Source organism: Pan paniscus, chromosome 19 (assembly GCF_029289425.2).
Source record: "Pan paniscus chromosome 19, NHGRI_mPanPan1-v2.0_pri, whole genome shotgun sequence".
Lineage (NCBI taxonomy): Eukaryota > Metazoa > Chordata > Mammalia > Primates > Hominidae > Pan > Pan paniscus.
The window spans coordinates 96393059-96454006 of record NC_073268.2 but is presented as its reverse complement, the minus strand read 5'-3'; the positions used below and the strand labels follow the sequence as shown (position 1 = coordinate 96454006).

The window sequence follows — 60948 nt, the reverse complement described above, 5'->3', positions numbered from 1 at the left end:
GTCCTGCCACATTCCTACCTCACCATCTCCCCCACAGCAACCTCCTGAGCTCACAGCGCTCCTGGCCAGCTGGGACTGCGTTGTGTCCCTCCCTCTCTCTTGCCCCAGAGGTCCACACATTGAGTAAGCCAACAACTATTTATTGAACACCTACTGAGCATTAGGGAAACAGTGGGGGCGAAACAGACAGGACCCTAGCAGCCACATTTAATGGGGTGAGTAGTCTCCCTCCCCAACGTGGAAACCATGCGGGAAGTGAGATGCCGGTGACAGCGAGGATGCTGAGACCAGGCATAGGGGTCTGTCTACCTCAGTGACCGGGAGCCTCTTTTCCTAGACGCCATGGGGGCCAGGGACAAAGGGCAGGCACTATAGCTACTGTTTAGGGAACTCAGAGCCTGGCCTGCTTGTGCCTTTCCCTGTAGGGCACTTGAACTTATCACACTGGGCCTTAGTGTCTCCATCAGTAAAAGAAAAAAGATACCTATCTGCATTCTCTACTTATGGAGATAATGGAGGTTTCCCATAGGAACGGAAACATTTATCCAGAACTTTAAGCAGGGGACTTGTGGATAGAAAGCTAAGCGAGGCTGTCAGCTCTCATTTTTTAAGTAGATGTTATGCATAGCACAACAGAGCTACTCAGAGCCGACACTTTAACAAATCTGGTGCATGACTCACAAGGCATGTTCTCAAGACACGGCTGACGCGATCCTAACTGCCTACCAGTAAGAAACAGAACAAGGGGTTTGGGATCCTATTGACGCTAGGGCATCTGCTGAGCACTACATAGGCCATGGAAAAGCACGCACCATATTTCACAGCAAAAACCTCTTCTCCTGAGAGGAGCTCTTGCTGCTCTCCTACATGACAAAAACATGAGTCTCCTCCCATCTATTCACCACCTTCCCGCACTGCGTTTTCTAAAGCCTTTTTGGCAACAGGGACGGGTTTTGTGGAAGACAAATGTATTATTCCATTTTCATACTGCTATAAAGAACTGTCCGAGACTGGGTTATTTATAAAGGAAAGAGGTTTAATTGACAGTTCAGCATGGCTGGGGAGGCCTCAGGAAACTTACAATCATGGCAGGAGGTGAAGGGGAAGCAAGGCACCTTCTTCACAAGATGGCAGAAAGGGAAAAGTGCCGAGCAAAGGGGGAAGAGCCCCTTATAAAACCATCAGATCTCGAGACAACTATGGAGACAACAGCATGGGGGACTCATCCCCGTGATTCAATTACTCCACCTGGCTTCTCCCTCGACACGTGGGGATTATAGGGATTATGGGATTACAATTCCAGATGAGATGTGGGTGAAGACACAAAGTCTAGCCACGTCAACAACTTTTCCACAGGTGGTGGAATAAAATTCTTCCAGAGATGGACGGGGTAGTGGTTTCGGGATGAAACTATTCCACCTCCCATCATCAGGCATTAGATTCTCATGAGGAGTGCACAACCTAGATCCCTCGCATGTGCAGTTCACAACAGGGTTCACACTCCTCTGAGTCCAGTGCTGCTGCTGACAGCAGGCAGAGCTCAGTTGAGCTCCCTTGCTTGCCTCCTGCTGCACCGCCTGGTTCCTAACAGGCCACACACAGGTGCTGATACTGGTCCGTGGCCTGGGGTTTGGAGATTCCTACTCTAAAAGGTGGATTTACCCTCATCATCCCAGGGCCCCTCAGCCTCTAGGAAAAGAGGCCTCTTGGTCAGAAAGGTGGACAGACCCATTAAGCTCTGGGTGAGCAGCCCCGTCTCCAGCACCTCATGTCCCACAGTGTTTGTGTGTTGGGGAGGGTTCCATCTCACGCGATTAATCTCAAGGCAGGAGAGCCCATGTCTCTTTTATGCCCCATTGTTTCCCTAGAAAGCATCGTTCACCCAGAGACTGCAGCAAACCTCAGCAGCTCTCATCATTGTCACATTGTCATAGACTCTGGGCTAAAAAGCTACTGCTCCCCAGAAAAGTTAGAGCCCTTTAAGATGTGTGTTCAGACACCTGGCATAAACAACATTTCCAGGAAAATGGTGTAAAATGTTAGATCATCTAGTCATAAAAATATGAAGGAAAACAAATCTAAGCAGTTTGTGGATTAGATTTTAAAACTTTGAACAAGGTGAGGCCTGGTAGCTCACACCTGTGATTCCAGCACTTTGAGAGGCCGAGGTAGGAGGATCGCTTGAGCTCCTGGGCTGGGGCCAGGGTGTAGTGTCCTCATTAAGGCTTCTGAATAAAACTAACTTTAATTCTTTAAAAGCTTAACTGTTTTTCTTTAGTCAACAAGGTATTTTACATTCTTCTCCTACATTAAGTCACTGAAATCTGTGTGTATTTTACGACAAAGCGCTACAGCACGGCCTGGCAGTGTGAGGCACTAAATGATCCTTTGTAGAGTGAGGAAGGTATCAGAACTTACATTTTATTCAGCTTTATAAATATTTAATATTTTGGGTAACACCAGCATCCTTACAAGGAATGTTTATCAGAAGGTCAATTATCTGTCATGGATAAATTCTGGGGCCAGAATGAGATTCACTCTTGGAGAAGGCTGCATTTACTTGTTCACCCTTGAAATACTGCAATCCACCGACTTCTTGATAAAAGGATGCTCTGGTTTTCTGTTTATTTTTGAGATGGAGTCTCCGTCGCCCAGGCTGGAGTGCAGTGGCACAATCTCAGCTCACTGCAACCTCCACCTCTGGGGTTCAGGAGATTCTCCTGCCTCAGCCTCCAGAGTAGCTGGGACTACAGACACCCGTCACCACGGCCAGCTAATTTTTGTATTTTTTTTTTTTTTTACTAGAGATGGGGTTTCACCATTGTGGCCCGGCTGTTCTCGAACTCCTACACTCATGATCCGTCTGCCTCGGCCTCCCAAAGTGCTGGGATTACAGGCGTGAGCCACCAGGCCTGGCCAGGATGCTCTGGTTTTAACTAAAATTAACCTTCATAAAAGGAGAGCTTTTCAAGCACTCCTAGAAAGAAGCTGTGGATTAAAGATGTGCCGAGCGATGCAAGCCAGATTTGTGACCATAAGAAAGGACAGGACCGGGCTCATGCCTGTAATCCCAGCATTTGAGGAGGCTGAGGCGGGCAGATCATGAGGTCAGGACTTCAAGACCAGCCTGACCAACACGGGGAAACCCCATCTCTACTAAAAATACAAAAATTAGCTGGGCGTGGTGGTGCATGCCTGTAATCCTAGCTACTCAGGAGGGTGAGGAAGGGGAGTCGCTTGAACCGGGAGGCAGAGGTTGCAGTGAGCCAAGATTGCGCCACTGCACTCCAGCCTGGGGAACAGAGTGAGACTCTGTCACACACACACACACACACACACACACACACACACACACACACACAATAGCGCGGCGCGGTGGCTCATGCCTGTAATCCTAGCACTTTGGGAAGCCGAGGCGGGCGGATCATGAGGTCAAGAGATCAAGACCATCCTGGCCAACATGGTGAAACCCGGTCTATACTAAAAATACAGAAAATTAGCTGGGCGTGGTGGCGCGTGTCTGTAGTCCCAGCTATTTGGGAGGCTGAGGCAGGAGAATGGCGTGAACCTGGGCGACAGAACTTGCAGTGAGCTGAGATCACGACACTGCACTCCAGCCTGGGCGAACCGAGCAAGACTCCGTCAAAAAAAAAAAAAAAAAAAAAAGGACAGAGCTGGCGCTCGTGGAAATACAATTTTCCCAAAGTTAAAAACATGATTCTCAACAGCATGAACTGCCCTTCAAAGATGATGGAGCTGCTTCAAAAGGCGTTAGAGGAGCTGGGTACGAAGAAGCACTTAAAGTGTCAGATAAGAAAGCGGTTAGTGGCTGTGCGTAGTAGCGACACCTGTGGTCCCAGGTGCTCTGGAGGCTGAGGCGGGAGGATCGCCTGTGCTCGGGAGGTGGAGGCTGCAGCGAACCGAGATCGCGCCATGGCACTCCAGCCTGGGCGACAGGGCCAGACTGTCTCAAAACAAACAAACGAACAAACCAAAAGCAGGTTAAGATGCGCAACTGGTTAAAGTTCTGCTGGGCAATTAAAAAATGATCCCGTCTGGGTTATCTTTGCTGCAGGACACGCATTAGCAGCACCGTCTACTGACAAGTGGCCTTCACTAAGAGCAAATGGCAGGCTCAGCGTGTATTTTACTTTAGAACAGCTGCTTGCCGGGCACAGTGGCTCATGCCTGTAATCCCAGCACTCTGGGAGGCCAAGGCAGGCGGATCACCTGAGGCCCCGCAGTTCAGGACCAGCCAGGACAACCCTAACCCCCCCCTCCCCCAACCCCGTCTCTACAAAAAAATTTTAAAAATTAGCCGGGCGTGGTGGCGCGCGCCTGAGGTCCCAGCTACTCCAGAGGCTGAGGCGGAGGCTACAGTGAACCCTGATCCTACCACTGCACTCCAGCCTGGGCGACGGAGCCAGACCCTGTCTCCAACTCACCAGGCAAACGGTGAAGACACACCCAGGCGCGTCCCCTAAGAGGGACGCCGGCGTCAGGGGCCCTGGCCCTCCCCAGCGCAGACCCGCCGGAGCCCAGCGCCGCGCCGGGGCCCACCACCGGCGGCCGTGAGGGTTTCCACCCGAATCTCCCCGGCGAGCTGGGCGCCTCCACTACGGGTCCGCGACGCAGTCCACCCACTGCGGGCCCGAGAGAGGACCCGTGCTCGTCATTTTTATTCGAGGCGGGGCTATCTGGGGACCCCGCCCGGAGCGGAGGCCCCTCGCGGCCCCAGCCTGTTTCCAGGGAATTCAGGGCCACACGCCGCTCAAAGAACCTCAGCGCCCCAGTCCGCGAAATCCCGCAGCCGCTACGAAACACCGCCAACTTCAGAGGTCCCACACCCTCCATCCCTTTTGTAAGGAACTGGGTGCCCCGCCCTCAACGAGATCCCGCGGGAACTGCATATGGCGCGAGAGCAGAAACACCTTACTTTTCCCTGCGGCAAACGCCCAGTTCCCTTTCACGTGACGAAGAGTGCCCCGTCCCCCAGAGGCGTGGCCGCGTCGCACGTAAGCACGTACGCACGCACGTCTCTCGCTTTGGCATACTTAAGGCCTCAGTTCTCAGCCCCGCTTGGCAGTTCTCTTAAGAGCGGCAGCGAGGTCGGCAGCGGCAGCGAGGTCGGCAGCGGCAGCGAGGTCGGCAGCGGCAGCGAGATCCGCTGTGCTCTTCCGCGGACTCTGAATCATGGCGACCACGGCCACGATGGCGACCTCGGGCTCGGCGCGAAAGCGGCTGCTCAAAGAGGAAGACATGACTAAAGTGGAATTCGAGACCAGCGAGGAGGTGGATGTGACCCCCACGTTCGACACCATGGGCCTGCGGGAGGACCTGCTGCGGGGCATCTACGCTTACGGTGAGCGGGCGCGGGCCGCGGGGGCCAGCCGGGGGCGAGTCGGGGGCGAGCCGGGGGCTGAGGGCCCGACTGGTGACTCCCGGGCCGGCCCTGCGCTCCGGAGGTCGTGGTCAGGGTCGAGGCTCGGGGGCCAGTGACGTCCGACCCCCACCCCCACCCCCGTCCTCGCCCTCACGCCTGGCTGTGTCGGCGCTTTCGGTGTGTGTCCCCCGTGCAGAGCTCGGCGCTGGGTCTGTCGGGGGCTGCAGCCGCTTCGAGGCGCCTGAGCGTCGTTCATTCAGCAGATAACTGTTTTCTCCCTATTAGCTTTTCTGGGTACTGGGGTTTTGGCGGTAAAGCGGATGGGTTTGCGCCTTTACGGGTTTTGAAGTTCGTTTGGGGGGAAAGCATACTGTCAGGCTGCCCGGGCAGTGGTGGTTGCTGTGAAGAACCTGCAGCGGGGTAATTGAATAGAGTGGGACTGGGAAGGAGGAGAGAATTAGTAAAGCAGAGAGGTAAGGGGCTTCGCAGGAGGGGGTGCCATTTGAGCAGAGTTCTGGATGAAGGAGACTGTTAATGAGAAGAGGGAAGAGCAGTTGGGGCAGAAGGAACAGCTGGTGCCAGGGCCTTGCAGCCCTTAGCCAGCTGCATTCCAGGAACTGAAAGAAGTCCCCTGTGGTGGGATTTTGGAGAGCTAGTCGGGGCAGATCTAGCAAAGACGTGTAGGGTGACGAATAATTTGAATTTCATTTAGAAATCTAGTGGGAAGCCACTGGAAGGTTTTAAGTAGCTATGTGACACGATCACATTTACAGTTTTAAAGATTCTTCTGGGTGTCTGTAGATTTGAGGTGAGGCGAGGCAAGGCAGGAGAGGAAACAAGAGAGTTGGGAGCTTTTGCTCCAGTTCAGGGAAGAGAGGATTGTGCTGCCTTGGAGATGGAGTACCAGGGAGCTGACAGCATTGGCTGATGGATTGAACGTGAGCGACAGAAGAAGGAGAGTTGGAGTGTTTTGAGTAAGCGGTGGTTGATGCTGCAAACATTTGGCTAGGTAGGCAGCACTCCAGAGAGTCAGAATCAGGAGCTGTCTCTTGGTATGTTTGAAAGATGTGAGGAAGTTGAGGGAGAGCCTGGAGAAGAGGTTGGGTTGGGCACATAGATGGGAATGACCAGCATCTGGGATAAATGGCCTGTGTTTAATGCTTGGGACAGGGACATTTTTTATCGTGTAGTTCTCTTCCTTTTCTTTCTTCCTTTTCCTTCTGACGGTCCTGCTCTGTCACCAAGGCTGGAGTGTAGTGGCATGATCTCAGCTTATTGCAAGTTCCACTTCTGGGGCTCAAGCGATTCCTTTGCCTCAGCCTCCCGAGTAGCTGGGATTATAGGTGTGGGCCACCACGTCCTACTAATTTTTGTATTTTTAGTAGGGAGGGGATTTTGCCATGTTGCCCAGGCTGGTCTTGAACTCCTGACCTCAGTGATCCACCAGCCTCAGCCTCCCAAAGTGATGGCATTACAGGTGTGGGCCACCCCACCTGGCCGTATCCTGTAGTTCTTGATGCCACAACTGTTTGGACAAAGTGAAGCGAAGTTGCTGGGGATGGGTGGTGAAAAAGCATCTCAGGCAGCCTCGCAGTGAGGCTGACAGCCCCACCTGGTTTCCTGGCACTCAGGCGGTCCCTGCCCTAAGACACTGTTGTTCGTTTCCCATCTATGTGCTTGCTCTTCATGAAGAGTTTAAATCATCTGCTATATTTGCGTTTGTGTTAAGATGGGAAATTGTGCTACATTTTCTTTTGTTTCTTATTTTTCGCTATGCCCCAGAACTGAGCAGAGCTACATTTAAGAGACTACCAAAAAATAATTGAAATAGAGTTTTTGTACATAAAATTTTATTTACTTGAAAAACACGTGGTTCTTCTTGAAAATAGCCTCACCCTTTGGTGTAGTAGTTGCTTTGCAAGAGAGATGGTGTTGTAGTTAGTGAGCTGCATCCAGACAGAACAACACAGGACACCCTGCAGCGTGACCCACGCAGGTTAAACGGAGTTGTAGACCTGTCAGCAACACACAGACTTAATGCTAGCTAGTAGGAGAGAACAATGGCTAGAGTGACTTTCCTGTTTTTTTTTTTTTTTTAATTTAAAAAGTAGTATAGGTTGTTTGTAATCCAGTCAAACCTAAGGGAGTAATTAGAGTAAAAAGTAAGTTTCTTTCCACCCCTCTACTGCAGTAACTGCCAGGAACATTTTGGCACTTATACTTCCAGATGCTGCACGCCCAGATTTTTTTTTTTTTTAAACAAAAGTGGTGTCTATATTCTACAATTTGGTGGTTTTTTTTAAAGTAGAGATTGGTCTTTACAAATAATATCCCACGTTAGTGTAGAAATCCACTCAGCGCAATTCATTGAGCCCCTGGGTTTTGAGAGCTTGCTATGTTGAACACTGGGTTAGGCTGGAGGACAGGTTCAAAAAACAAACCATGTCTGCCCCTGAGGAGCTTACAGTACAGGGTTTCTATGCCGTCATTGTGGTGAGAGCTAATTTTTTGTTTTTATTTGCAGGTTTTGAAAAACCATCAGCAATCCAGCAACGAGCAATCAAGCAGATCATCAAAGGGAGAGATGTCATCGCACAGTAAGTTGTCCTGGGGTGCGGCGCAGGGCTGGATGTGAATTTGGGCAGCGCAGTGCAGTTAGATGCTCCGGGATGACTGTTTCCCTCAGCTTGTACACGCTCAGTTCCAACACTTTCCCTGACTTTAGCCACAGGGTTTAATAATTTTTTTAATTTGTGTTCTCTACTGTAGAAAGCTTTCATTTTCTTTTTGAGATGGAGTCTCGCTCTGTTGCCCAGGCTGGAGTGCAGTGGTGCCATCTCGGCTCACTGCAACCTTTGCCTCTCAGTTTCAAGCTATTCTCCTGCCTCACCCTCCCAAGTAGCTGGGATTACAGGCATGCACCACCATGCCCGACTAATTTTCATATTTTTAGTAGAGACGGGGTTTCACCATGTTGGTCAGGCTGGTCTCAAACTCCTGACCTCAGGTGATCCACCCTCCTTGGCCTCCTAAAGCGCTGGGATTTCAGGCATGAGTTACCGCACCCGGCCAAGGCTTTCGTTTTCTTAGCCAGCTTTGCTTAGTGGTTTGCTGGCATGTGGAATTGTATATAACACAATTTCGGAAAAACAGACTGTGCTTTTCCTCTGCTCTCACACCACCACGACAATCATCAGCACAGAAGAAGACTTCTGTGAGCAGAGGTGTGGGGGTTTTCCAGCTGGGTGTCCTCCAGTTCAACTCTCACACCACCTGCCTGGAGATAGGCCATATCCTGCAGGTTGAGGGCTCAGTCCCCATGACTACCCTCTTTTCAGACACCAGTTCTAAGTTCGGATCTCTAGAACTTCTGACCAAGCAGCTTCAAGTTGGGTTCCCAGGATCTCCTCTTTAGGTTGGATTAATTTGCTGGAACAGCAGCTCAAAGAACTCAGGGAAACACATTTAGTGGTTTATGATAAAGGGTACTGCAGAGGATACAGATATGGGGGGAGGGGTGCAGCCTCCAAGGGGCGGGTGGTCACCTCCCGGAACCTCCTTGTGTTCCACTGTCTGTGTTCAGCCATCTAGAAGCTCTTGGAACCCAGTCCTCTTGGGTTTTTATGGAAAATTCCATGAGGTCAGCATTCTTTCCCCATAAGGGAATAAATAGGGCAGGAGCTTTTCTGGGATAATACCATAATGCTTTTTTTAAAAAAAATTTGAAATTTAAATTGTTTACATTTTTCGAGACAGGGTCTTACTCTGTCTCCCAGACTGGAGTGCAGTCATGTGATTACAGCTCATAGCAGCCTCAAGCGATCCTCCCACCTCACCCTCCCAAGTAGCTGGGACTACAGGCACACATCACCATGCCCAATTACTTGTTATATTTTCTGTAGAGACAGGGTTTTGTTGTGTTGCCCAGGCTGCTCTCAAACTCCTGGCAATCTGTCTGCCTTGGCTTCCCAAAGCCTTGGGATTACAGGCGTGAGCCACTGTGCCCGGCCTCAACATTTTTTTTGTTAAGATATGGGGCCTCACTTCGTCACCCAGGCGGGAATGCAGTGGTGCAGTCATAGCTCACTGCAACCTCTAACTTCAAGGATTAAGGAATCGTCCCACCTCAACCTCCCAAGTAGCTGGGACTGCCAGAATGTGCCGCCGTTCCTGGTTAGTTTTTTGTTTTGTTTAGAAATGGGGTCTCTTGCTGTATTGCCCAGGCTGGTCTCGAATTCCTGGCTTCATCCAATCCTGCCTCTGCGTCCCAGAGTGTTGGGAATACAGGCCTGAGCCACCACGCCGTGACATGAGGGTCTTTATGACTCACAATCTGAAAGGCAGGGAAGATTAGAGCCCTGCTGTGGAGCAGGTGAAAGGAGAGCAGAAGGTCAGAGAGATTGTTTCCTGAGGCCTAACAAACCCATCAATTTAATAAGACTGTAATAAGGGCTATGGGAGCTGTGAGCCAGGAACTCTGGATGAAAACTTGTATATAGCCGTATCTCCTGGCACCACAAACCCTCTTTTAATAGCTTTATCCCTCGTTTGCCTAATTTCAAAAAAGACTCATTTACACAAAAATTTCTTTGGAGGAGAGAGTTAGTCCAAAATCCTAGAAGGAAAAGAGTTGTATTTCAATAAAGGGGAGTCCTCCTTTTTCTGACACCTATGAAACGCCTCTTGAAGTTAGAGAGTCTGTGACTCCATTGCCCCCGTGCAGAAGCCATGTCTACTCTCTTCATGGACACTTAACAAGCTGTGACACTGGGCCCGAGTCCTGCCTCCTCGCAGTTAAGATGGTATTAGGTACGGGGGCTTGCTCTAAGAAGGTACCTAAGTGCCTCTGGAGCCCAGGCCTTGGAGTGCAGCTGTGGCGTGGCCTGTCCTCCCTCTAATCCCACTGCTTTTGTTTCCTTGAATAGGTCTCAGTCCGGCACAGGAAAAACAGCCACCTTCAGTATCTCAGTCCTCCAGTGTTTGGATATTCAGGTAATTTGCCATTCTTAAAACAAACTGTTAGGTAATTCTAGGAAATACTTGCTTTTTCTTCTGTAACTACAGTGTTCAAAAAGTACAATTTAAAATTTTCCAGTATGTATTGACTCAGCAAATTTTTACACAGAGTCTTAGTTGTACACTAATATTTGCACTAATATTGTGTCATGATTTGCTATTTAACTAGAGGAAGCTCTTGTCTGCAGACGAGGATCCTGACACATTAAGTTATTGTTGGATTTGCAATTTAAATGACATTAATATTTGCTAACCTGTAAGAGATGAGAAGTATGATTAATATGAGATACTATTTCTCATATTGATCTGAGTGTGAATGACTACAATCCACTTTGATAATACTGCGGATTCTCTAATTTCTGATAAATTCTTTCACCAGGTTCGTGAAACTCAAGCTTTGACCTTGGAATCCACTTTGATAATACTGCGGATTCTCTAATTTCTGATAAATTATTTCACCAGCTTTGTGAAACTCAAGCTTTGATCTTGGCTCCCACAAGAGAGTTGGCTGTGCAGATCCAGAAGGTGAGATGGCTAAAGAGAGCGGTGTCCGATTAACAAGTACTGCTTTTGTGATTTAGTTGTGAAACACCGACTTATTTATTTAATCCAATCCTGTTTTCTGATACCTCAAAATTTTCTTCCTGATTAACATTTTGCCATGAATCATTATATAAATTGCTGGTTTGTATTAAGTCATTTTTGGTGTGGCTTGTGTGCTCTCGGTAGTTTTTTACAGCCTTAGAAATGTAGATTTTTTGCGAAAAGTCAATTTTAATAAAAATAAATTAGGCCGAGGTGGGTGGATCACCTGAGGTCAGGAGTTTGAGACCAGCCTGGTCAACATAGTGAAACCCTGTCTCTACTAAAAATACAAAGAAATTAGCTGGGCGTGGTGGCAGGCGCCTGTAATCCCAGCTACTTGGGTGGCTGAGCAGGAGAATCACTTGAACCCGGGAGGCAGAGGTTGCAGTGAGCTGAGATTGTGCCATTGTCCTCTAGTCTGGGCAAGAAGAGTGAAACTCTGTCTCAAAAAAAAATAAATTGTACCCATTTTATACTTAACGTAGTATAAAGACGTATGTTTAAAAAGATGTATATTAAGATGTTAATGTTGGTTTCTTCAGTGGATGGGATTATGAATTTTACATATTCTTTTCTGTTAATGATATAGCTTTTGTAATAAGAAACCAGCAGGCCGGGTGTGGTGGCTCACGCCTGTAATCCCAGCACTTTGAGAGGCCGAGGCAGGCCAATTAGGAGGTCAGGAGATAACGACTCCCTGAATACACATATAGGATGCACACAGCACAGTGTGCTAACACGGTGAAACCCCATCTCTACTAAAAATACAAAAACAAAATTAGCCTGGTGTGGTGGCGGGTGCCTGTAGTCCCAGCTACTCAGGAAGCTGAGGCGGGAGAATGGCATGAACCCGGGAGGCGGAGCTTGCAGTGAGCTAAGATTGCGCTGCTGCCCCCCAGCATGGGCCACAGAGTGAGACTCCGTCTCAAAAAAAAAAAAAAAAAAGCAAAATTAACTTGTTTTTGTCAGAGAAAAGAGCAGGAGAATTTTGTGGTTTGGAGATAAGAATGGCATAAATAATAATCGGTGATCATCTCGGAGGAGAAACAGTCTTTCTTTTTGGAAAATGTGGATGTTTCTCTCTCCCACCCTGGACGTGAACCTGTGCTTTGTTTCAGGGGCTGCTTGCTCTCGGTGACTACATGAATGTCCAGTGCCATGCCTGCATTGGAGGCACCAATGTTGGCGAGGACATCAGGAAGCTGGATTATGGACAGCATGTTGTCGCGGGCACTCCAGGGCGCGTTTTTGGTAAGCACTTTTGTCGCTAAAAATGGTGCTGCCGGTAGTATTTGTAAGAAGTGCTTAAATGGTACAGGACAGCTTTCGATTTGGTAGGCCGCACGGTAGACTTTTGCACCTGGGTCACTTGCAGGAGGTGGAGGGAAGGTCTCTGGAACCCTGAGACCAGTGGAATGATGAGCTCTTTCTTGGGAGCCTCAGGTGTGATTATTTCAAAATCTCATAGATGTGATTTGTCATAAGTATTTCAAAATCTCATGTTATAGATATGATTCGTCGCAGAAGGCTAAGGACACGTGCTATCAAAATGTTGGTTTTGGATGAAGCTGATGAAATGTTGAATAAAGGTATGAGTAACAAAAGAATTACTTTTCTACTGACATAATTCTTAGTTCTTAAATTTTCACAGTGTAAAATTGAAACAGCCAGTGACTGTTCTGAATGTGAATAGCGTTTTCATCGTGGAAAAACAATTGTGCCTTGGCGGCAATTATGAACAAAAAATTCCTACCTTGATTTTATTTGTTTATTCATCGTGGGTGACTCAGGCCAGCCTCTATGGCTTTTTATTTGGTATCTAGGACTCTCGGGGTGGGTTTCTTGATCCCTAGATCACTTCAGATTGAAGAAGCACCAAAGGGAAACCAGATTCCCTCAACCAGATAACACTCCGGGGGGCGGGGAGTAGGGACGGAGAGAACGCGTGGATGTGGCCTGGTGCTGTAAAAATGAGATTTCCTGTCAAACGTACCTTATCACCACTCTGCCTCTAACCCAGTGGGAACACTGGGCACGCACCTTCCATTTCTGGGTGTGCCGCCCTAAACATCCCTCACCTGTCTTGCTCCCTGTCCCAGGTTTCAAAGAGCAGATTTACGATGTATACAGGTACCTGCCTCCAGCCACACAGGTGGTTCTCATCAGTGCCACGCTGCCACACGAGATTCTGGAGATGACCAACAAGTTCATGACCGACCCAATCCGCATCTTGGTGAAACGGTAGGAGCCCCTCTTGTCAAGCTTACTAAAACACTGGGCCGCATTTATAAAGGATTTTATGTCGTAATTTCAAAAACTTTTTATAGCCAGAGTCTGGCTGTGTTGCTGAAGCTGGTGTCAAAACCCGGACCTCAGGCTATCCTCTTGCCTGAGTGTAAAGGAATTGAAAGCATGCAAATTCTTTTAAAATTCCTGTTTTAAAAAACCAAATAGGCTGGGCAACATATAGAGACCCTATCTCTACCAATAATAAAAAATTAGCCAGGTAGGGCGGCACATGCCTCTAGTCCCAGCTACTCAGGAGGCTGTGGTGGGAGGATCGCTTGAGGTCAGGAGGCTGAGGCTGCAGTGAGCTTTGATTGTGCCACTGCACTTCAGCCAGGGCAACAGAGCAAGACCCTGTCTCAAACAAAACAAAACAAAACAAAACAAAACAACCCATCTTTTACAATCCTCATTGTGGTTTGAACCAATAATTCTAAATTTAAAAATTAGGTGACTGTATTTCTTTATCAGTGTTTCATTTAGAATCGTATTCCATGTGCTGCACATTGTGAAATGTTAAGTAGGATACAGAATGGAGGCCTGTGTGACGGAAGTGGTGATAGGATGGAGGACAGGGCTGGGGCTGCTGGGTCTGCACCAGATATCACGGTGTGACCTTCTCCACCAGGGTCTCCCTGGATCCTGGCTTGGCCCACCCTCAAGTCCTAGAAGGAAGGATGAGTATGTAACAGGATTTGTCTTTGTCCTTCAGTGATGAATTGACTCTGGAAGGCATCAAGCAATTTTTCGTGGCAGTGGAGAGGGAAGAGTGGAAATTTGACACTCTGTGTGACCTCTACGACACACTGACCATCACTCAGGCGGTCATCTTCTGCAACACCAAAAGAAAGGTGAGAGGCACTGCACAGCCTCCCTGTGCTGAAGGGAAACTGCAGATTGAGTCTCTGAATGACGTCAATCAAGATTTTTCAGTAAAGGGCCAGTTTGTCCGTATTTTAAGCTTTCAGGGTATGTGTTCTCTTGTAAAAGCAGCTGTAGACAATATGCAAACGGTCACGTGGCTGTGACCATTAAAACTTCATTTACAGAACAGCGATATCAGCCACCCCTAAAGATTCAGATTTTGTTGGTTGAAGGTGGACCCCAGGCCTGAGTAGTTTTAGATCCCCAGGTGATGGTAATGTGGAGGCAGACCTGAGAACTGTCGGCCACTTTCCTGAGAAAGGAGAGGAGTTGGGCTACATTCTAACAAGATTGGATTTCAAATGAGAATGAGCACACCTGGCCCCCTCCCCCCATAGAGTCATTATATGGAGAAAATGAAGTAAGAGGGTTTTGTGAGTGCACCCCAACATTTTCTGGGAAAAAGTTTGTACATCCAGTTAGGATGATTCTGAGTTTTAAGAGCAGTTACCTTATGAATATTGATACTGGTTCTGCAAATGATGCGGTAAAGTCCCGAATGCACGTCTCTGCTTTGGTATACTAGCTTGCAGTAGCATCTGTTGATTGGATTTGTAGGTGGACTGGCTGACGGAGAAAATGAGGGAAGCCAACTTCACCGTATCCTCAATGCATGGAGACATGCCCCAGAAAGAGCGGGAGTCCATCATGAAGGAGTTCCGGTCGGGCGCCAGGTGGGTCCGCTATGCTGTGGCTCTGCAGGTCAGGGTTTGCTAGACTGTGCTAAGCACTTCATATGCACTGCCTAAGTGCAGGCCCCACACCCGGGGGGATGACAAGCTTCTGCTCTGAAAGCTGAGGCCCTGGGTGAGCAGAAAACCTTCCAGTTAATGAGGGGTCCGCTGTGCTCCTGTAATACTTAGGTTGAGGTGATAACTAGCCTTAACTAGCCAGGTTGGTCACCTTGGTTACAAGTGTGTGTCTTCTTTTCCAGTAAGTAGGGGGGTTTTCTGTTCATCGTTTCGATTAGTTTAATTCCACAGTGGTCAGAAAGCGTGGATTGGGTGGTTTCATTCATTTGAACTTGATTCAGACTTCCTTCTTTGCCCACCTTGTGGTCAGCTTAACAAATGTGCTGTGTGTGTCTTTTGTTTGTTTGTTTGTTTTTGAGACAGTCTCACTTCGTTACCCAGGCCGGAGTGCAGTGGTACAATCTTGGCTCACTGCAACCTCTGCCTCCTGATTTCAAGTGACTCCTGTGTCTCAGCCTCCCGAGTAGCTGGAATGGCTAATTTTTTTTTTTTTCATTTTTAGTAGAGATGGGGTTTCACCATGTTGGCCAGGCTGGTCTCGAACTCCTGACCTCAGGTGATCCATCTGCCTCAGCCTCTGGCAGTGCTGGGATTACAGGCATAAGCCGCCGCCATGGCCGGCTGAAGTTACCGTTTTTAATTTTTTGCTAGGCAAAAGTGAAGTATTTTTCCCAATTATTGGTTTAGGACCGATTAAACAAGTTAAAGATAGTCTAGTAAAAGATGTCTATTTTTTTAATCTGATGGAGCACATGACCGAAGTAACTAAATCCACCAACAGCCCCTCTGCACAGGGGTTTCTGGTGCTGTCCCTGAGGCTTCACGTTTGCAGACAGACTGTTGAGAGAGGAGAATCTCGTATATTTTGGACCTGCAGCCAGGATTCCTTAAAATTAGCAATGGAAGCAAGTCCAGTCTTATACTTGTATGAGTAATTTAATCACCTCAAACACTCTTTCTTTTTGCAGCCGAGTGCTTATTTCTACAGATGTCTGGGCCAGGGGGTTGGATGTCCCTCAGGTGTCCCTCATCATTAACTACGATCTCCCCAATAACAGAGAATTGTCCATACACAGGTAGGGGTGCAAGCTCTCATTGGCTTCACTTCTGTGACACATTTACTAAATCTTGATTGTTATATATACTAACTGTAATATTGTTTTATTCCTGAAGAATTGGGAGATCAGGTCGATACGGCCGGAAGGGTGTGGCCATTAACTTTGTAAAGAATGACGACATCCGCATCCTCAGAGATATCGAGCAGTACTATTCCACTCAGATTGATGAGATGCCGATGAACGGTAGGAAATCATCCAGCTCTACTGTAATTGTAGAGGGAACTTCCCTATTCTTAGTTTGGGGCACTTGAGTTTGTTTTTTTGTTGTTGCGGTTTGTTTTGTTTTTGAGATGAAGTTTCGCTCTGTCACCCAGGCTGGAGTGCAGTGGCGCGATTTCGGCTCACTGCAACCTCTGCCTCCTGGGTTCAAGCAATTCTCCTGCCTCAGCCTCCTGAGTAGCTGGAATTACAGACGCGTGCACCATAGCCAGCTAAGTTTTGTATTTTTAGTAGAGACGGGGTTTCACCATGTTGGCCAGGCTGGTCTCGAGCTCCTGGCCTCAAATGATCCGCCCACCTCAGCCTCCCAACGTGCTGGGATTACAGGCGTGAGCCACTATGTCTGGCCTGTTTTTTGTTTTGAGAAGTCTGTTGTGAGGTTTTAGTTAAATTTACGTTAACAAATTTTCATTTTGTTTGTGTTGTTCCTTAATCTGTTTCTTTCTTCACTTTCAGTTGCTGATCTTATCTGAAGCAGCAGATCAGTTGGATGAGGGAGACTGTTCACCTGCTGTGTACTCCTGTTTGGAAGTATTTGGATCCAGATTCTACTTGATGGGGTTTATATGGACTTTCTTCTCATAAATGGCCTCCCGTCTCCCTTCCTTTGAAGAGGATATGGGGATTCTGCTCCCTTTTCTTATTTACATGTAAATAATACATTGTTCTAAGTCTTTTTCATTAAAAATTTAAAACTTTTCCCATAAACTCTATACTTCTAAGGTGCCAGCAGCTTCTCTAGTAACTTACTGTGTAGTCTTGGGTCATTTCACTCACTTTTCCTTGTTTTTTTTTTTTTTTTGAGACAGAGTCTCCCTCTGTTGCCCAGGCTGGAGCGCAGTGGCGCGATCTCCTCTCACCGCAAGCTCCACTTCCTGGGTTCATGCCATTCTCCTACCTCAGCCTCCCACGTAGCTGGGAGTACAGGTGGCCGCCACCATGCCAGCCTAATTTTTTTGTATTTTCAGTAGAGACGGGGTATCACCGTGTTAGCCAAGATGGTCTCGATCTCCTGACCTCGTGATCCACCCACCTCGGCCTCCCAAAGTGCTGGGATTACAGGCGTGAGCCACTGCACCTGGCCCATTTCACTCACTTCTCTAATCTTTTTTTTTGGAAAGAGTTTCATCGTTGATGAGTTTTGCTCTGCTGCCCAGGCTGAAGAGCAGTGGCACCATCACAACTCATTGCAGCCACAACCTCTTGGGCTCAAGCGATCCTCTCACCTCAGCCTCCTGAGTAGCTGGGACTACAGGTGCATGCCAGCACATCTGGCTAATATTTAAATTTTTTGTAGAGACAGGGTCTCACTTTGTGGCCTAGGCTGGTCTGTCACTCATGGGTTTAAGTGATTCTCCCATCTTGGCCTTACAAAGTGCTGGGATAACAGGTGTGAGCCACCATGCCTGGCCTCATTTTTCTAATTTTTTTGTTTGTTTGCTTTTTGAGAGCCTAGGATCTCCCTGTCGCCCAGGCAGGGGTATAGTGGCAGGATCATGACTTACCACAATGTTGACAAACTAAAACAGATAATTATCTGTTTAGATATTTAAATTATTAAAGTATTTAAGTTATGTGTTGAAATAGTTAAAGTAATTACCTGTAGCTTTATAGGCACACAGCACCACAGCTGCCCAATTTTTAATTTTTTCAAGACAGGGTCTCCCTCTGTTGACCAGGCTGGTCTTAAACTCCTGACTTCAAGCAGTCCTCCCGCCTCAGCCTCTCAAAGTGCTGGGATTACACACAAAGTGCTGGGATTACACACCGGGCTCTAATATTTGAAATGGAAATGTTAAAACTGGCCCCTCCCTTCCTGAAATTAGTTGGGATGATAATCTTTATTTCAGGGTTAGGGTGAGCTTGGAAATATTTTTAAATTTCATCAGGTGATTCTACTTGAAGGCATCTGAAATTCTATAGTTTATGAATGGAACTTCCTTTCACTGAAACTGTGACTGGACCCTTGCTAGCCAGCTGGTGGCTGGTAGACCAGCTGCATCATCAGGAGTTGGTTAGAAATGCAAGTGCTCCGGCCCTGTCCTGGCTTGCTGAGTGAGAACCTGCAGGTAACAAGACTCCCAGGTGGCACTGCTGGCCGAGCGGGAGGAGCACGAGACTACAGGCCCAGGCAGCTTAATGAGTTCCTGGCAAGGAGGAACCAGATACAGGTGTGTTCAGGGCATTTGCTCAGCAGCAGTGGGGAGTGACGCCCACCACAGCTCTGGCTAGTGCCAGCCTCAATGTCCATCTCTGCAGGCGCCTGAGCTCACTGAGGCTCACCTGGTCTCATCAGGAGCTGCTGCCAGGCTTGTGTTAGAGGTGAGGAGTGGCTCAGGTTTCCACACAGTCACTCCGGAGGACAGAAGGCCTCCATTACCAGTAAGAATGATTCTAGATGAATAAGCACGTGGTGTTACAGTGGAGGAGGCAGCATTGGTGCCTTGGGGAGGAGATGGCAGGAGAAGGGGTGGGGCTTAAGCTACCCCACACACTGTCTAGGAAAGGTCATCCTAAAAGGAAAAATACAGAACAAGTGTTCATAAAAATGTCAAACTGTACTGACGAATCAGAAATGGTATGTGATTCTCCAAGATTTAAAAACCACCAGTCCTAAAGGTTGACAAGGAAAGTCTCCAGACTTTCTGGAGAGCAGCCTGGCCCTTGGGCAGTCAGTGATGAAAATGCTATTTCCCTTTGGTGGTGTGTGGTTCTGCTGTAGACAGCTGTCTGAAATGTGGACTTCTCCAGGAAGTTGAGCGTTGCTCCTGCCTATACAAGGGAAGGATGCTAAGTGCTCATGGATGGGGGCATGGTGCGGGACAGGGTGGAACATTTGCAGTGATGCTGGGAAGAGAAGTATACACGAGGTAGAGAACTCATGGAGGTTCTTGGGAGGGTGGTTTGGGGCCAGGATCCTCCCAGAGTCCAGATGGAGTCAAGTTCAGGCAGGGGGTCTGCTGAGCCTTGCTAGGTAGGTATCACTGGGCCTCTGGTCAGGTGGAAAAACTGGCTCTAGATCCTGAGGGGCTTCCCAAGGTCCCCAGCAACCAAATCCAGATGAAAAACCCCTGGGTTATGTACTTCATTACAAAAGTATAACCTCACTTAAAAAAAAAACATAGAAATGCATAATTTGAAAAAGTCATCCTTAATCCTCCTACCCAGATATAACTCACAATTTGATGACTGTCCATCCAGTATTTTAATTTATCTTGTACATCTACCTGTACATAAAGACCTTTTTAAGCCAAAATTGTAACCCACTTTGCCATTATTAACTCAGGATTTTGCTTAGTAATGTATCATACATATTTCACTATGTTAAAAAAAAAAAAAAAAGCTACTTTTCCGGCCTCTATACCATGCCTCCTTTGGAAGCAGTTGAAGATTCATTAGAATAATCTTTTATTTGTTTATTTTTTTGAGATGGAGTTTCGCTCTTGTTGCCCAGGCTGGAGTACAATGGTGTGATCTCGGCTCACTGCAACCTCCACCTCCTGGGTTCAAGCGATTCTCCTGCCTCAGCCTCCTGAGTAGCTGGGATTACAGGCGCCCACCACCACACCTGGCTAATTTTTCATATTTCTAATAGAGTTGGGGTTTCACCATGTTGGCCAGGCTGGTCTCAAATTCCTGACCTCACGTGATCCTCCTGCCTTGGTCTCCCAAAGTGCTGGGATTAGGCATGAGCCACTGTGCCCACCCAGAATAATCTTTAGAAGTGATTTTCTTGATCAAGGTACATGTTTCAAATTAACGTTGCAGAAAGATTTTCCACCAATTTATACTCCTAATGGTATATTTTCTGGTTTTTTTTTTTTTTTTTTTGGGTGGTTGAAATTTATTCAACAAATACATATAGGATGCCTTGTCTTAAAGCCAGGCAATTTTCCTAAAAGAAAAACCACATAAAAAGGGTTCTAACCAAGAGCTAGAGTGTCCTGACCCTTTGAGGTATGTCTAAAGTATAGAAATAGAATGGTAATGTTGATGCTGTTGGCATGTTTCTTTGTAGTAAGATTGTTTAAAATAATACGTAGACATAAAATGTATGACGAAAATAGCACAGCACCGAAGAAAGGAGTAATGGAAGTCTACTGTCAAGATTCTTACACTATTACTTGAAGGCAGATTGTGATGAATTAAAGATGCGAAACATATATAAAAGTGTTAAGCAATTTTTAGGTATGAACCTTTAAAGCAATACAAAAATGTGAAACAGAAATAAACAGCCAACGTAGGAGACAAAATAAGAGTTCTAAGGAATACTTAATCTAAGAATCCTGAAAAGGAAGGAAAAGGGAACAGAGAACTTATGAGATGGACAAATACAAAACGGTAGTAGGTTGAAAATAACCATGTCAATAATTACATTTATTGCAGATTGTCTGTCTCACCTCAAACTAAAAGAAAAGCAAGCTAAACCCAAAGGAAGCAGAAGAAAGGAAATAATAAAGATGAGAGTAGAAATAAATGAATAGAAAAATAATAGAGAAAATCAATAAAACCAACGGTTCATTCTTTGAAAAGATCAACAAAATTGACACATCTTTAGCAAGTCTAAGGAATAATATGTTCAAATAACTAAAATCAAGAATGAAAGAGGTGATGGCACAGCTGACTGTACAGAATACAAAGTATCAGTGCCATGGATTGTTTGCCAACAGATGAACCTTGATAAAATGGAGAAATTCCTAGGACAAACAGATTAAATCAGTAATCAAACTTTCAACAAAGGAAAGCCAAGGCTTGGGAATCCTGCTAAACTTTTACAGAATTATCACCATCACAATTTTTTTTTTTTTTTTTTTTTGACGCAGAGTCTCACACTGTTGCCTGGGCTGGTGTGCAGTGGCACAATCTCGGCTTGCTGCAACCTCTGCCTCCTGGGTTCAAGTGATTCCCTTGCCTCAGCCTCCCAGTAGCTAGGATTACAGGTGCCTGCCACCACATCCGGTTAATTTTTTGTATTTTTAGTCGAGACGGCGTTTTACTGGGTTGGCCGGGCTGATCTCAAACTCCTGATCTTGTGATCTGCCCCCGTCAGATTCCCAAAGTGCTGGATCACGAAATCTTTCAAAAAATACAAGGCAGAACATTTCCCAACTCACCCTGAGGCCAGCATTACCTGACACCAAAACAAAGCTACCACAAGAAAAAACTAGATCAATATCATATGAATGTAGATGTAAAAATCCTCAAAAAACTGGCAAAACAAATCCAGCAACATATAAAAAGGATTGTACACTGACAAAGTGGGATTTATCACAGGAATGGAAAGTTGGTTTAATATCCAAAAATCTGTCAATGTAATACACCCTATCAATAGAATAAAGGACAAAGTCCACATGATGATTTACAGATGCAGAAAAAGCACTGGACAAAATCCAGCACCTTTTCAAGATAGAAAATAAGAATGGAAGGGGGCTGCTTCAACCTGATAAACAGCATCGATGAAAAACCACAGCATTACCCGCTAAGGTTGGGAACAAAACAAGAATGCTCTTGCCACGTCTATTCCAACATTGTACTGGAAGTTACGAGCCAGGACAATTAAGCAAGAAAAGAAAGAAGGCATCCAGATCGGAAAGGAAGCATCAAAACTCTCTAGTCACAGATGACATGATTTATACCTAGAAAATCTTAAGGAATTGACACATTTAAAAAATCACCTATCAGAACTTATAAATGAGGTCAGCAAGGTTGCAGAATATATGTTCAACATAGGAAAGCCAGTGTTTCTGTACACTAGCAGTCTGAACAACCTGAAAATGAAATTAAGAAAATAATTCCATTTACAATTGCATCAAAAAGAGTGAAATATGTAGGAATAAATTTAACAAAAGAAGGGCTATACTTGTTCACCGAAAACTACAAATAGCTTGTTGAAAGGCATTGCAAACCTAAATATATAAATGTCCCAGGTTCATGGATTGGAAGATAACTTTCCCAAACTGACTGATAGAGTTAGTTAGGCTTTGTGTCTCCACCCAGATCTCATCTTGAATTGTAATCCCCCTAATCCCCACATGTCAAGGGACAGACAAGGTGGAGGTAATTGAATCATGGGAGCAGTTCCCCCCATGCTATTCTTGTGATAGTGAGTTCTCACAAGATCTGATGGTTTTATAAGGGGCTCTTCCCACTTCACTTGGCACTTCTTGCCACCTTGGGAAAAAGGTTCCTGCTTCATCTTCGCCTTCCACCATGATTGTAAGTTTCCTGAGGTCTCCCCAGCCACACTGAACTGTGAGTCAATTAAACTTCTTTCCTTTTGAAAGCACCCGGGCTCAGGCAGTTCTTTATAGCAATATGAAAATGGACTAATATACTGCTCTGCAGTGTTTAGGAGAATGTGGAGAAACTGGAAGCCCCATACATTGCTAGTGGGATTGTAAACAGGCACAGCCTTTATGGAAAACAGCCTGGCAGTTCCTCAAAATGTTGAACATAGGAGTTGACCTAGCAATTCTCCTCCTAGGTCTATACTCAAGAGAATTAAAACAAAAAATCTGCACACATAAAGCTAATGTGTTCATAGCATTGTTCATAAGACCCAAAAAGTGGACACAAGCCAGATGTTCATCAGCTGTAAGCAAAACTGGTGAATCCACACAATATTACTTGGCAATACAAAGGCATGAAGTGCTGACACACTACAACCTGGATGAACCTCGGCAATATGCTAGGTGGAAGAAGGCAGACACAAAAGGCCACACGTGGTGTGATTCCATTTACATGAAACATCCTGAACAGGTAGATCCATAGAGAGATTAGCAGGAAACCATTCACAGTGGTTTCAGGAGCTTGAGGGGGGAGGAGGGGGATGGGTGAAACGAGGAGTGGCTGAAAATGAGTATAGGGTTTCTTTTGAAGGTGATAATAATGTTCTGGAATTGGATAATCGTGATGGTTGTACAAGTGTACTAAAACCTGAATTGCATACTTTAAAATGGTAAATGTTATGGTGTGTGAATTACATCTCAGCACAAATATCATGAGGAATCTCATGCATCCCCCTCTAAAATTACACTTACAAACCAAAAGCACGAGCAAGGGAAAACAAGCAAATTGCCTACTGCAAAATTAAAAGACAGATATTGTTAGGCTGGACTATAAAGCCATACACAACTATATACTGTTGCTTATGAGAAATATAAAGACAAAAGTGAAAAGATGGAGAAAAATACACCATGGTAATGCACACATCAAAATAAACCTGAAGCAGCTCTATTAATATTAGACAAAGGAGATCTCAGAGCAAAGAATATTGCAAGGGACAAAGAGAGTCATTTGATAATGATAAAGGGGTAATTCATTAAAAGGATATAACAATACTAAATACCTATGCACCTAATAACAGAGCTTCAAAATACAGGAAATATAGGAAGGAAAAATGGATAAAACTGCAAGGGGAAATAGACAAATCCACAGTGGCAATTGGGGCTTTCAGTAACCCTCTCAGGAACAAGGCACAGGTGTCCTCTCCCTTCTGTTCAATATATTACACTGTGGATTCTGGCCAGTGCAACAAGGCAAGAGAAAGAAAAGGCCTCCAGGGTGGAAAAGAAGAAGGCTTTCTTCACAGATTATATGTTTCCCTATGTAGAAAATCCTAAGGAGTCTACCACAAAGCTACTGGAACTAATAATTGAGTTTTGGGAAGGTAGCATTCTACAAAGTCAATATAGAAGAGTCAGTTGTATTCCTATATGCCAAGAATGAACACTTGGAATGGGAAATTTGGAAAACACCACCATATACAGTACCATCAAATACATGAAATACTTGGGGGTATATTTGACAAAAGATGAGCAAGCTCTGTAATTGAAAGCTACAAAACGTTGCTGTGAGAATTAAAGATGTAAATAAATGAGAGATACACTGAGCAGATTGGAAGAGTCGATATTGTTAAGACATCAGTTCTCCCCAGGTTGATGTACAGACTCAACACAGTTCCAACCAAAATATCAGGGAGCCTTTTTTGGGAGAGTGGGGATAGGGATAAACATTGACAAGCTAGTTCTAGAAGTTATATGAAAATACAAAGGATCTAGCATAGCCAAAACAACTTTGGAAAAGTGCACCAAGCTACTCCTGATACCAAGAAATATTATAAAGCTACAGTAGCAAAGGCAGTGTTGTATAGTCATAAATATAGACCTGTTGTAGATCCAGGGAAAACAGTAGAAAGTTCAGAAAGACTACACATTTATGGTCAATGGATTTCCAACAAAGGCACTTAAGCAGTTTTATGGGGAAAGCATAATGATTTTTGGTTGTGTGTGTGTGTGTGTGTGTGTGTTTTGAGATAGTCCAGCTCTGTCACCCACACTGGAGTGCAGTGGCCACAATTATAGCTTACAGCAGCCTCGACCTCCTGAGATCCAGGAATCCTCCCACCTGAGCCTCCTTAGTAACTGGAACCACAGGCATGTGCTGCTGCATGCATCCAATTTTTTATTTTTTTATTTTTAGTTTTAAAATTTATTTATTTTGAGACAGAGTCTCGCTCTGTCGCCCAGGCTGGAGTGCAGTGGCGTGATCTCCGCTCACTGCAAGCTCCACCTCCCGGGTTCACACCATCCTCCTGCCCCAGCCTCCCGAGTAGCTGGGACTACAGGCAGCCGCCACCACGTCCGGCTAATTTGTATTTTTAGTAGAGACGGGGTTTCACCGTGTTAGCCAGGATGGTCTCGATCTCCTGACCTCGTGATCCACCTGCCTCGGCCTCCCAAAGTGCTGGGATTACAGGCATGAGTCACTGTGCCCGGCCTAATTTTTTGCTTTTTGTAGAGATGGGGTCTTGCTGTGTTGCCCAGGCTGGTCTCTGACTCCTGCTCAAGAACTCCTCCTGTCCCGGTCTCCCAGTGTTGGGATTACAGGCAGGAGCCACCACACTGGCCCAATAAAGAAGCTTTGTGTGGTAGGTAGAATAATTGTCCTCAAAGATTGCCAGGTCCAAATCTCTGGACCTTGTGAATATGTCACATTACATGACAATAGGGACTTCGCAGAAGTAAGTGCAGGATCTTGGATGGGGGATCCTGGATTATCTAGGTGGACACAATCTAATCTCATGAGCCCTTAAAAGTCAAGACTATTCTTTGGCTATGGTTGGTCAGAGAATGATGTGATGGAAGGAAGGACAGGCATGAGAGGGACTCCAGTCCCTCATTTCTGGGGTTGAAAAAGGCATGAGCCAAGATATGGGGGAAGCCTCTGTAGGCTGAGAAGGACCTCTGACTGACAGAAGGGAAACAGAGACCTCAGTGCTACAACTGCATGAAACAATTCTGCCAGTAGCCCATGTGGGCAAGGAGACGGATTCTCCCCTGGAGCTTCTGGAAAGGAAGGCAGCCCTGCTGACACCCTGATTTCAGTCAGGAGAGCCCTTGTATCAAATTTCTGACCTATGGAACTGTGATGAAATACATCTGTGTTATTTTAATTCCCTCAAACTGTGGTCATGTGTTACGGCAGCACTAGAAAATTGACGTATGTTATAACTCTATAATAAGGAACGACCCAGTTTAACCATGGGCAAAAGAGGCGAACAGACACTTTACCAAAGAAGATTGATGGATGACAGATAAGTGGGGGAAAAGATGTTCAACATCAATAGTCATTAGGGGAGTGTAAGAGCCACAGTGAGATACACAGTCACTAGAATGGCTAAAAGGAAACAGACCACGCCAATGCTGGCCCGGATACGCAGCCCCTGCCAACTCCCCTGCACAGTCGGGAGGAATGCAGAATGGTGCAGCGATTTGGAAACAGTTTGGCAGCCTCTTAAACAATGAATAGTTTACCCCCCATATGATCTGACCACATCATCCTTGCTATTTGCCAAAGAGAAACAAAATAATGTCAAAGACTTGTCCATGACTGCTCATAGCAGCTTTATTCATAATAGCCAAAAATTGCAGAGAGGGGCTGAGGGTGATGGCCCACGTTTGTAATCCCAGCACTTTCAGAGGCCAAGGCAGGAGGATGACTTGAGGCCAGGAGTTCCAGACCAGCCTGGGAAACACAGTGAGACACCATCTCTACAAAATATTTAAAAAATTAGCCCCATGTGTTGGTGCATGCCTGTAGTCCCAGCTGCTCAGGAGGGTGAGGTGGGAGGATCACTTCAACCCATGAGGTTGAGGCTATGGTGAGCTATGATGGTGCCACTGCACTCCTGCTTGGGTGACAGAGCAAGACCCTGTTTTTGTTTTGTTTTGTTTTTTGAGATGGAGTCTCGCTCTGTTGCCCACGCTGGAGTGCAATGGCACGATCTCGGCTCACAGCAAACTCCGCCTCCTGGATTCAAGCAATTCTCCTGCCTCAGCCTCCCAAGTAGCTGGGATTACAGGCGCCCACCACCACGCCTGGCTAATTTTTGTATTTTTAGTAGAGATGGGGTTTCCCCATGTTGGCCAGGCTAGCCGTGAACTCCTGACCTCAGGTGATCTGCCTGCCTCAGCCTCCCAAAGTGCTGGGATTACAGGCATGAGCCACCACGCGCAGCCAAGACCCTGTCTTTAAACAAACAAACAAAAAAATCAAAAATAATTCTGATATCCATAAAGGACAGATAAAGAAATGGTGGCATTTGCATACAACGGAAAACCATTTAGCCACTAAAAAGGATGAGTTATTGATGGATAAATCTCAAAGAAATTATGTTGAGTAGTGTGTGACCAAAAAATTCCCCTTTATACAAAATTCTATAAAATACAAAGAAATATATTTTGACAAAAAACATACCAGTGGTTTCCATTCAGTGGGTGGCTGGAGACTGGAGTGAGGGGATTCCAAACAGGAGAAGGAAACTTTGAGGGTGATGGAGATGGTCACCATCTTAACTGTAGAGCTGGTTCACAGACATTCACATGTCAAAACGGATCAATTTGCACGTTTTAAATATGTGCGGTGCATTGTCCATTGATTATATTCTCTCACGTGGGCATCACGGACAGGAGTTCTGTCTATTTCAGTCACCGTTTCACCCAACTCCTGGAACAGAGCCTGACGCAGGGCGGGTGCCCAGCACACGTGGGGAAGAACAATGAGTGTCCGGCTGCACGCAGGGTTCTGACTGTGCTTCCAGCCCGGATGCTCTGCTCTTCCCACACACCCTCTTCCTTGTGAGGCAGCTGGAATCACTCTGTTGCCTGCATTCCCGGTTCCCGACGTCACACCTGGGTTGTTTGGGAGGCCAAGGGAACAGCTGTAGGTGCCACTGCAGAAGTCCGTCTTCTCTGCTAATGCTGAGCTTTTTTCTCTCTTGTCCCTGGCATGCAAATAACCAGCCTGTTCACATTCCACCCTCTCACCTGGGCCTTCCCTCTGGCCCTCACCCACCATAATCCTGGTCATGTGGCCTTCTGCAGGCAAGTATGTGGGGGTGGGGTGGTATAGGGGCACCATCCCTTGTCCTAGCTCCTCTCGGAGCCTCCACCAGATCAGGAAGAGCAGGCAGAAGGCCCACAGGGCCCCACAGTGGCCGCCAGAGGGCTTCTCTGCAGGCCATGTAACGGATTATTGATGTCATCGATTTGCAAAAAGGAAAGCTGGGCCTTTGTGGAGACACACCTGGAGGCTGCTGCCAGGCAGCACTGATTCTTCCTTGGAGTGGGCTGGGAAGGCAATCGTCTTCCGAACGCTAAGGACCTGTGGGCTCCACGCCGGGCCTTTGACTAATGTCTTACACTTGGAGATTCTCTGCTGGTTTCTATCATCAGCCCTGGCTTTCTGATCCATTCCCCACCAGGCAAGGAAAGAAAGGAAGCGTTTATATTAATCTATACCAATGTAAACGGGAAAGAACGCACCACCCCTTGCAGGACCAGCCACAGAATTTGCCAAGGGCCCGTCACAAAATGAACAAGGCTGTGGGGCCCCTTGTTCAAAAGTTATTCACAATTTCAAGATGGTGACCGTGGAGCATTAAACCCAGCTGCAGCCTGCTGAGCTCGGGGCCTGTGGGCCTGCATGGGTCACACCTGTGAAGCTGGCCCAGCCACACGCAGTGACTCATTGCCCAGAACATCAGCCAAGAGCGTTTTGTCACCAACAGCAGGCCTTGTTTTAGAGGATGAGCTGGGACAGATATGAGGAGGCTGAGCCACGAGACTCCCCGGATGCCTTCTCCCAGGGCGGAGGGTGCCAGCTTGAACGCTCCCCGGCACTAAGACGTCTCCACTACAAGGCTGCCTGGGGTCCACATCCACATTGCTTTATTTTTATTTGAGATGGACTTTCGCTCTTGTTGCCTAGGCTGGAGTGCAGTGGCGTGATCTCGGCTCACCACAACCTCCGCCTCCCGGGTTCAAATGATTCTCCTGTCTCAGCCTCCTGAGTAGCTGGGATTACAGGCATGCACCACCACACCTGGCTCATTTTGTATTTTTAGTAGAGACAGGGTTTCTCCATGTTGGTCAGGCTGGTCTCCAACTCCCAACCTCAGGTGATCCGCCCACCTAGGCCTCCCAAAGTACTGGGATTACAGGCGTGAGCCACCACACCTGGCCTATTGCTTTAAAATTCACCTAAGTTCAATAGGGTCCCACTGAGGCAGGGCCTGTATCAGGCACTGGTGAGAAACAGATGAAGCTGCCTTGAGGTGCCCACAGGCCAGCGTCCCATATAATGGGCTGTACCGTGTGGACCACCCTGATGAGACCCCTGGCCTCTCAGAGGATGGAAACAACTCCTCTCCCCCCCTCCAACCCTGTCCCTTCCCACACAGGGAGCACTGTCCCACCCCATGCCGACCTCCTCACTCAGGACTCCTGATAGCCCTGTCCTATGGTCTGAAGGTTTGCCCCTCCCCCAAATTCCTATGTTGAAACCTAATCCCCAATGACATGGTTTTAAGAGGTGGGGCTGGCCGGACATAGTGCCTCATGCTTGTAATCCCAGCACTTTGAGAGGCTGAGGCAGGCAGATAACCTGAGGTCAGGAGTTCAAGACCAGCCTGGCCAACATGGTGAAATCCCATCTCAATTAAAAATACAAAGAAACTAAAATACAAATACAACTAAAAATCCAATTAGCCAGGCATGGTGGCGGATGCCTGTAATCCTAGCTACTCGGGAGGCTGAGGCAGGAGAATCACTTGAACCTGGGAGGCAGAGGTTGCAATAAGCCAAGATTGCACCATTGCACTACAGCCTGGGTGACAAGAGTGAAACTCGGTCTCAAAAAAAAAAAAAAAAAAAGTGGTGGGGCTGTTGGGAGGTGATGACTCCTGAGGGCCCTCCATCATCATCAGTGGCATTTAGCACTCAAGGGAGCTTGTGTTCGCCTTCTACCACGATGATGGAGAGTGCGCCATTTATGATACAGACAGCAGCCCTCACCAGACACAGAACCTGCCTCGATCTTGGACTTCTCAGCCTCCAGCCCTGTGAGAAATCCATTTCTGTTGTTTATAAGTTACCAAGTCTTGGGCATTTTGTTACAGCAGCCAAGGAAGGGTCAGATCCTACAAGGAGCTAAGGCTACATTGGCCCTGCCAGGCTGGGCGGTGGCACAGAAGGTGAGGACGCTGATGGTCGGTCCAGGCTGGCCGAGGCTACCACGCTCCATCAACCCTCCCTGACCATCTTGGGTGTCAACTGCAGACCTGGTGAGCCTGGCAGAGCGTTAGGGCAGGTCACCCTCGGCACCGAGACCAGGCACGCTGCTGGCCTCAAGACAAACGTTCCTGCTTCTTAACCCCACATGGGACTAGGATGAGGGGAGGAAGTAACATATGTTATTGTCACTACTACATCCACCTTACAGAGGAACTTTAGGGCGCGAGATGACTTAGTGATGTCAATCTGGATGGTAAAAGTCGCACACGGGGGTCAGGCCCTGGCCTGTGACGTGGCAGAAGAGCAGTGTCCGCTTCTATAAAAGCTGACCCAGAAGACAATAGTGCTGGTCACCCAGGTAGACACACTGCCCCCCAGGGATGTCATGCTGCTCCATGGGGAAGTCACTGTACTTTCTGCTCCTGGTTTTCAGGAAGGTGGCAAAAGTAATCCATCGCTCTGCAGAGGACTTTGGGGTTGGCCACTTCTTTTGTTTTTTTCTTGAGATGGAGTCTCACTCTGTCGCCCAGGCTGTACTGCAGTGGCATGATCTCAGCTCACTGCAGCCTCCGCCTCCCAGATTCAAGCAATTCTCCTTCCTCAGCCTCCTGAGTAGCTAAGATTACAGGCGCGTGCCACCACGCCCAGCTAATTTTTGTATTTTTAGTAGAGATGGGGTTTTGCCACGTTGGTCAGGCTGGTCTTGGACTCCTGGCCTCGTGAGCCGCCTGCCTTGGCCTATCAAAGTGCTGGAATTGCAGGCATGAGCCACCGCGCCTGGCCTTTTTTTTTTTTTTTTTGAGATGGAGTCTCACTCTGTCGCCCAGGCTGGAGTGCAGGGCCCAGAGCCCATCTCTCTCAGCCAGAATGACCAGCGTGCATCAATCTCTCCTGTGTTTGGGGTTCGTACGCCAACATGCATGAACATTATCATGTTGACAGCTACCACGTACTGCCTGTTTTCTATGGCCCCAGCTTTGCAGTGACTGTTTTATAAACAGTAACTCATTTGCTTCTCCTATCAACCGTATACAGTAAAGCCATTACCATCCCCATTTTTTAATGAATAAACACTAGTCGGAACATCAGAACGGACTCCAGAGACAGCTGTAGTGGTGTGAATGGTGGTTCCCCTTCAAAGACACATCCACCTGGAACCCATCCAGATGACCTTTTTTGGGAAAAGGGCCTTTGCAGATATAAGTTAATGATTTCAAGATCAGATCATCCTGGTCATCCAGGTGGGCCCTAAATGCAACAGCAAGTGTTTTTATAAGAGACAGAACGAGAAGAGACCCCCCGAAGACAGAGGCAGACAGTGGAGCCATGTGGGCCGCGGGAAGCTGGAAGAGGTGGGGAAGAGGGAGCTGCGCTCACCGGCCCGCATGGCGCTGTTGGTGAGCCGGGGGCTGTGCAGCACCTCCTCCTCGTCCAGCTGGCACAGCACCTTGGCCTGGCGCAGGTAGGGGGTGAGGCGGCTGGGGCAGATGCAGCGTACGATCCTGTGGCGGTGGCTCTCCATCATCTCCCACAGTGTCTCCTCGTCCAGTGCCGTGAGTGCGGAGTCCCTGCGGCACAGTTCCCCCATGGCTGGGCGCTGGGAGGACCCTAGGAGGGGTGGCCATGGGGGTGGAGTTGTCAGGGAAGCAGGACCCCAGGATAGCCAGGGTAACACCGTTTTAAAATCAACTCCATCGTAAAATTAGCAAGGCGCACTCTTTGCCAGTCAGAACCCACAGTCCTGAGATGTTTACGGCAGAGGAAGCATTCCAGTGGCCATTTGCCATTCTGGTTTCTCCCTCTGTGTAAGATTGAGTGCCACGGCCCCACTTGCTCTACCACAATCCTAAGCAATAAAGTCACTAAATCACACTTTGTTGTGTCAGTTACAGCTTTTTCTAAAAAATCAAAGTAAATAAATACTTTTTTTTTTTTTTTAGAAATTCATCTAAAATAATGGTAGTAGGCTAGGCGTATTGGCTCACGCCTATAATCCCAGCACTTTGAGAGGCGAAGGGGGAAGGGTTGCTCAAGCCTAGGAGTTCGAGACCAGCCTGGCAAATATGGTGAAACCCTGTATCTACTAAAAATACAAAAATTAGTCAGGCATGGTGGTATGCACCTGCAATCCCAGCTACTTAGGAGACTGAGGCAGGAGGATCACTTGAGCCTGGGATACAGAGGTTGTGGTGAGCTGAGATTGTGCCACTGCACTCCAGCCTGGGTGACAGAGGGAGACCCTGTCCTGGTAAACAAACACACAAACAAACAAACAACAGTAAGGGTACTGCACTTTGGAAATGCTGCTTTATATGTTCTTTATGAAAGGTAATTTTCACTAGAAGCAAGACTGTTGGCTTCTCTAGAGCCGAGATCGTGCCACTGCACTCCAGCCTGGGCGACAGAGCAAGACTCTGTCTAAAAAACCAAAAAAAAGTTCCCATTGTTTTCAACTACGCAGCAGGTGGTCCCTTGTTTGTAGCAGCCCAGGACAGTGACACAGAGGACTGCGCAGAGGACTCCACTTGAGGGAAATGTGCTGGGGAGTGACACTGGGCACAAGTGCCTCGCAGAAGACACTTCAGGGTAGTAACGGCCAGCACGGCTCAGCTACGGGGGGTGAGGGCTTCCAAAGATGGCGAGGCAGACAGAGAGTGGACAGGTCCCTGAAAGGGCTGAGCTGCAGCTGATCTGGGGCCACCACCAGGGCTGATGTCCCAAGCCCAGGTCTGTCTGGACAGAATACATGAAGCAGGTCGCCGTTACAGCCCGGAACACCTGCTCTTCAGGGGACATGCTGTCTAGTGCAGACTCTAAGAGCTGTTGGAGGTCATCAGCCATCACCTGCCCAGCCTCCCATCCCAGCGAAAGATGAGCTGTGTCCCCCACTGTGCCCCTGCCTGAGCCCCTCTCTGGCATCAACATAAGGCCATTAGCCCATTAATCCATCTAAATAATTTTAAAATGTTTTAAAACTGTGCACTGTTTTCAGCATATTAAAAAATCCTGCAAATAACAAATACCCTGCAAATAACAAATATCCACATACGTACCGTGCGGATTCAACCATCTTGACATTCTGCACTTCAGGTTTCTTTTTAAGGAAACGCGAGGCAGATGGCGCCTTTTTGTTCTCTTCAGTCCCTCTTCCCTCCCTCTCTGGCCAGACATTCTAAAATCATTTAAAAATGATTTTTTTTTTTTGAGGTAGGGTCTCACTCTGTTGCCCAGGCTGGAACGCAGTAGCGTGATCGTGGCTCACTGCAGCCTTGAACTCCCAGACCCAAGCAATCCTCCCACCTCAGCCTCTCAAGTAGCCGAGACCGCAGGCATGCGCCACCATGACTGGCTTATTTTTTAATTTTTGTAGAGATGGAATCTCCATATGTTGCTCAGGCTGGTCTCGAACTTCTGGGCTCAGGTGATCTGTCTACCTCAGCCTCTGAAAGTGCTGGGATTACACTCCAGCCTAAAAATGATATTTTAAAAATCATTTCCTACAAGTGGAAGTGTGTATAAACAGTACATAGCATCTTTGCATGATACTTCATGCAGACAGCAGCTTTACATCAACAGTGCCTTCAGTGTTAGCTGGAACTTCACAGAAACTATCGTTCTGTGCAAGGCTGTACGGCTTCTGAGGTTTCTCATACTGATACATGCAGCTTGATACATGCACGGTCCTTTAAACTGTGCACTGGATTCAATGATATGAATAACCACAGTGGACTTATGCTCCTGTGGGAGGATATCAGGTTGTGCCTAATTTTTCTCCACTGCTCACAGAGCTGCAGCCACCGCCTTTGTTAATCTCCTGGGCACAGGTGGGAGCGATTCCTCACAGACCCATGAATTCCTGTGACTTGATTCTTTTCATTTGGAATGAGAGACTGGACCACTGGAGACAGATGCCTCTTGCAGGGATCTGTATGCTAAAAATACTTGAAAATCGGAGCAAATCAACACCTGTCATCTGAAAAATGGAAAATGGGCTGGGCGCAGTGGCTCATGCCTGTAATCCCAGCACTTTGGGAGGCCAAGGCGGGCAGATCACCTGAGGTCGGGAGTTTGAGACTAGCCTGACCAACATGGAGGAACCCTGTCTCTAAAAATACAAAAATTAGCCAGGCATGGTGACAGGTGCCTGTAGTCCCAGCTACTTGAGAAGCTGAGGTAGGAGAATCGCTTGAACCTGGGAGGCGGAGGTTGCAGTAAGCTGAGATTGCATCATTGCACTCCAGCCTGGGTGACAGAGTGAGACTCCATCTCAAAAACTAAAAGATAAAAATAAAACATGGAAAATGATCGTTGGAGAGTCGTGTGTGCAGGAGCAGCGCCACGAGCCGTCCCAGGAGCCGGGTCTCCGGAAGTACTCACCAAGGTCCTCAGGTTTGCTTTTGCAAGAGCTCCGTGCAGCAGGGTGGGGTCCACAGTCCCCGCAGTGTCTCCAAAGCCCAGTGTGGTGCCAGCTGCCTCCTTTCTCTGCGGGCTGCTGGGTGGGACGGAGCTGGGCAGAAGGAAGAGCCTGAAGCCAAAGCAGCACCAGGTGAATGGACCGTGATTTCAAAGCCATGTGACCTGTTCCAAAACTCAAAGTTCGGTCACAACCACCGCAAGCGGCGGGGAAAAGACGTCAGACTCGGATCCGGGAAATAACTCGACGGACCTTTGACCCCTGTGGTTTTCCCAGTAACTATTGAAGCTTCCTTAGCACTTGGAAGCAGACTTCTAGAATGGACCTGGGCTTTGAACCCTAGACTACCAAGGAGAGTTGACAGGCGCAGTAGTTATCCAAAGCACCCACAGGCCTGTCTGCGGCTCCCCACAGGGCCAGGCCACTCGTACCCTTCTGCTGAGTCTCCTTGCCCCGAAGGAAGAACAGCTGGAGAGGACAGTGACGGGCACAGAGGCCGGGGTGGGCAGGTGAGGAGGAGAGGAGAACCAGCCGAGGGCAGCTCTGCCTCATTCCTTCTGATCTCAGTCCTGTTTCTCACTGGAACAGGTGATTGAGGCTTGCGAGTCAGGGTGTCACTGATTGTGGCCCCCCGCTGAAGAATGCTGAAGCCTTGACCCCCAGTACCTGTAAGTAGGACCTCATTTGGGAATAAGTCTCTGCCAGCGTAATCAAGTTGAGGTCATTAGGGTGGGCCCTAGTCCAGGGATGGGTGCCCTTATAAAAGAGGAGAAGGGCTGGGTGCAGTGGCTCAGGCCTGTAATCCCACACTTTGAAAGGCCAAGGAGGGCAGATTGCTTGAGCTCAGGAGTTTGAGACCAGCCTGGGCAACACAGTGAGACCTTGTCTCTGCTAAAATCTGCTAAAAAAAAATTTTTTTTTTGAGACAGAGTCTTGCTCTTGTCTCCCAGGCTGCAGCGCAATGGCACAATCTTGGCTCACTGCAACCTTTGTCTCCTGGGTTCAAGCAATTCTCCTGCCTCAGCCTTCTGAGTATCTGGGATCACAGGTGCATGCCACCATGCCCAGCTAATTCTTTATTTTTAGTAGAGACAAGGTTTCACCATGTTGGCCAGGCTGGTCTCGATCTCCTGACCTCAAGTGATCTGCCTGCCTCGGCCTCCCAAGGTGCTGGGATTACACGCATGAACCACTGCACCTGGCCTAAAAAAAATTTTTTTTTAATTAGCCGGATGTTGTGGTGCACACCTGTAGTCGCAGCTACTCAGGAGGCTGAGGTGGGAGGATCGCTTGAGCCTGGGAGGTGTAGGTTGCAGAGCTGAGATAGTGCCACTCCACTCCAGCCTGGACGACAGAGCAAAACCTTGTCTTAAAAATAAAAGAAAGAAGAAGAAGAAGAAGAGGAGAAGGGCCCTAGACCTAGACACCCCATGATCACCCCATGTTGGCAGAGGCCGAGACTGGAGTGACACGCCAAGGGTCGGTGGCAACACTAGAAACTCAAGAGAAGGCATGAAGCAGACCCTCCCTGGAGCCTTCATGGGGGTGCGGCCCTGTTCACCCCTGGAGTGTGGACTTCTGGCCTCCAGAACCACGAGCAAATACATTTCTGTTGTTTTAAGCCACCCAGTTTGTGGTCATTTATGACGGCAGCCAGAGGGAGCGTGCACAGGGGCAAAGGCGATGTGGAAATTGTCCGTCCATCTCCAGGGATGCGCTGCCAATGGGCACACTCCTACAGAAGGCTCCTGAGCTCCTGGGCCTCCACCCAGTAGAAGCCTGCGTCGCTAGCGTCTGACTCCAAGTCAGAATGATGCTCTGCCCCACTTCAGGACCAGCTATATTGTCTGTGGAGCTCAGGGCAAAATGAAAGGATGGTGCGTTTGTTTTAAAAACGTATTCAGAATTTCAAGGCAGCAATAGCAGAGCAATAAAGTCAGCCCAGGGCCCCCACTCCAGCCCTGCCCTGCATCACTGAGGGGTCTTCAGGCCCCCTGTCTATCAGGGTGGTAGCTAAAGGTAGGGGATGTTTCCTTTACAGATGATGGAATGTCCTAAAGTTAACTGTGGTGGCGATTGCACACATCTGTGAATACACTAGAAGCATCTTAAACGGGTGAATTGTGTGCCGTATGGGTTATAGCTCTTCCTTTTTTTTTTTTTTTTGAGACAAGGTCTTGCTCTGTTGCTCAGGCTGGAGTGCAATGGCGCAATCTCAGCTCATGGCAGCATCCGCCTTCTGGGCTTAAGTGATCCTCTACCTTAGCCTCCGGAGTATCTGGGACTACAGATATGTGCCACCATGCCAGGCTCATTTTTTTTGTTGTTGTTGTTTTTTGTAGAGGTGGGGGGTCTCACTATGTTGCCTGGGCTGGTCTCAAACTCCTAGGCTCAAGTGATCCTCCCACCTCAGCCTCCGAAAGTGCTAGGATTATAGGTGTGAGCCACTGTGTCTGGCCATGAGTTATATCTCAACAAAGTTGTTTAAGAAAAAAAAAAAGATCCAGGCTTGGTGCAGTGGCTCATGCCTGTAATTTGGAAGGCAGAGGCAGGAGGATCGCTTGAGCCCAGGAGTTCAAGACTAGCCTAGCAACATAGCACGATCCCGTCTCTAAAAAAAAAAAAAAAAAACGATCCGAGAGCAGCTGGCAATCCCACCCTGCCTCCTGCTTCCCTCTCTCATCCCTGCCAGGAAGCAGGAGGAGGGTGGGCTGAGGAGGTCCCTGCAGTGCCTGGTTCTGCCCCTGCCACCCCAGGGCCAGGGCTGGGGGTCCACAGTGCGTGGGACACCGGCACCCTCTTTCTCTTCGTTTTCAGCCTAGGCTGGGCCCCCATCCCAGCCAGGCCCTGCCTTTCAGTGCCCCCACCACAAGCGGGCTTCCTCTCTTGCCAGCTCCTGTTCTCTGCCAGGAGGTGTCGGGCAGGAGCACGTGCTCTGGGTGTTTCCCTGCCAGCCTCCTCCCTTCCATCCCCTTGGCTGCCTCATTCCAGAATCCCTGTTCACCTCAGCTGACCCTGTGACCCCCTAGGAATGTCTCTGGCTCCTGCAGAGGCGTCTGGGGTTCCCCTCACGCCTTCTTAGAGGACAACCAGTGGGCGCAGCCGCTCTGTAACGTCAAGCCCAAAGTCTCCAGGTCAAACCCAACAAAGGATCAGGGCAGCCTCCTGTACCTCCCTCCCCAGCTCCTGGTGAAATGAACCAAATGTTGCTTTTTAAAAAGTTAAAAAAATAAATAAGTGAATAAAGCAGCAACCACAAAATGAGGAAAGGAAAACAACTTTTCTGCCACAAACTGAAAAATAGCAGGCCGGGCATTGTGGCTCACACCTGCAATCCCAGAACTTTGGGAGGCTGAGGCAGGCAGATCGCTTGAGCCCAGGAGTTTGAGACCAGCCTGGGTGACATGGCGAAACCCTGTCTCTAGAAAAAATACAAAAATTAGCCGGGCATGGTAGCGAGAGCCTGTGGTCCCCAAGCTACTTGGGAGGCTGAGGTGGGAGGATCACTTAAGCCCGGGAGGCAGAGGTTGCAGTGAAATGAGATTGCATCACTGCACTCCAGCCTGGATGACAGACTGAGACCCTGTCTTAAAAAAAAAAAAGAAAGAAAAAAAAAGAAAAATGGCAGACAAGCCCTGAAACCAAAGGAGTGCTGCCAAGGGGCACTGGGGGCGCAGGTGCCAGCGCAACCCTTAGGGACAGACTGTGGGAAGAGAGGGCTTCAGCATCCCTCTACTGTTTGGGCAGCTGAAGAAAAGTCTAGGGAAGACAGAGAAAACGCCCCAGAGCTGCCTCCAGCTTCCCTGGGAGTCCTCAGCAGGAGTGGGGAGGGGGCTATACTGAGCCATGAGAGAACCCAGGCCCGGCTGTCCTTCTCAGCGCAGGGTAACCACTGGATTTCTTTAATCACACATCCAGGACTAAACTACGGCGGGAATAGGGTCTTCCAGCCACATAAGAAGATTCTTTACCCTAACAAATAATGCAAGCAGTAGAAATCGGGGTAGGGGGTAGGGGAAGGAAGGCATCACTTTATCTTCCATGACCCTGTGCTATCTAAAATAAAGGAAGTCCAGGCGACGTGGCTAATGCCTGTAATCCCAGCACTTTGGGAGGCAGAGACGGGCAGGTCGCCTGAGGTCGGGAGTTCGAGACCAGTCTGGCCAACATGGCAAAACCCTGTCTCTACTAAAAATGCAAATATTAGCTGGGTGTGGTGGTACATGCCTATAATCCCAACTACTTGGGAGGCTGAGGCAGGAGAATCGCTTGAACCCGGGAGGCAGAGGCTGCAGTGAGCTGAGATCACGCCACTGCACTCCAGCCAGGGAGACAGACCGAGACTCCATCTCAAATAAATAAATAAAATAAAACAAAATGCTGATTTTATTTTATTTTATTTTCCATTTTGTAGAGAATGGGGTCTTGCTATGTTGGCCAGGCTCTCAAACTCCTGGGCTCAAGCACTCCTCCCGCCTCTGCCTCCCTAAGTGCAATGATTACAGGTCTGAGCCACCAAACCCAGCACTGTTGATTTTACATAATGTCACTAATTTATCAAGGTTTTTGTAATCTCTTATCTGAATCTTGGGGATTTTTTAGGAACTAATAGTTCTTGTCATTGTGAAACTGTTCTACTACATTTGGCATTCCATTATTATTTTTAACAATTAAAAAATATTTTTTGGCTGGGCGCGATGGCTCACGCCTGTAATCCCAGCACTTTGGGAGGCCGAGGTGGGCAGATCACAAGGTCAGGAGTTCGAGACCAGTCTGGCCAACATAGTGAAACCCCATCTGTACTAAAATACAAAAAATTAGCCAGGTGTGGTGGTGTGTGCCTGTAATCCCAGCTACTTGGGAAGCTGAGGCAGGAGAATCACTTGAACCTGGGAGGCAGAGGTTGCAGTGAGCCGAGATTGTGCCATTGCACTCCAGCCAGGGTGACAGTGCGAGACTCCGTCTAAAAAAAAAAAAAAATGCCGAATCTGGATGCACTGCCTATGAGTTAGCCCAGTTCCTCAAGGAGCAGTACATAAAAAATAAAAAAAATAAAATAAAAACTTTTGCCAGCAACATCTGAGCTGAACTAAAATTTAAGTAAAATTAGAAGTTTACATTTCAATCATGTAGAATATGATCCCATTTTTATAAAATGGTGTTAGTTTATCTCTGGGAGTCCCTCAATCTATGTGCCCATCCATCCATTCATCCAATCTGCCGATCAGTCTGTCCTGTCATTCCGTGTGTGTGTGTGTGTGTGTGTGTGTGTGCATGAGAGAGAAAGAGAGGGGGAGAGAAATGGAGAGGCAGAGAGCAGAGGGATTCTGGAACACTCCTCACCAATGCTAATGCTTGCTGTTCATGGTGGTAGATTGTAAAGAAATCTGTTTAGGCCTGGTGCGGTGGCTCACGCCTGCAATCCAGCACTTTCAGAGGCTGAGGCAGGCAGATCACTTGAGGTCAGAGTTCGAGACCAGCCTGCCAACATGGTGAAACCCCATTTCTACTAGAAATAGAAAAATTAGCCGGCTGTGGTGGTGCTCGCCTGTAGTCCCAGCTACTCGGGAGGCTGAGGCAGGAGAATCGCTTGAACCTGGGAAGTGGAGGTTGCAGAGAGCTGAGATGGTGCCACTGCTTTCCAGCCTAGGAGCCAGAGTGAAACTCTACCTCAAAAAAAAAAAAAAAAAAAAGAAAAAAGAAATCTGTTTAGAATAAGCAAGTATGGGTTCAATAAAAACCATAAAGTCATTATTTTAGAAAACAATAAAATTAATCCAATTGATAAAACAGAGAAGGAGATGGGCCTCATCCTAGAAGTGTTCGCCACGGAACACTGGGGTCCTAGGTTGTCTGGCACAGTCCTTTTATGACTCTTGTCCTGGAGTAATGATCAACGGTGCCACCTTTCTCTCTCAATACAGACTGGGTTTAGGGGGCATCATGGGAAGGGGAGGTGAAGGCACGCCGAATCGAGCTCCTCCAGCTACGCGGGGACACCAGCAGAAACGTCTCCTCTCCTGCTCCCCTCAGCCCCCATGAACGCGGCACATGGAGAGGGTGGGAGCCCAGGGGATGACAGATACTGGCTGAAGTGGGGAAAGTTCTAGAAGAAGGAAAGCGGGAGGAAGTCTTGGCTGGTCTAGGATGCATCAGTCAGGAAGACAACTGTTTCTTCCCCTCAGGGCAGGATTTCTCAGCTTTCTACTTAGTGAAGGAGAGTGCAGCATCTTTCTAAAATCCCGGTATTTGCCCCCAAATCTCTTACGAAACATCTACTTCAATAGGCATTCGGCCTGAGCCTAGAGGTTCCAAGGCAGATGGAAAATACAGGTGTCCCTAAACAGTCGCCTACAAGGCCTTTCTTTGGGGCCAATGGCCTTGTGATTAAGTTGGTGCCAAAGAGCCAATGACTGAAAAACTAGGGCTTACCACAGTATAATGTTTGTTTCTAGCAAATGACACTCTGGCACGCTCTCCAGTATTTTACTACATCGAGTTGCCAAGGGGCCACATCTCCAGCTTGCAGCTGAAACCGTGGGAGTTCTGGACAGCCAGGTCTCCGCGGATACCCTGAGGACCAGGACTGGTGGTCAGCCCAGGACTACAGGTTTCTCGGGTGCCTTCCCGGGGCTGGGTCCAGGTGGCAACGACCGGGTCTGGGAGGGTCCTCTAGTTGGATTGTCCCTCTGCCCCTGACTTGCCTGAGCCTCACAGGACTCCTGAGGAGGGTCTGAGGGTGCTGACTGTGCCCTCCCATCAGACTGAACTCAGAAAGCCAGGGCAGCTCAAGCCAAAGCTGCCTCACCAGCAGCTGAAGACAGGGGCTCTGCAGAACTCTCCAGACCCCAGCCAACTGCCCCAGCCAGCTGCCCCTCAGGCTTCTGGAGCCCCCAGAGCCACACTGAACTTCAAGCATCAGCGGGTGGACCTAAATAGAAGTCACTGGTCCCTTCTGCAGTTGCCATGAAGCAACTTACAGTAGACTCCAATGGCAGTTAACAATTGCAGGAGTTTCTCTGTAACTTGTCCCAGTGTAAATAAGGGTTAGTCCTAACAGTAAAACAAAACAAAACAAAACAAAACAAAACATCTTAGGGCTGGGCACAGTGGCTCAGGCCTGTAATCCCAGCACTTTGGAGGCCGAGGCAGGAGGATTGCATGAGCTCAAGAGTTCAAGGCTACAGTGAGCTATGATTGTGCCACTGCCCTCCAGCCTGGGTGACAGAGCAAGACCCTGGCTCAAAAAAAGGAAAAGAAAGAAAAAGAAAGAGAGAGAGAGAGAGAGAGAGAGAAGGAAAGGAAGAAAAGAAAGAAAGAGAGAGGAAGGAAGGGAAGGAGAGAGAGAAGGAAGGAAGGAAGGAAGGAAGGGAGGGAGGGAGGGAGGGGAGGGGAAGGGGAAGGTGAATGGGAAGGCGCCAGGAGCCGTGGCTCACGCCCGTAATCCCAGCACCTTGGGAGACCAAGATGGGCGGATTACCTGAAGTCAGGAGTTTGAGACCAGCCTAGCCAACGTGACAAAACCCTGTCTCTACTAAAAATAAAAAAATTAACCAGGTGTGGTGGCGTGCACCTATAGTCCCAGCTACTTGGGAGACTGAGGCAGGAGAATCACCTGAACCCAGGAGGCAGAAGTTGCAGTGAGCCGAGATTGTGCCACTGCAACTCTAGCCTGGGCTACAGAGGGAGACTTCTGAAAAAGGAGAGAAGAGGGGAGGGGAGGAGAGGGGAGAGGAGGGGAGTGGAGAGGAGGAGAGGGGAGGAGAGGGGAGAGGAGGGGAGAGGAGGGGAGAGGAGGGGAGAGGAGGGGAGGGGAGGGGAGGGGAGGTGAGGGCCCAGAGATCCCTAATTCCAAACTCTGAATCTAACTGTACAGCAATTCTAGAAGAGCCTAAGATCATAAAATCCTGAGCCTCTAAGATGTGGGTTCTCCTTATTTGACCCCTCCCAGGTCAACATCCTTCTCCTAACCCAAGTGTCAGTCTCTTCCCTTGCCAGTGAAGTAGGGAAGAAGGCATGTACACATACACACACGCACACGCACACACACACACGTACATAAACCATGGGGGGGCAGAGGGTGACAAGCCCAGGAGGAGGGGGCACAGCTCACCCCGGCCCCCCAGTGCCATGACAGGCTGGCTGTGCCCCTGCTACCAACAGCAGGCAGCTGGTCTTGCTCACTTTGTTCTGAACTTAGACACCTTCCTTCTGCTGTCTTTCATCCCGCGGCAATAGCGAAGAGATGAGAGTATAAAACAGAGATCCCTTTCATCTAGCATGACCCGTGCTGTTTGAAGGCAGAACTCAGCATTCAGAGAATGTTCCAGTGATTGACCCAGCAACACAGACAAGCCGTTTTCTGCTCTCTAGTCCACATACAAGGCAGCTCCTCCACTCCTGATGAGGAAGATGCCGGCCCCTCCCACTCCCCTGGGACCACTCTCGGGCCCCATCAGACCTGTGTCGGCTGAGCCCCTCCGTAGGCTGAGCCCTCCGTAGGCTGACCTGCTCTTCGCCGGATGGACTGCGCGCACTTACCTTCCCCCTCCCAGGGAAGCGAGGACTGAATGTGGCCCAATCTCTGGCTGAACTGAACGGCAGTGGACAAGCAGGTTTGACAGGCACATCCCACAGGAGCAGTGCCTTATATGGGGCTTCTATGAGCCATCAAAGCACCAGTACAGTCCCACAGCTGGACATTACCATAAGAACCACAGGGATGGCTGAGAACAGTCCGTGCATCTGGTCGACCCATAGAAGATGGTGATTGAGGGGAAGGCTTCAGGGTTGGGGGCTGGGAATCCTCTCTTCTTTGTGAACGGTCACCCAGTTCATCATCATTTCTACCCTTGGGAAAATCCTACGAAGATCAGGATAAATTCTAGGGCCCTTCTTGGTTCTCATGATCCATTATTGGAAGTATCTGAATAATTCCAATAGATCCATCTCAAGTTAACATTTCATAACTATTGTTTAGATTTAGATGAAAGTCTTGGTCCTCCACGTTGAGATATGTCTAGAATCCGATCCATTCTCACCACCTGCATTGTGGTGCCCTGATCATGGCCCACCGGGACCTCTGCACTGGCTCCTAACTTCTTCCCACGCCCCCATCACCAGCGCTCAACACAGCAGGCAGAGAAGTCCTGCTAGAGCATGAGTCAGCTCCTGTCATTCCCTTCGGTGTACAGGTCCTGGAGTCCTCAGCGTGACCATGAGGCTCTGCTTATCAGGTGCTTGCTGACCTTATCTCTCTTTTACCTGCTCCAGACACACAGCCCGACAGTCTTGACAGTCCAGGCACACTTCTGCCCCAGGGCCTTTGCACCTGCTGTTCCCACTGCCTGGAACACTCTTTCCCATCCCTCCTTCCAGACTCTACTCAAATGCTACTTCCCAGATCATCCTACTTAAGTCCGTAGACCTCCCATCCTGGCCTTCACTCCCCTTCCCTGTTCCATCTTCTCTGTGGGAATACCGCCTTGACCTAATGTGTATTCTAGTTACGTGGCTTCCTGCCAGCCTCCCCACTCCACAGTAACCTACTGAGGACAATAGTTCTTGTCTTTCTTGTTCCCTGCTGTGTCCCCACCCCTAGGGCTGTGATATTCCACAAATATTGGTTGAGTGAATGAATAAACATTGGTTAGGGGCTTGGTTCCCAATGATGCAGACACTGAAAGAAGGGAAATTCACAGCTCCATGGCCTGAGAACCTTCAGGATTATCCTGCGGAGAGTCAAAGATCGGCCTTCAAGGTCATGTAGCTCGTGGTGGCTGAGCAGTAGCTCCAACCCAAATCTCCTGGTGATGAGGCGGCTGAAGGCATAGCCAGTTGGGCAGAGCAAGTGAGAACACAGGCCGAGGCCAGGTGCAGACATGAACCCTCCAACCAGGGTTACAGCCCCACTGGGTGTCAGCTTCCCCTCGGGCAGTTCATTTAAGCCCCTAAGGCTCAGCTCTCTTAGTTTCCTCCAGCAGACCTCATGATAAGCCCTCCCCCACAGTGGGAAAGCTTGCCAGCTCATCACACTGTGCCAGCCACACAGAGAATTCTAGTTACAGAAAACGCAAGGAAATGCCGCCATTCCCAGTAAAAGAGGGGGGCAGAAGAATGCACTGGAGATGGGAGGAGCCTCCCTAAGAACAGAAATAGCCATAGAAATAGTCAAGGTGCAGCCATAGAAAGGAATGAAGGGCCTTTGCAGAGACATGGATGAAGCTGGAAGCCATCATTCTCAGCAAACTAACATGGGAACAGAAACCCAAACACTGCGTGTTCTCACTCAGAAGTGGGAGCTGAACAATGAGAACACATGGACACAGGGAGGGGAACAACACACACTGGGGCCTATGGTAGGGGGAGTGTAGGGAGAGCATCAGGAGAAATAGCTAATGCACGTGGGGCTTAAAACCTAGGTGATGGGTTGACAGGTGCAGCAAACCACCACGGCACACGTCTACTTATGTAACAAACCTGCACATTCTGCACATGTATCCCGGAACCTAAAATAAAATAAAATAAAAAGAAACAGTCAAGGAAGCCACAACCCTGAAGGACCCTGTGTTTTCTGAGGTCAAAAACCATATCTTAGGCTAGGTGCAGTGGCTCACGCCTGTAACCCCAGTGCATTGAGAGGCTGAAGAGGGAGGATTGCTTGAGGCCAAGAGTTCGAGACCAGCCTGGGCTACACAGGAAGACCCTGTCTCTACAAAAAATAATTTAAAAAGCCGGGTGTGGTGCAACATGCCTGTGGTCCCAGCTACTCCGGAGGCTGAGGTGGGCGGATCGCTTCAGCCCAGGAGGTAGACGCTGCAGTGAGCCGTGGTTGCACCACTGCACTCCAGCCTGGGCAATAGAAGGAGACCCTGTCTCAAGCAAAACAAAACAAAACGTATCTTAATCACTATGGCATCTTCAGGAGGGCCCCACTGGCAGGTCATCTGTATCACACAGAATTGCAGCTGCATACACATGTCCAGAGCCAATAAAGCAGCACCTCTAGTAATCCGGCCAGGTTAGGTTAGGGTATCCCTGGAAAAACTCAGAAGGGGGACCTGGGGGACAGGGACCAGCAGGCACCAGGACGGCACCACCCAGGGGCTCTGTGCCCCGTGGCAGTGATCAGTGAAGAAACGGACATGTGCCAGACTTGGGCCAGCTGAAGAGCTCCTCTGGGCACTTTTTTTTTTTTTTTTTGAGACAAGTCTCACTCTGTCACCCAGGCTGGAGTGCAGTGGCTTGACCTCAGCTCACTGCAGCCTCCACCTGCCAGGTTCAAGTGATTCTCCTGCCTCAGCCTCCCGTGTAGCTTGGATTACAACTATGTGCCACCATGCCCAGCTAATTTTTGTATTTTTAGTAGAGACGGGGTTTCACCATGGTGGCCAGGCTGGTCTTGAACTCCTGATCCCAAGTGATCTGCCCACCTTGGATTCCCAAAGTGCTGGGATTACAGGCATGAGCCACCACGTCTGGCCTCCTCTGGGCACTTTATTCATCCATAGAATGTAGGGAGTTGGGGAAAAGCTTTGCCTTGAAATCATGATGTTGGCACCAGATGAAGATGGAGGCGTGAGGCCCTAGAAGAATAAAAATCAGACCCTCACAAGAAAACCCCAAGATCAGGAGTTTAGGTTGATCGAGGAAGGGGGCCTCTACCTGACTCCCCTGCCGCGGGTGGATGTAAATAAAGGGTCAGGGTGTATAAACAGGGAGCGTATGCGTGTTCACTCTTGTACCTGGGGGCTGGGAGGATTCCAGGACTTCTTCCAAGACATTCGAAACAGGTCCTCAACATCCTAGCTGGAGACCAGAGTAGGCGTCTCTGGCTGGGTGGCTCTGCAGCGTGGCTGGCTGTGGATGAGGATGAGTGGCAGCAGAGACCTCACGCCCACCTCTGGGCCGCAACAGTGCGTGCAGTGGGCTGGGTGGGGAATGGCAGGAAGCAGCTATTTCCATAAGAGCTGGTAAAACTGGTCACTCCTGTTGTGTTTTACAACTGCCTACCTGACAGCTCCACTTGGATGTCTAGACACCTCAAATATAACCCAGCTAAGTCACATCTATTGACTTTTTTCTTTTCATTTTAAATATTGAGGCGAAATTCACACAACATAGAATTAACCATTTACAAATTTTTTTTTGAGATGGAGTCTCGCTCTGTCGCCCAGGCTGGAGTGCAGTGACGCGATCTCGGCTCACTGCAAGCCCCACCTCCCGGGTTCACGCCATTCTCCTGCCTCAGCCTCCCGAGTAGCTGGGACTACAGGCGCCCGCCACCACGCCCGGCTAATTTTTTGTATTTTTAGTAGAGATGGGGTTTCGCCGTGTTAGCCAGGATGGTCTCGATCTCCTGACCTCATGATCCGCCCACCTCGGCCTCCCAAAGTGCTGGGATTACAGGCGTGAGCCACCATGCCCGGCCACAAAAAAAATTTTTTAAAATACAGGGTTTTGCTCTGTTGCCCAGGCTGGACTGCAGTAGTGTGATCATAGCTCACTTCAGCCACAAACTCCTAGGCTCAAGTAATCCTCCTGCCTCAGCCTCCCAAGTAGTTGGGATTACAGGCATGTGCCACCACATTCAGCTAATTAAAAAAAATTTTTTTTTGTAGAGATGGGGTCTTGCCATATTGCCCAGGCTGGTCTCAAATACCTGGCCTCAAGCGAGCCTCCTGTCTCAGTCTTTCAAAGTACTGGAATTACAGGTGCATGCCACCATGCCTGACTAATTATTTTATTTTATTTTTTCTAAAGACGGAGGTCTCGCCATGTTGCCAAGGTTGGTCTTCAACTCCCGACCTCAAGTGATCCACCCACCTTGGCCTGGGATTACAGGTGTGAGCCACAATGGCCAGCCAAAATTACCATTTTTAAAATGAACAATTCAGGCCAGGTGCGGTGGTTCACACCTATAATCCCAGCACTCTAGGAGGCCAAGGTGGGCAGATCACCTGAGGTCAGAAGTTCGAGACCAGCCTGGCCAACATGGTGAAACCATCTCTACTAAAAACACAAAAATTAGGCTGGGTGCGGAGGCTCACGCCTGTAATCCCAGCACTTTGGGAGGCTGAGGTGGGTGGATCACGAGGTCAGGAGATTGAGACCATCCTGGCTAACACGGTGAAACCCCGTCTCTACTAAAAATACAAAAAATAGCCGGGCATGGTGGCGGGCACCTATAGTCCCAGCTACTCGGGAAGCTGAGGCAGGAGAATGGCGTGAACCCGGGAGGCGGAGCTTGCAGTGAGCCAAGATCGCGCCACTGCACTCCAGCCTGGGCGAGAGAGCTAGACTCTGTCTCAAAAACAAAAAAAAGCAAAAAAAAGAAAAAAACATGAAAATTAGCTGGGCTTGGTGGCAGGTGCTTGTAATCCCAGCCACTCAGGACGCTGAGACAGGAGAATCGCATGAACCCCGGAGGTGGAGGTTGTAGTGAGCCAAGATCTCACCATCGCACTCCAGCCAGGGTGACAAGAGTGAAACTCTGTCTTAAAAAGATGAATAAAATAAAATAAAATAAAATGAACAATTCAAGCCAGGCACGGTGGCTCACACCTCTTATCTTAGAACTAGAATTTGGGAGGCCGAGCTGGGAGGATTGCCTGAGCTCAGGAGCTCGAGACCAGCCTGGGCAACATGGCAAAACCCCGTCTCTAATAAAAATACAAAAAAATTAGCCAGGGGTGGTGGTGCATGCCTGTAATGCCAGCTACTGGGGAGACTGAGGCAGGAGACTTGCTTGAACTTGGGATGCGGAGGTGGCAGTGAGCCAAGACCACGCCACTGTACTCCAGCCTGGGTCACAGAGTGAGACTCCGTCAAATAAACAAACAAAAAAACACAATTCAGTGGCATTTAGTAAATATACAACATTGTGTGACCACTATATCTACTTTCAAAACATTTTTACCACCCAAAAAGAAACCACACACACGTTAAGCAGCTCCTAGTCCGAGGCAACCACCAATCTCCTTTCCATCTCTGGATTTGCCTGTTCTGCACATTTCATATATGTGGAGTTGTGTAACATGTGGCCTCTTGCATTGGTGTCTTCCCCTCTGCATGATGTTTTGAGGCTCTTCCATGTCATAGCCTGTGTCAGTGCCTTGTCCTGGATGTGGCCATATCATATTCCATTGTGTGAACGCCGTGCGTTGTTGATTCATTTGTCTGTTCATGGCCATCGGGCTCTCGTGAATGCTGCTATTGTAACCGTGCAGTGGATTCCTTTATCCCACTTCCCAGATAGAGCCAATTTATCAAGACAGGGGAATCGAAATAGAGAAAGAGTTTAATTCATGCAGAGCTGGCTGAACAGGAGACTGGAGTTTTATGATGACTCAAACCAGCCTCCCCAGAATTCGGAGGCTAGGATTTTTCAAGGATAGTTTGGGGGCCCCGGGAATGAGTGCTGCTGGTTGGTTGCAGATGCAATGACAGGGGTGACAGTCTTCTTCTGGGTGAGGCCACAGGACACATTGGCAGGTCCAGGTGGACCCATCAGCTGTCAGACATGCAAAACCCTGGCCGAGCGCAGTGGCTCACGCCTGTAATCCCAGCACTTTGGGAGGCCAAGGCAGACAGATCACAAGGTCGGGAGATCAAAAACATCTTGGCCAACATGGTGAAACCCCATCTCTACTAAAAATAAAAAATAAAAAATTAGCTGGGCGTGGTGGCACACGCCTGTAATCCCAGCTACTCTGGAGGCTGAGGCAGGAGAATCATTTGAACCTGGGAGGCAGAGGTTGCAGTGAGCCAAGATCGGGCCACTGCACTCCACCCTGGGCAACAAGAGCAAAACTCCATCTCAAAAAAAAAACAAAAACAAAAACAAAAAACAGAAGAAGAAGAAGAAATGCAAAATCCTGAAAAGACATCTCAAAAGGCCAATCTTAGATTTATGTGTACACATCAGCAGAACTCAGGCTCCTCTCATCCTCCTAACTTGGTAGACTTTCATTAGCCTTACGATGACTGTTTAGTTTTGGAGAAGGGCTATTATCGTTTAAACCACAAACTAAATGTCTCCCAAAGTGAGCTTGGCACAAGCCCAGTTTGGAGGTTAAAGACAAGATGAGGCGTTTCGCTGGAGCCCATGAGGTTGAGGCTGCAGTGAGCTGTGATTGCACCACTTCACTCCAGCCTGGGCTACTCAGTGAGACCCTATCTCTTAAAAAAAATTAAAACAACAACAAAAACAAACAAACAAAACAACCAAACTGCACACTTTGGATTCCATGTGGGATTAACAATGGAAGCTACTCCATTTTGGAGTCTGGTATTTAAAATTCTCACTGCGGCTTGGGTTTGCCTCCTGATCAGGGAATCAGTCCCTGCTGGCTTCCATTTATTGATCCTTATCCCTTCCATGAACAGCTTTTGATTTCCTGCCTTCTGTCTTTGGGACACAGGGCTTTTGGACCCTTATGTGCAGGTGGTCAGCTGAGAAGCTGAGACCCTAGAGAATACAGCTGAACAGAAATGTGAGTTAGACTCCACTTGTGGCTAGTGAAACTTCACTTTCTTTGAGCTGTCTTTGGGATGGGTCTGGGACTTATACAAAAAGAATTATCAGCTGTTTGGCCCAGCTAAAATCTGCTAACAAGAGATTTGAAAGGATTTTTTGGGGGGCAGGGGGGACAGAGTCTCACTCTGTCAACCAGGCTGGAGTACAGTGGCACAATCTCAGCTCACTGCGAGCTCCGCCTCCTGGGTTGAAGCAATTCTCATGCCTCAGCCTCCCGAGTAGCTGGGATTAAAGGCATGCACCACCATGCTTGGCTAAGTTTTGTATTTTTGGTAGAGACGGGGTTTCACCACGTTGGCCAGGCTGGTCTCGAACTCCTGGCCTCAAGCGATTCGCCCACCTTGGCCTCCCAAAATGCTGTTATTTCAGGCATGAGCCACTGCCCACCAATTCCTTCTCTTTTTTTTTTTTTTTTTTTTTGAGACAGAGTCTTGCTCTGTCCACCAAGCTGGAGTGCAGTGGCACAATCCTGGCTCACTACAACCTCTGCCTCCCAGGCTCAAGCAATTCTCCTGCCTCAGCCTCCAGAGTAGCTGGAATTACAGGCGTCCACCAGCATGCCTGGCTAATTTTTGTATTTTTAGTAGAGAGGGGTTTCACCTTGTTGGCCAGGCTGGGCTCAAACTCCTGACCTCAGGTAATCTGCCCACCTCGGCCTCCCAAAGTGCTGGGATTACAGGCGTGAGCCACCACGCCCGACCGATTCCCTCTCTTTTTAGACCACACGGGGTAACTTCCTGACATTGCCATGGCATTTGTAAACCATCATGGCGCTGGTAGGAGTGTCATTTTGCATGCTAACACATTATAATTAGCATATAATGAGCAGCGAGGACAGGCAGAGGTCACTTCCATCACCATCCTGGTTTTGGTGGGTTCTGGCTGGCTTCTTCATCGCATCCTGTTTTATCAGCAAGGTCTTTGTGACCTATATTTTGTGCCAACCTCCTATCTCATCCTCTGACTAAGAATGCCTAACCTCCTGGGAATGCAGCCCAGTGGGCCTCAGCCTTATTTTACCCGGACCCTGTTCAAGATGGAGTCACTCTGGTTCGAACGCCTCTGACACCTCTGTTCACTTCATTTAAAAAAAATTGTTCTCCCGTATAGTTTTACTCCGCCCCACTCCTGCTTCCGCTGCCATATTCAGTACCATGTAAAGAGATCTAGAGATTTCTAATGACCCAAACCCCTTAAGGAACTCAGAAAAAAAAGATGCCACTCACCGTTGGTTGGAGGGCTTCTGCTTTCCTTGTGGAGTTTCAAGCGCCACATGGAGAGTCTCCTGAGGTCTAACGCTCCGCTCTCTTTTGCACAGTATTACCCGATTTCTTTGGCTTTTCGGAGATACCAAAAATGGCCCTGTATTGTGAGAAAACTTGACCGTGGTTTGCGTAATGGCTAGGCAAGAGATACAGTTTTAGAGGTGGCTGATGGCAGTTGCTTACAGAAAATGGTTATTACTACAGGGGGTGACAAAAAGCATGGTTTGGGGGCACCAATGAGGTGGGAAATCAGCCGGATTTGTTTTCTGAGCACCGGTAATGACCCTGCTGGTCAAAGCAGGATGCAAACTGGGTGCAGTGGCTCTTGCCTATAACCCCAGAATTTTGGGAGGCTGCAAAAGGAGGATCACTTGAACCCAGGAGTTTGAGACCACCCTGGGCAACATAGTGAGACCCCCGTCTCTACAAAAAATTAAAAAATTAGCCAAGCATGGTGGCATGTGCTTGTGGGCCCAGGTACTTGGGAGACTAAGGCAGGAGGATTGCTTGAGCCCAGGAGGTCAAGGCTGCAGTAGGGCATGATTGTACCACTGCGATCCAGCCTGGGCAATGGAGCGAGAACCTATCTCAAAAAAAAAAAAAAAAAAAAAAAGCACGCTTAAATAAAAAAAAAAGAAAAACAGCTGAAACCAGCAGATGGAAAGAAAAGTGACCTCCAGTTGCCCTCACTGCTCATCAGCATGAAGACCTTCCTTACGGCACTATGACAGCCTATAAATGCCATGGCAATACCCTATATGGTTCCAGAACTCCCCTACTTCTTTTCTAGAAAATTCAGAATAGCCCACCCCTCGATTAGCATTTAATTAAGACCAGGTGTAATTGTGGCTAGCCAGTGCTCCCTTGTTGCAGCTGTGGCTGCCCCTGCTGCTGCTGCTGCTCCTCCTCCTGCTGCTGTTGCTCCTCCTCCTGCTGCTGTTTACTGCTACTCTGGCCTCTCCCTGTGGGTTAGCCCTGCTCTTAAATTATTTCCTGAGCAAAGCCAAGAACTCTCTCAGGCTAAGCCCCAATTTTGAGGTGTGCCTGTGTTACCTAGAGGCTATGAAAACACAGCCCACCAAGGGATACGACTCCACGGGCGATAGGCTGACCACAGATTGGGATAACTGGCTTTGTTTCCGAGTACCCCTATTTTTCTAAAAGATGTTTAATTATTTTTTTCCTCTCTTTTTTTCTCCTTTTCCCAGTTCCTGACTTCCTACTTAGCCCTTTAGGTATGCAAATCTAGCCTTTTCTCCCCTCCTTCACCAGACAGTCCCTCGAGATCCCCTGGCAAGTGCATCTAACTCCTGGAGAGTTAACAGTTGATTTACAGACCAAAGCATGCCTGCTATGGAACTCCCCCATCAGGGGCTGGCCTGGAGAGATAATGGTCTGCCCACAAAAGTGCCAGCAGTCACAAGCTCGACCACCTGATAGATAAGGCACTGGAGCTAGCATGAACCCACTCCTGCCCCTGCTCACTTCCTCCCTTGTCTTTTAGAAGTGCCCACTTTCAGTTCCAAAAGCAAAGTGGGACAGCTAAATGCAAGACAGGTGCCTGTGCCACTTCCCCAAGCTAGCTTTGGAATAAATAACCTTATTTGTGCCAGACCTCATTCTAAATAATTGGACTCTGCAAGTGGCCAGCAACTAACCTACTCTACTGTTGAGTTAGAGCTCTGGGTTGCCCACCAGCCTCCAGAGAATGTCCTTACAATGAAATGCACTGTGGGGAGCATCACACCATCCCGTCCCATGACAAAATGAAATGCACTGTGGGGGTATTGCCCGGTCCAGTCCTGTGCTGAAATCAAATGCACTGTGGAGGCACTGCACTGTCCAGTCCCATGACAAAATGAAATGCACTGTGGGAGCATCACGCCATCCAGTCCCATGCCGAGATGAAATGCACCGTGGGAGGATCACACCGTTCAGTCCTGTGAGGAAGTGAAATGTACCGTGGGAGCATCACGCCGTCCAGTCCCGTGCCGAGATGAAATGCACCGTGGGAGGATCACACCGTTCAGTCCTGTGAGGAAGTGAAATGTACCGTGGGAGCATCACACCGTCCAGTCCCACGCCGCGATGAAATGCACCGTGGGAGGATCACACTGTTCAGCCCTGTGAGGAGATGAAATGTACCGTGGGAGCATTGCACCGGCCAGTCCCACACTGCTCTCTTCTTTCTGGGACCCAGGATTTGGTGTAAAAATGGGGTCTTTGATTTTGGAGGATCTGTGCTCTGCCTTCCAGCTGTGCCTGCTTTATGCGTATTTAAAGATTAGGCCCTAAAAACACCATGCTTTCTTTCCCCTTTTCATTAAAGGGCTCTACTCTTCAGGGTCATCTAATTTATCTAGTCATCTAATTAAGAAACAGGCCCTCTCCCTCTCCCTCTCCGTCTTCGTCTCCCTCTCCCTCTCCCTCTCCGTCTCCCTCTCCGTCTCCCTCTCCCCACAGTCTCCCTCTCCCTCTCTTTCCACGGTCTCCCTCTGATGCCAAGCCGAAGCTGGACTGTGCTGCCACCATCTCTGCTCACTGCAACCTCCCTGCCTGATTCTCCTGCCTCAACCTGCCGAGTCATGTTTTTGGAGATGAAAATTTACAGTTCCCTCACAATTGTTTAGGGCATGAAACAGTTAAGAGATTAATAGTCTGAAGTGAGGGAGAGAAACTATTTGAAAAATGGCAAATGAAGAATCTTATGAGTCTATAAGATCTGCTTCTGTTTGTGTGTTTGTATGTCTATGTGTTTACGTATGTCATGTGTATGTCATGTTTCACTACCAAAATACATGAAAGAGCTCTAATTAATTGGCTTAAGGAAAAGGTAAGCACTTAAATCAAATATTTTATCAGAAAAACAGAAACGTTAACTCAAATGAGTTCTAGTTCAGGTGACTCTAGCAATCTTTGGTAAATAGGGTTCTAAACTATTGGTAAAACAGGATAGTAAAATGTCTTCAGAATTTAACTTAGACATTTTTGTCTAAGTTTAATGGTCTGTTTGTTTGGTCAGATTCTGTCACCTAAATGTTTTAAAGTCATAAAACTGTTGCTTATTATTTTAATTTTTTGAAACAGAGTCTTTTTCTGTCACCCAGGTGAGAGTTCAGTGGTGAGATCTTGGCTCACTGCAATCTTTGTTTCCTGGGCTCAAGCAATCGTCCCACCTCAGCCATGTGGAGGCATAGCTGCAGGCACTGTCCTTTGTCCTGGGCTCTGCATCCAGCACATTATTAAAATTGCTGACCTTCCAGGTTTTTCTCTAAAAATAAGTGTTACTAAGAGTTCACATCATAATTAATATATGTAATTAAAACTCCAGCCTGGGCTACACAGTGAGACTCTGTCTCAAAAATAAATAAATAAATAAATAAAACTACTAGATAGAAGAAAAACATTTCTATGTGCAAAATATATGAGGAAAGTAAAACGTGTTTTTAGTAAAGGAGGTTATAAGAAGCCATACCATTGTAGTTTTTGTTAAAGGGATATTAATTTTGCCTAGTTAAGTTTTACACTGAGGGAATTTAAAAATGATAGATAAAACTAAATGTATATAGAAAGTTGAAAAAGAAAATGGAAAATTGTCAAAGGTTATAAAAGGTTTATAAAAATCTTGTGGTCAAACTGGTTAAGAATGGATGGATTTGTTTACAAAATTTTATTAAAATTAGCTTTATTATTAATAAAACACTAATGCAAATGTAAAATTTGGTTTCCTTTTTGGAACAAAATTTTTGTGTAATAAGAGTACAAGATGTTTGTTTACCTTTTGAGCAAACTTCAAAAAACAAAACAAAATAGGTGAGGGAGGCAGACAGATTCAGTGGCCTCATGCTGTACTTATTAGTTTTTTGGCTTTTGAATTTTTTTTGAGATGGAGTCTTGCTCTGTCACCCGGGCTGGAGTACTGTGGCATAATCTTGGCTCACTGCAACCTCCACCTCCCAGGTTCAAGTGATTCTCCTGCCTCAGCCTCCTGAGTAGCTGGGATTACAGGCATGCACCACCATGCTTGGCCAATTTTTGTAATTTCAGTAGAGATGGGGTTTCACCCTGTTGCCCAGGCTGGTCTCGAACTCCTGACCTCAGGTGATCCACTGGCCTCAGCCTCCCAAAGTGCCGGTATTACAGGCATGAGCCACCGTGCCCAGCCTGAATTTATTAGGTTTAGGATTGTTTGGGAAACTGACTCTATTAAAGAGTATATAATTTTTGCTTTTTGAAGTATTTCAATTATCATTGTGGCTCAATGACCATTTTACAGTGACCTGTGATCCTATTTTGTGATATGAAGTGTTTTAAACCTTTGATATTTGACAAACTATTTTCTTTTGAGCTATTTATAGCTTTTAACAATTGAGTGAAGTATATTCTTGTGAGCAAAATTTGAAGCATATTTCTTTCTCTTCATCTGATGTCTCCAAGTTTGAAAACTATTTGTGAGTATTCCTAATTTATGGCAATATAGTTATTTGCATAAGGTCAGTAAGAATCTGTTGTCTTTCATAACAGGACACAGTTGGACACACTGATTATTTTACCAAGGCATTGACTAGAATGGCATATTTTAGATATGACTGGACTGTTTTGAGGAATTGAGGTTAACTTATAGAGCTGAAAAAAAGACAGTTGAAAAGACTGGCCTGGTACCTTGACTCAGTGGTTCCCCTGTAAGCTTCCTGACCTGTGTTAAGTAAAGAATGTCATTTTGTGATTAGGCCCAGGAATCTCAAAATATATTTTGAGACCTCTAGAATAAGTCATCCAACTTATACAGGTATGTGTAGGCACAGATAAATCCTCGGCTTGGCTCCCAACTCATACAGGTATCTGTAGACACAGATAAATCCTTGGCTTGTCTCCCAACTCATACAGGTATCTGCAGGCACAGATAAATCCTTGGCTTGGCTCAAGAGGCTTTTACAAAGTCTGACCTTGGCCAGTCATGGTAGCTCAAGCCTGTAATCCCAATACTTTGGGAGATCAAGGCAGGAGGATTGCTTGAGGCCAGGAGTTCAAAACCAGACTGTGCAACATAGTAAGACTCCATCTCTCAAAACAACAACAACAACAACAACAAAGCCCAGTGTAATGATATGTTTCTCTCATCCAAGCTACTTGGGAGACTGAGGTTGGAGGACCACTTGAGCATAGGCGTTCAAGGTCATTGTGAGCTATGATCACACCACTACACTCCAGCCTGGGCAACAGAGTGAGACCCTGCATCAAAAATAAATAAGGCCAGGTGCAGTGGCTCATGCCCGTAATACCAGCACTTTGGGAGGCTGAGGTGGGCAGATCTCCTGAGGTCAGGAGTTTGAGACCAGTCTGAGCAACATGGCAAAACCCTATCTGTACCAAAAATACAAAAAATACTCAGGTGTGGTGGCATGCGCCTGTAGTCCCAGCTACTTGGGAGGTGGAGGTGGGAAGATTGCTTGAGCCTGGGAGGCAGAGGTTGCAGTGAGCTAAGATCGTGCCACTGCACTCCAGCCTGGGTGACAGAGTAAAACTCTGTCTAAAAGAGAGAGAGACAGAGAGATTAAATAAATAGTCTAACCTTATAAAAAGTTCCAGCAAAAGCAACTGAAAAGAGCCTATATGGCCAATTACTATTTTTACTATTCTTTATGCAAATAATCGGGCCAAGTGTAATAAGACTAAAACTTATTTTACCAATATATTGGTCTTACTATGATTTCTTCTTGATAACAATGGGAAACTGGAGACAGAAAAATTAGGTTTCAAAAGAAAACTACAGGCTGGGTGGGAGGATTGCTTGGGGCCAGAAGTTCAATACCAGCTTGGGTGACATAGCAAGACTTCTTCCCTACAATAAATTTTTTTAAGAAAGAAAGAAAGAATACTATAGTACACTTGTTGTTAGTTTCCAGCCTTGTCCATTGTTTTTTCAGTTTTTATTATTTTCTACAATTTGTGATGAATCCTCCATTCTTATCTGGCTACAAATCTCCAAACTAACATTTTCAAAATCTTCTTCCATCTTTCTGATGTGGACTGAATGAAATTGCTACCACATTTTCCCTGAGGCCTTGCAAGCTGAAGCTCATACTATCAGGGGAACCAGCCTCCAATAAATATTTCAGCGTAGGTTCTTTTCTATTTTCCCTAAGTATTGGCTGGTCTGAGAAATAAAGAGAAAGAGTACAAAAGACAGAAATTTTACAGCTGGGCCTCTGGGGGTGACATCACCTATTGGTAGATTCCGTGATGCTCCTTGAGCCCCAAAACCAGAAAGTTTTTTATTAGGGATTTCAAAAGGGGAGGGGGTACGAACAAGGAGTAAGTCACAAAGATCACATGCTTCAAAGGGCAATAAAAGATCACAAGGGCAGAAGGGCAGAGTAAGATCACAAGACCAGGGTGAAATCAGAATTACTGATGAGGTTCCATGTCCCACCGGGCATGCATTGTCTTGACAAACATCTTAACAGGAAACAGGGTTTGAGAGCAGACAACCGGTCTGACTACAATTTGCCAGGCTGGAATTTCCTAATCCTAGCAAGCCTGAGGGCACTACAGGAGACCAAGGTGTATTTCATCCCTTATCTTCAACCACATAAAACAGACACTCCCAGAGTGGCCATTTTAGAGGTCTCCCCCTGGGAATGCATTCCTTTTCCAGGGTTATTCCTTGCTGGGAAAAGAATTCAGCAATATTTCTCCTATTTGCTCTCTGCAAGAAGAAAAATATGACTCTGTTCTGCCCGGCCCCGCAGGCAGTCAGACCTTATGGTTATCTTCCTTGTTCCCTGAAAGTCACTGTTATCCTGTTCTTTTTTAGGATGCCCAGATTTCGTATTGTTCAAGCACACATTTTACAAACAATTTGTGCAGTTAACGCAATCATCACAGGGTCCTGAGGGGACATACATCCTCAGCTTATGAAGATGATGGGATTAAGGGATTAAAGTAAAGACAGGTATAGGAAATTATAACAGTATTGATTGGGGAAGTGATGTCCATGAAATCTTCACAATTTATGTTCAGAGACTGCAGTAAAGATAGGCGTAAGAAATTATAAAAGTCTTAATTTGGGGAATTAATAAATGTTCATGAAATCTTCACAATTTATGTTCTTCTGCTGTGGCTTCAGCTGGTCCCTCCATTCGGGGTCCCTGGCTTCCTGCAACAGGCTGAAGTTTTTCTTTTAGGTTAAAATAGAGATAAGATTGATCAAACAGACTCTTTGTGGCAATAAGATACCAAATTATAAACAAGACCTAAGGCCATGGCAGGCAAAGGCTGATTCACACCCTACTAACCATAAACCCTTGTCAAACTTTTTTTTTTTTTAATTAACCTGGTACAATGTGGCTTCCTTTCCAAACTGGTTCTGGATGAGCACACATGACAGAATGGAAATCAAAATATTTTTCTGTGAAATATATTTCTTTGACATATTTTGGAATGGCACTGCAAAGCTGTCTTTCAGCTGGGCGTGGTGAACTCACGCCTGTAATCCCAGCACTTTGGGAGGCTGAGGCAGGTGGATCATAAGGTCAGGAGATTGAGACCATCCTGGCTAACACGGTGAAACCCCGTCTCTACTAAAAAATACAAAAAAAAATAGCTGGGTGTGGTGGCAGGCGCCTGTAGTCCCAGCTACTCGGGAGGCTGAGGCAGGAGAATGGCATGAACCTGGGAGGCGGAGCTTGCAGTGAGCCAAGATTGTGCCACTGCAGTCTAGCCTGGGCAACAGAGCGAGACTCCGTCTCAAAAAAAAAAAAAAGCTATCTTTTGTGGGGGAAATTAATTTGCATCTGTAGAGAATGTCCATTAACATATCCAGGCCTTGCCTGGATCTAGGAGAGATTTGCTGACAGCTTGACACCTTTAAAGTCTGAAAAGAGACATTTGCCATCCATTTTCTCAGAGGGCTGCTAGAAACCTATGAGGCTTTCATTTACATAACAAGGGCCTTCATCTCCACAACTGCCTTAACTCAAGCATTCTTTTCTACTTACTTCAGGTCTTTAGACGGTAGCTTAACTCTTTTTGACTCCCCCAAAACGTAATATAAACAATAGCTTAACTCTCTCAAATGGTAAGTAAAGAATCTGTAAAACCCACGTATGACTTGTAAGCCCCTGCTCTGGGATATCCTGCTGTTCAGGCTGAACCAAATGTACACCTTCCATGCACTGACTTACATCTTTGCCTGTAACTCCTGTTTACCTAAAATGTATAAAAGTAAACTGTTACCAGCCAGGCACAGTGGCTACTGCCTGTAATCCCAGCACTTTGGGAGGCCAAGGCGGGTAGATCACCAGAGGTCAGGAGTTTGAGACCAGCGTGACCAACATGGTGAAACCCCATCTCTACTAAATACAAAAAATTAGCCAGGCGTGGTACTGCACGCCTGTAATCCCAGCTACTTGGGAGCCTGAGGCCGGAGAATCGCTTGAACCTGGGAAGCAGAGGTTGTGGTGAGCTGAGATTGTGCCACTGCACTCCGGCCTGGGCAACAAGAGTGAAACTCCATCTCACAAAAAAAGAAAAAAAAAGGAAACTGTCTCACGTGTCCTTGTGAAGAGACCACCAAACAGGCTTTGTGTGAGCAACACGGCTGCTTATTTCACCTGGGTGCAGGCAGGCTGAGTCCAAAAAGAGAGTCAGCAAAGGTGGTGGGATTATCATTAGTTCTTATAGGTTTTGGGATAGGCGGTGGAGTTAAGAGCAATGTTTTGGAGGGCAGGGGGAGGATCTCACAAAGTACATTCTCAAGGGTGGGGAGAATTACAAAGAACCTTCTTAAGGGTGGGGGAGATTATAAAGAAACTTCTTCAGGGTAGGGGAGATTACAAAGTACATTGATCAGTTAGTGTGGGGCACAAACAAATCACAATGGTGGAATGTCATCAGTTAAGGCTATTTTCACTTCCTTTGTGTATCTTCAGTTGCTTCAGGCCATCTGGATGTATATGTGCAGGTCCCTGGGGATATGGTGGCTTAGCTTGGGCTCAGAGGCCTGACAGAAACTGTTACCTGGGTACCTTGTGACCACTTAAGGCTTTTTGGGTTTGTGTTTTTTCCAGGCCACAGTCACTTCTACTGGTTCAGAATAACCCTCTTGAAAACATTTTTACAGGGTTTGGTTTTTCTGTTAACACTGCACATGTGCTAGACTCTGACCAGCCAGTGCAGGGTCTGAGAGTCAAGACAGCAGTGAGGTGAGTTCAGGCAGCGCTCAGCAAGGTGCCTTGCCCCAGCCAGTTGGGTTTAGGCAGGGCTGTGCCTAGAAATGAACAGTGTTCACCCTTTAATACCTACGGATGGGTGGAGGCTTCTGGCAGGAAGTCACTTTTAGGGGATGGCCCATTGGATCAGATCGAGGTCACTTCTATCTAGGACATCAACTCCTGCAGTGATGAGTTACAGGAACCCAGTGCAGCCCAGCAGCACTGCCCCTGAGCCTCCTGGGCAAGAAGAGCCACCTCACCCTTTTCTACCTGATTCCTGGGAGCCAATGAAGGTAAAGGAAAAGGGACAGGTCGGCTCTGGAGGGTGGCAGACCACCGGGCTGTTCCCATTGTCACAGGGCAAACCCCCAAAGTAGGACTCAGCCTGTGAGACCACGTGGGTTCCTGGCTTCCCACGGGAAGGAACTCAAAAGTGAGCCAACGGAATGAAGTGAAAACAGGTTTATGAAGGAAGTAAAGGAATAAAAGCGTGACTACGTCATAGGCAGAGCAGCCCTGAGGGGTGCCAGTTGGCTTTTATGGTAGGTAATTTCTTAATCGTATGCTAAAAAGGGGTGGACTGTTCATGAGTTTTCCGGGAAAGGGGTGGGCAATTCCCGGAACTGAGGGTTCCTCCCTGTTTCAGACCACATAGGGTA

The 60948-nt window shown here is 47.7% G+C and overlaps 1 protein-coding gene and 1 long non-coding RNA gene across 2 annotated transcripts; one reads left to right on the top strand and one right to left on the bottom strand.

The window, feature by feature from the left end:
* Positions 1 to 5086: 5086 nt before the first annotated feature.
* Positions 5087 to 16982, top strand: LOC129394475 (eukaryotic initiation factor 4A-III-like). The gene is made up of 12 exons (XM_055101993.2): positions 5087 to 5362; positions 7908 to 7980; positions 10309 to 10375; positions 10862 to 10924; positions 12103 to 12235; positions 12493 to 12573; positions 13084 to 13225; positions 13983 to 14121; positions 14753 to 14868; positions 15915 to 16022; positions 16120 to 16247; positions 16740 to 16982. Exons 1-12 carry the CDS (start codon positions 5194 to 5196, stop codon positions 16754 to 16756), a joined length of 1236 nt encoding a protein of 411 aa, XP_054957968.1. The 5' UTR covers positions 5087 to 5193; the 3' UTR covers positions 16757 to 16982.
* An 84-nt stretch (positions 16983 to 17066) lies between these two features.
* Positions 17067 to 31909, bottom strand: LOC134729470 (uncharacterized). Its single transcript, XR_010110588.1, has 2 exons — positions 27042 to 31909; positions 17067 to 26335 (listed from the first exon to the last, which is right to left on the bottom strand). It is a non-coding gene; the product is annotated as an uncharacterized LOC134729470 (long non-coding RNA).
* Positions 31910 to 60948: the final 29039 nt, after the last annotated feature.

Excerpts from the sequence above, each read along its gene's own strand:
- LOC129394475 (XM_055101993.2), top strand. The coding sequence starts at position 5,194 with ATGGCGACCACGGCCACGATGGCGACCTCGGGCTCGGCGCGAAAGCGG. Across the intron at positions 12,236-12,492 it reads CACTCCAGGGCGCGTTTTTG|ATATGATTCGTCGCAGAAGG; the intron begins GTAAGCACTTTT and ends CTCATGTTATAG. Across the intron at positions 14,869-15,914 it reads GAGTTCCGGTCGGGCGCCAG|CCGAGTGCTTATTTCTACAG; the intron begins GTGGGTCCGCTA and ends TTCTTTTTGCAG.